The 71511-nt window shown below is 47.7% G+C and overlaps 1 protein-coding gene across 5 annotated transcripts; it reads left to right on the forward strand.

The window, feature by feature from the left end:
* The first annotated feature begins 7492 nt into the window (after positions 1–7492).
* On the forward strand, positions 7493–43801 carry senp7b (SUMO specific peptidase 7b). Of its 5 annotated transcripts, none has more exons than XM_072379231.1 (22): positions 7493–7773; positions 8396–8510; positions 8645–8727; positions 8807–8962; positions 18209–18297; positions 18398–18522; positions 18899–19190; positions 19260–19465; positions 19911–20006; positions 26809–26842; positions 27305–27505; positions 31268–31512; positions 32582–32643; positions 32782–32898; positions 33279–33401; positions 33485–33577; positions 34666–34742; positions 35046–35089; positions 35292–35335; positions 35762–35830; positions 35910–36060; positions 43605–43801. In XM_072379231.1, the coding sequence occupies exons 2-22, from the start codon at positions 8397–8399 to the stop codon at positions 43752–43754; spliced, it is 2571 nt and encodes an 856-aa protein (XP_072235332.1). In that variant the 5' UTR covers positions 7493–7773; position 8396; the 3' UTR covers positions 43755–43801. The 5 variants fall into 5 exon arrangements, with proteins under 5 accessions (XP_072235332.1, XP_072235335.1, XP_072235337.1 ...); XM_072379234.1 differs by having other exon boundaries at positions 18401–18522; XM_072379236.1 differs by having other exon boundaries at positions 8864–8962.
* The last annotated feature ends 27710 nt before the right edge of the window (positions 43802–71511 follow it).

Below are 71511 nucleotides of genomic sequence, written 5' to 3' on the forward strand. Positions count from 1 at the left end.
CGTTCTTTTCTGCTTCTTGAACAGTTTCTTTTCTTTTCTTCTTGAACAGTTTCTTTTCTTTTCTTCTTGTCCCAGAGTGGGGAAATTTCTAATTTTATTACCTTTTACACCTGCTTCTGTTCACCAGTCAATCGAGACAAAACCGGTGAAATGATATGTGAAGCTGACCTCTGCCTCAGACTCCTGCCGCAGGTCTGCTGGTGAACAGGTTTCACTTCCACCCTAACTTGGTACTTTGTGGTTTGTTATCAGTCGTTCCGCTCGGCTTCATCAGCCTGTGAAACAGGAAGTAAAGATCACTTTCTGGACGGCCTCTCATCAGAGCTGAGCTGGCTGCAGACGACTGCTTTAGTGTTTGATGCAGATCATGGATCTGCTGTGGATGCTGCTGCTGCTGGTTCTGGTCTGTTCAGAGGCCCAGAAGGTGACCGAGGTCAGAGGAGAACTGGGTCAGGATGTCACTTTAACCTGCTCCATCAGGAAAGAAAATGACATCTTCTGGTTCATGCAGATCCACAGTCAGTTCAGAGCGGGTATCGGACGCACCTTTTCCTCTGATGCTTCCTACTTCTCTCCTGATTTTCAAACCAAATATTTGATCCTGGAGAACAGACTCGTGGTTAAAACCATCTCAGCAGAGGACTGCAGGCTGTACTTCTGTGCTGAGAAGATAAACGGGACATTTGTATTTGTGGACACTTTTGGCCTCACCGCAGGTAAGATGCTCGGCTTCTTACTTTGGAACCAACAGGATGAACTAAACCTACTGAGTAAAACTGAGCTCACAGCTGAACTCTCTGCAGACAGATGTTTAACAGATGTGTTTCAGTTCTGAACTGTTCTTGGTGAAGTTTTGGCCTGTTCAGGTTTCCGTAGGTTAAAAGCTTAAAATACACTCGACACATTCTTAAACTGTGTGGTGATCAGCGTTAGAAATACCAGCATCGAGGTTCAGAAATGATGAGTTTTAAGGACTGTAAACGTGTGAGAGTTCATGATGAAGGGTGGAGGCCTCAGGAAACACAGCATGGTGTTATTTTGGACCCTCTTACAGGAAACTACAGCTCATCCAGACCTGTTTAACAGTAAAAGTGTGAGTATCTGCCATCAGTACTTGGCACTGCTTTTGTTTCCATGTTCAATGTGTGTTAAAAAGGAAATTTAACCTCAAAGTGAGGACAGCAGAAATCCTCCTGTTTCCAACATCCAACTGTCTCAACCCCACCTAAACGTGCACATAAAGGCCTCAGTGACGTGCACATAAAGGCCTCAGTGACGTGCACGAGTGTATTTCGTCCCATCTAACAGAAGGGAAGGGAAGTGTTTGCAACAGTTTCTGTTCTTTTCTTCTTGAACAGTGTCTCTTTTTTTCTTCTTCTTGAACAGTTTCTGTTCTTTTCTTCTTCTTGAACAGTTTTTGGTCTTTTCTTCATGAACAGTTTCTGTTCTTTTCTTCTTAAACAGATTCTGTTATTTTCTTCTTCTTGAACAGTTTCCGTTCTTTTCTTCTTCTTGAACAGTTTCCGTTCTTTTCTTCTTCTTCAACAGTTTTTGGTCTTTTCTTCTTGAACAGTTTCTGTTCTTTTCTTCTTGAACAGTTTCTGTTCTTTTCTTCTTGAACAGGTTCTGTTCTTTTCTTCTTGAACAGTTTCCATTCTTTTCTTCTTGAACAGTTTCTGTTCTTTTCTTCTTGAACAGTGTCTCTTTTTTTCTTCTTCTTGAACAGTTTCTGTTCTTTTCTTCTTCTTGAACAGTTTTTGGTCTTTTCTTCATGAACAGTTTCTGTTCTTTTCTTCTTAAACAGATTCTGTTATTTTCTTCTTCTTGAACAGTTTCCGTTCTTTTCTTCTTCTTGAACAGTTTCCGTTCTTTTCTTCTTCTTCAACAGTTTTTGGTCTTTTCTTCTTGAACAGTTTCTGTTCTTTTCTTCTTGAACAGGTTCTGTTCTTTTCTTCTTGAACAGTTTCCGTTCTTTTCTTCTTCTTGAACAGTTTCCGTTCTTTTCTTCTTCTTCAACAGTTTTTGGTCTTTTCTTCTTGAACAGTTTCTGTTCTTTTCTTCTTGAACAGGTTCTGTTCTTTTCTTCTTGAACAGTTTCCATTCTTTTCTTCTTGAACAGTTTCTGTTCTTTTCTTCTTGAACAGTTTCTGTTCTTTTCTTCTTGAACAGGTTCTTTTCTTTTCTTCTTGAACAGTTTCTGTTCTTTTTTGCTTCTTGAACAGTTTTTGGTCTTTTCTTCATGAACAGTTTCTGTTCTTTTCTTCTTAAACAGATTCTGTTATTTTCTTCTTCTTGAACAGTTTCCGTTCTTTTCTTCTTCTTGAACAGTTTCCGTTCTTTTCTTCTTCTTGAACAGTTTTTGGTCTTTTCTTGTTGAACAGTTTCTGTTCTTTTCTTCTTGAACAGGTTCTGTTCTTTTCTTCTTGAACAGTTTCTGTTCTTTTCTTCTTGAACAGGTTCTTTTCTTTTCTTCTTGAACAGTTTCTGTTCTTTTTTTCTTGAACAGGTTATTTTCTTTTCTTCTTGAACAGTTTCTGTTCTTTTTTGCTTCTTGAACAGTTTCCGTTCTTTTCTGCTTCTTGAACAGTTTCCGTTCTTTTCTTCTTGAACAGTTTTTGGTCTTTTCTTCTTGAACAGTTTCCGTTCTTTTCTTCTTGAATAGTTTCCGTTCTTTTCTTCTTGAACAGTTTCTGTTCTTTTCTTCTTGAACAGTTTCTGTTCTTTTCTTCTTGAACAGGTTATTTTCTTTTCTTCTTGAACAGTTTCCGTTCTTTTCTTCTTGAACAGTTTCTGTTCTTTTCTGCTTCTTGAACAGTTTCCGTTCTTTTCTGCTTCTTGAACAGTTTCTTTTCTTTTCTTCTTGAACAGTTTCTTTTCTTTTCTTCTTGTCCCAGAGTGGGGAAATTTCTAATTTTATTACCTTTTACACCTGCTTCTGTTCACCAGTCAATCGAGACAAAACCGGTGAAATGATGTGTGAAGCTGACCTCTGCCTCAGACTCCTGCCGCAGGTCTGCTGGTGAACAGGTTTCACTTCCACCCTAACTTGGTACTTTGTGGTTTGTTATCAGTCGTTCCGCTCGGCTTCATCAGCCTGTGAAACAGGAAGTAAAGATCACTTTCTGGACGGCCTCTCATCAGAGCTGAGCTGGCTGCAGACGACTGCTTTAGTGTTTGATGCTGATCATGGATCTGCTGTGGATGCTGCTGCTGCTGGTTCTGGTCTGTTCAGAGGCCCAGAAGGTGACCGAGGTCAGAGGAGAACTGGGTCAGGATGTCACTTTAACCTGCTCCATCAGGAAAGAAAATGACATCTTCTGGTTCGTGCAGATCCACAGTCAGTTCAGAGCGAGTATCGGACGCACCTTTTCTTCTCTCCCTGAATACTTTTCTCCCGATTTTCAAACCAAATATTTGATCCTGGAGAACAGACTCGTGGTTAAAACCATCTCAGCAGAGGACTACAGGCTGTACTTCTGTGCTGAGAAGAAAAAAGGGACATCTGTATTTGTGGACACTTTTGGCCTCACCGCAGGTAAGATGCTCGGCTTCCTTACTTTGATGCTGCTTAAGTGTAGATGTGTGATTAGAACAATGTGATGCTGGTAAAGTGGCAAACAGTGACAGCAGGGAAGGGAAGTGTCTGCAACAGTTTCTGTTCTTTTCTTGTTGTTGAACAGTTTCCGTTCTTTTCTCCTTGAACAGTTTCTGTTCTTTTCTTCTTCTTGAACAGTTTCTGTTCTTTTCTCCTTCTTGAACACATCTAAAGACTTCTTCAGTCTGTAAAAAGCTACTCGATCACACCCAGTGGCTGCTGTCAGAACCTCCTCATGGCACTAATACAGAGCTTTAAAGCTACAGCATTTGGACCTGTTAGGTTCCGTAGAACAGAACCTTCATCCTGATCCTACAGCTTCCTGAACGGTTCCTGCAGAAGTTTCAGTCACTTTCTGAAAGAACACAACATCTGTCCCACTTTTCTGGACCATGGGGCCTCAAAACTACATTTTTAGGATTGTTTTTACACACAGAGGCAGAAAGACTGACGTCACAAACATAAAGCTGATCATCTGTGAGGACCTCAGACATGTTGAAATCAAACTCATTCGTTTTCTCTGTGGATCTTTGTCACTTCTCTTCATCCAGATGTTCCTGTTACTCCGTCCAGTGACTCGAACCACCAGAATCCGTCCTGCAGCCCATCTCAGAGCGAACATGTCGTGTTGAGCTCATTCATTCTGAAAGCCGTCCTGTTTTCGGTCTTTTCAGGTAAGCGTGCAGCTTGCTCTGAAGCTCTGCAGCCTCTGTGGTCAGCAGCCTTAGAAACACCAGCAGCTGCTGCACCGTGACTTCCGCTCAGACGCAGGTGTTAGACCTGAACAGGCAGAAACCGCACATCAGCCCTCCTGCTCATTAACTCTGGTTTTATTGTCTGTTTGGATGTAGAAAAAGATCTTCAAGCTTTTAGGTGATGAAAAACTGGTCTTGTGTCAGATCTTTGATTGATATTAATGAGGTAGTCGGTGCGCTCTCTCCACCTTATCAATAGGAATATAGTCTCCATCACGCAGTGCAGAGATCAGACTGAAAAACAACTCATAAATGTCAAATATCAGCAGTTTTTAGACCAAAGGGACACAATATTTCTCCAGTTAAGCCCTTAAACAGGTGAGTTTAGGCTTTACAGGGAAGTTTGTCAGCTGACTGAAAAAGGATTAAAACCGCTTCAGCGCCTGTCCTTAAAGCTAAAAAAGGATGTGCACATCTGGAATCATCACATGGGGAAGCAGGTCCAGAGTCCAGCTCAGAGCAGAAGTTACAGACCTGATCTGACCTGTTCAGTGTGTTTGTGACTCACCTGATGATCTGCCGACAGGTTTGATGTGTTCCTATCTAATGAGGAGGAGAGGCAGCAGCAGGGGGAACCAGCCTCCAGGCTTCACCTGTGAGGACCCAGAGATGATGGACAGTCCACAGGTCCACAGCAGCTGCTCCTGCCGCCATGTTACCGACACTGAAAGCAGTGAAACCACCCAGAGGGTCCCCAGCTGAGCCAGCAGCTGATGAAGTGGACGGCTGGAGACATGAGAAGTTACCTTCTCCTTTCCCATCCCAGGATTCAAACCCAGATCCAACTGATGGAAGGTCTGTGAAAACGTAGAGTTTAATGAATCTTCTGTGAGATTTAGCTCAGTAAGTTAGAATCTTTCCTCTGAGGAAGTGAACCTGCTGGACTCTGAGCTGTTTGGGGTCTGCTGTGATTGGATCACCTTTAATTGATGAAAGTTTGACTTGTCCTAGTTTTTCTCCTCCTGTTTACAACATATCAGCTGTTACTGTTTGTTTCCTGTTCACCTGTAATCCAACACACGTCTAGGACTTAAAAACTGATGTTAACATGATTCAGCATAAATATGAGTTGGAAATGTCTACAGAATAAACTAAAAAAGTGAATGAATTAAACTAAATAAAACTTTTAGAAAGACCAAACAGAATATGAGCATATTTCCTTTGAACATCATCCTTTCCTGCGATGGACTGGCGACCTGCAGGATGTGACCTCTGACCCCTGGGAGAGGCTCCAGGCAGGTAAATATGATGTTCAGTTCGATTAAGCTGGGCTCCATTTTGGTTTGACTGCGTTACATTCCTGACTCCTTTGTTGAGTCCTGCACAGTTGTTTATTATTATTTCCTTACTTTTAGACTTTTCTTCATGCTGAGGTTCTAAATCTGTTCAATTTTCAATAAAGTAAACTAAAAAAAAGTCTCTGATGTTGGAGGAACGGGGAGAAGAGAAGTTTCAAGATTCAAGTTTTCAGTGGAGAAAAGTAAAGTTCTTCTCAAAGAAGAAAATGAGTGAAAATAAAACGTTAAACTTGAATGGAAAGAACTTAGAGAGTAAACAGCTTTCGATTCTTAGGAATGATTTTGGATTCTAGATTAACATGTGAAGGGAAAAGTGGAGAAAAGTAAGAGAGTATTTAATATTATGAGGTGTTTGGCCGGGTTAGAGTGCTGATTTTACAGCATTAAAATATATACACATAGCTTTAATAAGGTCTAGAATAGATTACGGTTGTGTGGGATATGGATCAGCAGCAAAATCAGTCCCCCTCACAATTAGATAAAATCCAAGCCAGAGCAGTAAGAACTTGTCTCGGAGCAATAAAAACAGCACCAATATGTTCACTACAGGTTGAAGCAGGAGAAATGCCATTAGGGCTCAGAAGAAAACAGCTCATAGCCAACTACTGGATAAATTTAAAAGGACACAAAGAAGAACATCCAGCAAAGAGACTTCTGGAGATGTGCTGGGAAAAGGGGAAGGAGGAAAAAACGAGTTTTGGGTGGGTCAGTTTAGCAGAACAACTAAAAATACAACATGTGGAATTCAGCCCAACAGTTCTGTGGACAGTAATACCAAAATGGATGCTACAAGAAACAAATGTAGACTTAAACATGTGGAACATCAAGGAAAGAAATAAAACAGCAGATCTAGTGCAGGAATTTTATAACTATGTGGAGGAAAAATATAGAGAATATGTGTATATATATACAGATGGGTCCAAAGAGCAGGCAACAGGAGTAACAGCAGCAGCAATGGTGGTTCCCATTTATAATAAGACAATTTCAAAAAGAACATCAGATCATTTAAGTATATATGCAGTAGAATTATGTGCAATATTACATGCAATAGAATGGATGGAGGGGGTGAGGGATAGGAGGATAGTTATATGTAGCGATTCATTTTCATCACTCTTAAGTATTAAAAGCGGAACAGCAAAAACACATCAGGAAATTTTATATGAAATAGAGTTAAAAACATCCAGGTTAATGCAACAGGGGAGGGAAATAGTGTTCATGTGGGTACCAGCGCATGTAGGAATAAAAGGAAATGAAAACGCAGACAAAGCTGCTAAGGATGCAGTAAAGAAAGAGGTGGAAATGAAAGTAAAATTATCAAAAACAGAAGGGAAAAGTTTAGTATGGAAAGAAATAAACAATCAGTGGAATCAATATGGGAAGAATCAGGAAAAAGGAAGACATTTATATAAATTACAGAGTGTAGTAGGCGAGGCAGGGTGTTATGGACAGAACAGAACAAGTCATTATTAGCAGGATAAGAAGAGGACATTGGCAGGCATCCAACTGGGCAGTGTAGCTGCGGGGAGACAGTGGAACATGTGATGAAAGCATGTCCCAGATATGGAAGGGAGAGGGAAATAATGAAGATAGGGCTGCAGAAGGCAGGAATAAGATAATATAATCTGAAAAAGATAGTAGAATCTGGTCAATCTAAAGATAATTGTAGGATTCCTGTAGAAGAATATAGAAAAGAAGAACTAGAAAGAAGTTTAGTCCAGTAGATGGCGGCATATGCAAGATCAAGGATGCCAGCTGCCATTAAAAATCAAAGAAGAAGAAGGAGGAGAAGAAGAAGAAGAAGAAGAAGAAGAAGAAGAAGAAGAAGTGTATGACGTCACCACGCACAGTGACGTCGGTTACGTTTCTGTTGTCAGTTTGTTGTTGAACTCGACCCGATGGTCCAAACTGCTGGAATTTTAAAGGGTTTTATCTTTTATCCGAACCGCGTTACGGTGCTCCTGCAGCACATGGACCGACCAGAGAGGTTTCACCAGAACCAGTCCGCCGGCAGATAGCCGAGTTCGCTGGCTAGCAGGCTAGTTAGCCGCGTAGCTGGCTTCAGCGGCTTACCGAAGTTGGTCACCTCACTAAATTACAACTGCTTACAATTTAAACAAACTAAACGGTAAAGAATGACCGTAGACTTGGAATGAAGCAGGAACATTTTCTAGAAAATTCGGCATTAAAATGATTCACCTTCAACAACGTACGCTGTAGAAATAAGGTATTTTATTAATGCTTCGTAGTTCAATTTAGCGCCCTTATCTATACTTCTGTGGGTGAAATGAGGAGGAAAAAACGTAAATGTTGGTAATATTTAAATTAACAAACACTTGGTGCTTTTATTTTTTATCGTATTTCAGTACAAAACTTTAAAAATATAAATTCTGTTTACTTCAGAAGTCGCAGAGTCAGCAGTTATGACCATATGATGATTGTTTTTGTTGTCATACGGATTTATGTCTGTTTATCTGCTTTTAGAGTAGTTTTCAAGCTAATTAATTTTTCTGACATGCCGAACATTTACGCGAGGCTGATACTTTAAGTTAGAACCGGATTAAACCGGCTGTTCTTTAATTAAAACACGTTTCCGGGCCACCAGTGAAAAACCTTGTGTTTTTCAGGGAAGTTTGGTGTGGCGTTCTCGCGCTACTGTGTGCGATGCAGACAGCGGTCGGATGGGACCGCTGCAGTAATATTAAGCGTTTTTTGACTGGAGTCTGGTGCGACTGTTTGTGCCGTTTCAGGATGGCGCTTCCCTTTAAAATCCCGAAGAAGAAAAATTCAGCTCGTTGTGACTCCGCCCACTCACACCAGCTGTCACCGCTGTCCCGCCTCCAGAGCTCCGCCCCTCAGGTTAAGGTGGTATTACTGCTTTGTATGCCTCTCACTGTCGGCTATTCTGTACTTTAAGGTGGAATTAATAGTTTTCCAGCCTTTGTTTGTGCAGTTATTTTGTGTAGGCTGTAGTTTTGAGTGCACTCTGGTCTGAACAGGGTTACGGGGCTCCATCGGGCAGAGGCGGCGCCAGCAGGATGCATGCTGGGAACGCTGTGGGCTCATCCTCAGACAGACTCAGGTGGGTGAGGTGCCCTCTTCAGGACGTTCTGCTCTCTGCAGCACTGACGCAGAGTAAGATGGTGTTGGATGTGTTTCAGGGCGCCCTGCAGGCCGCTGTTCAGAAACGTGGTCAAAACTCTGCATGTACTTAACAGCCCCGATAGAGGCGGAGCGTCAGCGGCCAATCACAAGTCACCAGGAAGCTGGAGCTGCCAATCACAGCCAGGACGGCGAGCAGAGACGTCAACAAACGGGTGAGAAGACTCCTCAGGGTTACTGTTGGGTCTGATAAACGCCGCCCTGACCCGGTCTGTGGTGGACGACCCTCTGGGGGCAGGGTTTGGATGGTGGATTTAACGGTTCTGACCCGGTCTGAGGTGGACGGCCCTCTGGGGGCAGGGTTTGGATGATGGATTTAACGGTTCTGACCCGGTCTGTGGTGGACGACCCTCTGGGGGCAGGGTTTGGATGATAGATTTAACGGTTCTGACCCGGTCTGTGGTGGACGACCCTCTGGGGGCAGGGTTTGGATGATGGATTTAACGGTTCTGACCCGGTCTGTGGTGGACGACCCTCTGGGGGCAGGGTTTGGATGATGGATTTAACGGTTCTGACCCGGTCTGAGGTGGACGGCCCTCTGGGGGCAGGGTTTGGATGATGGATTTAACGGTTCTGACCCGGTCTGAGGTGGACGGCCCTCTGGGGGCAGGGTTTGGATGGTGGATTTAACGGTTCTGACCCGGTCTGTGGTGGACGGCCCTCTGGGGGCAGGGTTTGGATGATACATTTAACGGTTCTGACCCGGTCTGTGGTGGACGACCCTCTGGGGGCAGGGTTTGGATGATGGATTTAACGGTTCTGACCCGGTCTGAGGTGGACGACCCTCTGGGGGCAGGGTTTGGATGGTGGATTTAACGGTTCTGACCCGGTCTGTGGTGGACGGCCCTCTGGGGGCAGGGTTTGGATGGTGGATTTAACGGTTCTGACCCGGTCTGAGGTGGACGGCCCTCTGGGGGCAGGGTTTGGATGATGGATTTAACGGTTCTGACCCGGTCTGAGGTGGACGGCCCTCTGGGGGCAGGGTTTGGATGATGGATTTAACGGTTCTGACCCGGTCTGTGGTGGACGACCCTCTGGGGGCAGGGTTTGGATGATGGATTTAACGGTTCTGACCCGGTCTGAGGTGGACGACCCTCTGGGGGCAGGGTTTGGATGATGGATTTAACGGTTCTGACCCGGTCTGTGGTGGACGGCCCTCTGGGGGCAGGGTTTGGATGATGGATTTAACGGTTCTGACCCGGTCTGTGGTGGACGACCCTCTGGGGGCAGGGTTTGGATGATGGATTTAACGGTTCTGACCCGGTCTGTAGTGGACGGCCCTCTGGGGGCAGGGTTTGGATGATGGATTTAACGGTTCTGACCCGGTCTGTGGTGGACGACCCTCTGGGGGCAGGGTTTGGATGGTGGATTTAACGGTTCTGACCCGGTCTGAGGTGGACGGCCCTCTGGGGGCAGGGTTTGGATGATGGATTTAACGGTTCTGACCCGGTCTGAGGTGGACGACCCTCTGGGGGCAGGGTTTGGATGATGGATGTAACGGTTCTGACCCGGTCTGTGGTGGACGACCCTCTGGGGGCAGGGTTTGGATGATGGATGTAACGGTTCTGACCCGGTCTGAGGTGGACGACCCTCTGGGGGCAGGGTTTGGATGATGGATTTAACGGTTCTGACCCGGTCTGTGGTGGACGACCCTCTGGGGGCAGGGTTTGGATGATGGATGTAACGGTTCTGACCCGGTCTGTGGTGGACGACCCTCTGGGGGCAGGGTTTGGATGATGGATGTAACGGTTCTGACCCGGTCTGAGGTGGACGACCCTCTGGGGGCAGGGTTTGGATGATGGATTTAACGGTTCTGACCCGGTCTGTGGTGGACGACCCTCTGGGGGCAGGGTTTGGATGATGGATGTAACGGTTCTGACCCGGTCTGAGGTGGACGACCCTCTGGGGGCAGGGTTTGGATGGTGGATTTAACGGTTCTGACCCGGTCTGTGGTGGACGGCCCTCTGGGGGCAGGGTTTGGATGATGGATTTAACGGTTCTTACCCGGTCTGAGGTGGACGACCCTCTGGGGGCAGGGTTTGGATGGTGGATTTAACGGTTCTGACCCGGTCTGAGGTGGACGGCCCTCTGGGGGCAGGGTTTGGATGGTGGATTTAACTGTTCTGACCCGGTCTGAGGTGGACGACCCTCTGGGGGCAGGGTTTGGATGATGGATTTAACGGTTCTGACCCGGTCTGAGGTGGACGACCCTCTGGGGGCAGGGTTTGGATGATGGATTTAACTGTTCTGACCCGGTCTGAGGTGGACGACCCTCTGGGGGCAGGGTTTGGATGATGGATTTAACGGTTCTGACCCGGTCTGAGGTGGACGACCCTCTGGGGGCAGGGTTTGGATGATGGATGTAACGGTTCTGACCCGGTCTGTGGTGGACGACCCTCTGGGGGCAGGGTTTGGATGATGGATGTAACGGTTCTGACCCGGTCTGAGGTGGACGACCCTCTGGGGGCAGGGTTTGGATGGTGGATTTAACGGTTCTGACCCGGTCTGAGGTGGACGACCCTCTGGGGGCAGGGTTTGGATGATGGATTTAACGGTTCTGACCCGGTCTGTAGTGGACGGCCCTCTGGGGGCAGGGTTTGGATGGTGGATTTAACGGTTCTGACCCGGTCTGAGGTGGACGACCCTCTGGGGGCAGGGTTTGGATGATGGATTTAACGGTTCTGACCCGGTCTGTAGTGGACGGCCCTCTGGGGGCAGGGTTTGGATGGTGGATTTAACGGTTCTGACCCGGTCTGAGGTGGACGGCCCTCTGGGGGCAGGGTTTGGATGATGGATTTAACGGTTCTGACCCGGTCTGAGGTGGACGGCCCTCTGGGGGCAGGGTTTGGATGATGGATTTAACGGTTCTGACCCGGTCTGTGGTGGACGACCCTCTGGGGGCAGGGTTTGGATGATAGATTTAACGGTTCTGACCCGGTCTGTGGTGGACGACCCTCTGGGGGCAGGGTTTGGATGATGGATTTAACGGTTCTGACCCGGTCTGTGGTGGACGGCCCTCTGGGGGCAGGGTTTGGATGGTGGATTTAACGGTTCTGACCCGGTCTGAGGTGGACGGCCCTCTGGGGGCAGGGTTTGGATGATGGATTTAACGGTTCTGACCCGGTCTGTGGTGGACGACCCTCTGGGGGCAGGGTTTGGATGATAGATTTAACGGTTCTGACCCGGTCTGTGGTGGACGACCCTCTGGGGGCAGGGTTTGGATGATGGATTTAACGGTTCTGACCCGGTCTGTGGTGGACGACCCTCTGGGGGCAGGGTTTGGATGATGGATTTAACGGTTCTGACCCGGTCTGAGGTGGACGGCCCTCTGGGGGCTGGTTTGGATGATGGATTTAACGGTTCTGACCCGGTCTGAGGTGGACGGCCCTCTGGGGGCAGGGTTTGGATGGTGGATTTAACGGTTCTGACCCGGTCTGTGGTGGACGGCCCTCTGGGGGCAGGGTTTGGATGATAGATTTAACGGTTCTGACCCGGTCTGTGGTGGACGACCCTCTGGGGGCAGGGTTTGGATGATGGATTTAACGGTTCTGACCCGGTCTGAGGTGGACGACCCTCTGGGGGCAGGGTTTGGATGGTGGATTTAACGGTTCTGACCCGGTCTGTGGTGGACGGCCCTCTGGGGGCAGGGTTTGGATGGTGGATTTAACGGTTCTGACCCGGTCTGAGGTGGACGGCCCTCTGGGGGCAGGGTTTGGATGATGGATTTAACGGTTCTGACCCGGTCTGAGGTGGACGGCCCTCTGGGGGCAGGGTTTGGATGATGGATTTAACAGTTCTGACACGGTCTGTGGTGGACGACCCTCTGGGGGCAGGGTTTGGATGATGGATTTAACGGTTCTGACCCGGTCTGAGGTGGACGACCCTCTGGGGGCAGGGTTTGGATGATGGATTTAACGGTTCTGACCCGGTCTGTGGTGGACGGCCCTCTGGGGGCAGGGTTTGGATGATGGATTTAACGGTTCTGACCCGGTCTGTGGTGGACGACCCTCTGGGGGCAGGGTTTGGATGATGGATTTAACGGTTCTGACCCGGTCTGTAGTGGACGGCCCTCTGGGGGCAGGGTTTGGATGATGGATTTAACGGTTCTGACCCGGTCTGTGGTGGACGACCCTCTGGGGGCAGGGTTTGGATGGTGGATTTAACGGTTCTGACCCGGTCTGAGGTGGACGGCCCTCTGGGGGCAGGGTTTGGATGATGGATTTAACTGTTCTGACCCGGTCTGAGGTGGACGACCCTCTGGGGGCAGGGTTTGGATGATGGATGTAACGGTTCTGACCCGGTCTGTGGTGGACGACCCTCTGGGGGCAGGGTTTGGATGATGGATGTAACGGTTCTGACCCGGTCTGAGTTGGACGACCCTCTGGGGGCAGGGTTTGGATGATGGATTTAACGGTTCTGACCCGGTCTGTGGTGGACGACCCTCTGGGGGCAGGGTTTGGATGATGGATGTAACGGTTCTGACCCGGTCTGTGGTGGACGACCCTCTGGGGGCAGGGTTTGGATGATGGATGTAACGGTTCTGACCCGGTCTGAGGTGGACGACCCTCTGGGGGCAGGGTTTGGATGGTGGATTTAACGGTTCTGACCCGGTCTGTGGTGGACGGCCCTCTGGGGGCAGGGTTTGGATGATGGATTTAACGGTTCTTACCCGGTCTGAGGTGGACGACCCTCTGGGGGCAGGGTTTGGATGGTGGATTTAACGGTTCTGACCCGGTCTGAGGTGGACGGCCCTCTGGGGGCAGGGTTTGGATGATGGATTTAACGGTTCTGACCCGGTCTGTGGTGGACGACCCTCTGGGGGCAGGGTTTGGATGATGGATTTAACGGTTCTGACCCGGTCTGAGGTGGACGACCCTCTGGGGGCAGGGTTTGGATGATGGATTTAACGGTTCTGACCCGGTCTGTGGTGGACGGCCCTCTGGGGGCAGGGTTTGGATGGTGGATTTAACGGTTCTGACCCGGTCTGTGGTGGACGACCCTCTGGGGGCAGGGTTTGGATGATGGATTTAACGGTTCTGACCCGGTCTGTGGTGGACGACCCTCTGGGGGCAGGGTTTGGATGATGGATTTAACGGTTCTGACCCGGTCTGTGGTGGACGACCCTCTGGGGGCAGGGTTTGGATGATGGATTTAACGGTTCTGACCCGGTCTGTGGTGGACGACCCTCTGGGGGCAGGGTTTGGATGATGGATTTAACGGTTCTGACCCGGTCTGTGGTGGACGGCCCTCTGGGGGCAGGGTTTGGATGATGGATTTAACGGTTCTGACCCGGTCTGTAGTGGACGGCCCTCTGGGGGCAGGGTTTGGATGATGGATTTAACGGTTCTGACCCGGTCTGTGGTGGACGACCCTCTGGGGGCAGGGTTTGGATGGTGGATTTAACGGTTCTGACCCGGTCTGAGGTGGACGGCCCTCTGGGGGCAGGGTTTGGATGGTGGATTTAACTGTTCTGACCCGGTCTGAGGTGGACGACCCTCTGGGGGCAGGGTTTGGATGATGGATTTAACGGTTCTGACCCGGTCTGAGGTGGACGACCCTCTGGGGGCAGGGTTTGGATGATGGATTTAACTGTTCTGACCCGGTCTGAGGTGGACGACCCTCTGGGGGCAGGGTTTGGATGATGGATTTAACGGTTCTGACCCGGTCTGAGGTGGACGACCCTCTGGGGGCAGGGTTTGGATGATGGATGTAACGGTTCTGACCCGGTCTGTGGTGGACGACCCTCTGGGGGCAGGGTTTGGATGATGGATGTAACGGTTCTGACCCGGTCTGAGGTGGACGACCCTCTGGGGGCAGGGTTTGGATGGTGGATTTAACGGTTCTGACCCGGTCTGAGGTGGACGACCCTCTGGGGGCAGGGTTTGGATGATGGATTTAACGGTTCTGACCCGGTCTGTAGTGGACGGCCCTCTGGGGGCAGGGTTTGGATGGTGGATTTAACGGTTCTGACCCGGTCTGAGGTGGACGACCCTCTGGGGGCAGGGTTTGGATGATGGATTTAACGGTTCTGACCCGGTCTGTAGTGGACGGCCCTCTGGGGGCAGGGTTTGGATGGTGGATTTAACGGTTCTGACCCGGTCTGAGGTGGACGGCCCTCTGGGGGCAGGGTTTGGATGATGGATTTAACGGTTCTGACCCGGTCTGAGGTGGACGACCCTCTGGGGGCAGGGTTTGGATGATGGATTTAACGGTTCTGACCCGGTCTGAGGTGGACGGCCCTCTGGGGGCAGGGTTTGGATGGTGGATTTAACGGTTCTGACCCGGTCTGTAGTGGACGGCCCTCTGGGGCCAGGGTTTGGATGATGGATTTAACGGTTCTGACCCGGTCTGAGGTGGACGGCCCTCTGGGGGCAGGGTTTGGATGATGGATTTAACGGTTCTGACCCGGTCTGAGGTGGACGACCCTCTGGGGGCAGGGTTTGGATGATGGATTTAACGGTTCTGACCCGGTCTGAGGTGGACGGCCCTCTGGGGGCAGGGTTTGGATGGTGGATTTAACGGTTCTGACCCGGTCTGAGGTGGACGGCCCTCTGGGGGCAGGGTTTGGATGATGGATTTAACGGTTCTGACCCGGTCTGAGGTGGACGGCCCTCTGGGGGCAGGGTTTGGATGATGGATTTAACGGTTCTGACCCGGTCTGTGGTGGACGACCCTCTGGGGGCAGGGTTTGGATGATGGATTTAACGGTTCTGACCCGGTCTGTGGTGGACGACCCTCTGGGGGCAGGGTTTGGATGATGGATTTAACGGTTCTGACCCGGTCTGTGGTGGACGACCCTCTGGGGGCAGGGTTTGGATGATGGATTTAACGGTTCTGACCCGGTCTGAGGTGGACGACCCTCTGGGGGCAGGGTTTGGATGATGGATTTAACGGTTCTGACCCGGTCTGTGGTGGACGGCCCTCTGGGGGCAGGGTTTGGATGGTGGATTTAACGGTTCTGACCCGGTCTGTGGTGGACGACCCTCTGGGGGCAGGGTTTGGATGATGGATTTAACGGTTCTGACCCGGTCTGTGGTGGACGACCCTCTGGGGGCAGGGTTTGGATGATGGATTTAACGGTTCTGACCCGGTCTGTGGTGGACGACCCTCTGGGGGCAGGGTTTGGATGATGGATTTAACGGTTCTGACCCGGTCTGTGGTGGACGACCCTCTGGGGGCAGGGTTTGGATGATGGATTTAACGGTTCTGACCCGGTCTGTGGTGGACGGCCCTCTGGGGGCAGGGTTTGGATGATGGATTTAACGGTTCTGACCCGGTCTGTAGTGGACGGCCCTCTGGGGGCAGGGTTTGGATGATGGATTTAACGGTTCTGACCCGGTCTGTGGTGGACGACCCTCTGGGGGCAGGGTTTGGATGGTGGATTTAACGGTTCTGACCCGGTCTGAGGTGGACGGCCCTCTGGGGGCAGGGTTTGGATGGTGGATTTAACTGTTCTGACCCGGTCTGAGGTGGACGACCCTCTGGGGGCAGGGTTTGGATGATGGATTTAACGGTTCTGACCCGGTCTGAGGTGGACGACCCTCTGGGGGCAGGGTTTGGATGATGGATTTAACTGTTCTGACCCGGTCTGAGGTGGACGATGACCCGGTCTGAACGGTCTGACCGACTGAGACGGCCCTCTGGGGGCAGGGTTTGGATGATGGATTTAACGGTTCTGACCCGGTCTGAGGTGACGACCCAACCCCCCCCCCCCTCCCCCCCCCCCCCTCTGGGGGCAGGGTTTGGATGATGGATTTAACGGGTTCTGACCGGTCTGAGGTGGACCGACCTCTGGGGGCAGGGTTTGGATGGTGGATTTAACGGTTCTGACCCGGTCTGAGGTGGACGACCCTCTGGGGGCAGGGTTTGGATGATGGATTTAACGGTTCTGACCCGGTCTGTAGTGGACGGCCCTCTGGGGGCAGGGTTTGGATGGTGGATTTAACGGTTCTGACCCGGTCTGAGGTGGACGACCCTCTGGGGGCAGGGTTTGGATGATGGATTTAACGGTTCTGACCCGGTCTGTAGTGGACGGCCCTCTGGGGGCAGGGTTTGGATGGTGGATTTAACGGTTCTGACCCGGTCTGAGGTGGACGGCCCTCTGGGGGCAGGGTTTGGATGATGGATTTAACGGTTCTGACCCGGTCTGAGGTGGACGACCCTCTGGGGGCAGGGTTTGGATGATGGATTTAACGGTTCTGACCCGGTCTGAGGTGGACGGCCCTCTGGGGGCAGGGTTTGGATGGTGGATTTAACGGTTCTGACCCGGTCTGTAGTGGACGGCCCTCTGGGGCCAGGGTTTGGATGATGGATTTAACGGTTCTGACCCGGTCTGAGGTGGACGGCCCTCTGGGGGCAGGGTTTGGATGATGGATTTAACGGTTCTGACCCGGTCTGAGGTGGACGACCCTCTGGGGGCAGGGTTTGGATGATGGATTTAACGGTTCTGACCCGGTCTGAGGTGGACGGCCCTCTGGGGGCAGGGTTTGGATGGTGGATTTAACGGTTCTGACCCGGTCTGAGGTGGACGGCCCTCTGGGGGCAGGGTTTGGATGATGGATTTAACGGTTCTGACCCGGTCTGAGGTGGACGGCCCTCTGGGGGCAGGGTTTGGATGATGGATTTAACGGTTCTGACCCGGTCTGTGGTGGACGACCCTCTGGGGGCAGGGTTTGGATGATGGATTTAACGGTTCTGACCCGGTCTGTGGTGGACGACCCTCTGGGGGCAGGGTTTGGATGATGGATTTAACGGTTCTGACCCGGTCTGAGGTGGACGGCCCTCTGGGGGCAGGGTTTGGATGATGGATTTAACGGTTCTGACCCGGTCTGAGGTGGACGGCCCTCTGGGGGCAGGGTTTGGATGATGGATTTAACGGTTCTGACCCGGTCTGAGGTGGACGGCCCTCTGGGGGCAGGGTTTGGATGATGGATTTAACGGTTCTGACCCGGTCTGAGGTGGACGGCCCTCTGGGGGCAGGGTTTGGATGATGGATTTAACGGTTCTGACCCGGTCTGAGGTGGACGGCCCTCTGGGGGCAGGGTTTGGATGATGGATTTAACGGTTCTGACCCGGTCTGAGGTGGACGGCCCTCTGGGGGCAGGGTTTGGATGATTCTTTGTCCCTGACCTCTTTGGAAGCTCCTTGGTCTTCATGTTGCCTCTAAATCAGGAACATTTCAGATTCTGTCGCCTGTCAGAACAGAGCAGTGTACGTCCTGAGGTCATGTGACCCCTGAACTCCTGCACTGAACTGGGAGCAGTAGATATTATTTAAAAAGCTGCTTATTTTAAAGAATTTTTAGAAGATTTGATCACATTTTATATATATTTCTACATTTTAGTGAAGCTTTTTACAGACTCTGATCTGAGCAGGCTGCTGTTCCCCGTTTCATCCACCAGGTGGCGCCCGAAGAGAGCCTCAGACCGGCTGCTGCAGCCCGAGGAGCGTCTCTGTCCACCACAGAAGGAGCAGAGCGCTGCGTCTTCAGGTGAGGAACTGCAGCGTTCGGTGTTCTTTCTGTGAGGAAGTAACAGAAACTCCTGCCGAGTCTCATCTGAATCTCTTCTGATCGCTGTTATTGATCCCAGCAGCGCCGTCGTCCTGGACGAACAGCATCTCTGTGCAGGCGGTGGACTCTCTGGCAGAGCTGCGAGCACAGGAGCATGCTGGGAGTTTGAGTTCTTCGGCGTCTTTCAGGAGAACAGAGGAGAAGGTAAAAACCCTCAAAGTTAAACATTATTTATTTATTTAACAACAAACTTCATCAATTATGGAAGGCCTCGAGGGTCATAATTCATCTACTTTAGGTGTGAAGTAATCTTTAAAAAAGAAAAATATGAAAAGCTGTCAGAATGAAAGTCAAACTATTCCCCATAAATTGCAGGATTTCTTTGAAAGGGTCTTTGGGTTAAAGCAGTTTGAAATGTCCAGGTGACCTTGGCTTTGGTCTCATAATGGCTGCACTTTAAAGCCTTGGCTGAGTCACCATGAAAGTCTGACCTGTTTCCACGCCCCGGCGGGGGAATTCAAGCCATGATGACCCGCTTTGGAGGCGATTTCCTCCAGTTTGAGCGACTTGTTTGTTTCAGAGCGACGCAGGAAAACACCAGAAGAAGAAGTCCTCCGGCTCGGGACCAGATGACACGTCAGAGGTGGACTTTGTCTCCCCGTCCAGGACCAGAACGGGACCGGCTGCTCCCCCCCACTCCGTTTCCCAGGTGAAGGCGCTCTGCTCGCCGACTCTCGACAGGAGGCGGAGCCTGAAGGAGGACGCCATGGAGACGCAGAGAGACAGATGGAGGCGGTTCAGGGAGGAGAAGAACCGATCTGCCGTCCTGCATCCGAGACCAAAGAAACCCAAACAGACTCCGAGCGAGCCGAGTGAGTTCTGCTCGTTTAATGTGTCTGAAAAGAACCGAGCAACCTGAACTCAGAGCATCTCCCCCTCAGTTGTGCTGTCGAGTGACGAGGAGGACGGCGAGCGGCCCGAGGACGGCGGGCGGCCCGAGGACGGCGGGCGGCCCGAGGACGGCGGGCGGCCCGAGGACGGCGGGCGGCCCGAGGACGGCGGGCGGCCCGAGGACGGCGGGCGGCCCGAGGACGAAGCTCAGAGCGACGGGAAGGCGGCCGACAGACGGGACTCAAAGGAGTTAAAGGTGGGTGTGAGAAACTAAGTGAACCCAGATCTCTTAAGGTCCACAGCGTTTCAGTCGGTCGGGGAAAGTAAATGAAGGAATAACTGTCCTGCATTTGGACCCGGCCGGTCCCGGCAGACGGTTTCAGAGCCCGCAGAGTTCTGTAGAAGCTGAACGTCGTTAGCTGATGTGAAGCAGATGATTGGCCGTAAACATGAAGACAGAACCGGGCTGCGTCTGACCCAGTTTCAGGCTGAAGTGGGTCAGACCGGGCCTGTTTATGACCCTGGACCCGGCCGGTTTATGACCCAGCTGAACACGCCGGTCTGCTGGAGGAAACAGCCGAACGTGACCCACATCTGTCAGAACATCTGGTGGTTTTATTGCTGTTAATTAGAGGATTGTTTCAGAACACAGATGTGATGCTCTCTCTGGGTTCACTGTGTCCCTGGTTGGTTTCTGACAGGTCTCCAAGCAGCTGGCGCCGCCCTCCTTCCTGCAGCTGGAGTTCGTCTCGCTTCACGCTGGCCTCATCAGCGCCGACGCCAACGGGCCGATGACGGTGAGATGAAGAGGTTCTCGTTTAAAACTCAAAGATCCGACTCTTTAAAGCGTTTCCGTCGTAATGTTGAAGAATTATGGACCCAATATTAGTCCGTAAAAGTTCATGAATTGGGATTTAAATGGAAAGGATCTTTCAACACGTTTATTATCGTTTCACTGAGTTTTAAAGAGGTGCAGGTGATCCCTGAAAAGCACTAAACTGTACTTTACTCACCGGATTCTTTATGAAAAATAAGATTTAACATGAAGAAGGTACAAAGTTGATGACATATTGTTCAGTTTGGTGAATATTTAACTGAAATAAGTCATTTTTTGTGTAGTAAAGATGAATATATTTTGAAACGGTGGTATTTGTTAGGCGCTGTTTTAGTACCTTCTTCTCAAAGTTGTTATATTCTGCTTTTCATGCCCCTTTTCAACCCTATTATGTCCTTTTTCAACCCTATTATGTCCTTTTTCAACCCTATTAAGTCATTTTCAACCCTATTATGTCCTTTTCAACCCTTTTATGCCCTTTTCAACCCTTTTATGCCCTTTTTCAACCCTATTATGCCCTTTTCAACCCTTTTATGCCCTTTTTCAACCCTATTATGTCCTTTTCAACCCTATTATGTCCTTTTCAACCCTATTATGTCCTTTTCAACCCTTTTATGCCCTTTTTCAACCCTATTATGTCCTTTTTCAACCCTATTATGTCCTTTTTCAACCCTATTAAGTCATTTTCAACCCTATTATGTCCTTTTCAACCCTTTTATGCCCTTTTCAACCCTTTTATGCCCTTTTTCAACCCTATTAAGTCATTTTCAACCCTTTTATGCCCTTTTCAACCCTTTTATGTCCTTTTTCAACCCTATTAAGTCATTTTCAACCCTATTATGTCCTTTTCAACCCTTTTATGCCCTTTTCAACCCTTTTATGCCCTTTTTCAACCCTATTAAGTCATTTTCAACCCTTTTATGCCCTTTTCAACCCTTTTATGCCCTTTTTCAACCCTATTATGCCCTTTTCAACCCTTTTATGCCCTTTTTCAACCCTATTATGTCCTTTTTCAACCCTATTATGCCCTTTTTCAACCCTATTATGCCCTTTTCAACCCTTTTATGCCCTTTTTCAACCCTATTATGTCCTTTTTCAACCCTATTATGCCCTTTTCAACCCTTTTATGCCCTTTTTCAACCCTATTATGTCCTTTTTCAACCCTATTATGCCCTTTTCAACCCTTTTATGCCCTTTTTCAACCCTATTATGCCCTTTTCAACCCTTTTATGCCCCTTTTCAACCCTATTATGTCCTTTTTCAACCCTATTATGCCCTTTTTCAACCCTATTATGCCCTTTTCAACCCTTTTATGCCCTTTTTCAACCCTTTTATGCCCTTTTTCAACCCTATTATGCCCTTTTCAACCCTTTTATGCCCCTTTTCAACCCTATTATGTCCTTTTTCAACCCTATTATGTCCCTTTTCAACCCTATTAAGTCATTTTCAACCCTATTATGTCCTTTTCAACCCTTTTATGCCCTTTTCAACCCTTTTATGCCCTTTTTCAACCCTATTAAGTCATTTTCAACCCTTTTATGCCCTTTTCAACCCTTTTATGCCCTTTTCAACCCTATTATGTCCTTTTTCAACCCTATTAAGTCATTTTCAACCCTATTAAGTCATTTTCAACCCTTTTATGCCCTTTTCAACCCTTTTATGCCCTTTTTCAACCCTATTATGTCCTTTTTCAACCCTATTAAGTCATTTTCAACCCTTCTATGCCCCTTTCAACCCTTTTATGCCCTTTTTCAACCCTATTATGTCCTTTTCAACCCTATTATGTCCTTTTCAACCCTATTATGTCCTTTTCAACCCTATTATGTCCTTTTCAACCCTTTTATGCCCTTTTTCAACCCTATTATGTCCTTTTTCAACCCTATTAAGTCATTTTCAACCCTTTTATGCCCTTTTCAACCCTTTTATGCCCCTTTTCAACCCTATTATGTCCTTTTTCAACCCTATTAAGTCATTTTCAACCCTTTTATGCCCTTTTCAACCCTTTTATGCCCTTTTTCAACCCTATTATGTCCTTTTCAACCCTATTATGTCCTTTTCAACCCTATTATGTCCTTTTCAACCCTATTATGCCCTTTTCAACCCTTTTATGCCCCTTTTCAACCCTATTATGTCCTTTTTCAACCCTATTAAGTCATTTTCAACCCTTTTATGCCCTTTTCAACCCTTTATGCCCTTTTTCAACCCTATTATGTCCTTTTCAACCCTATTATGTCCTTTTCAACCCTATTATGTCCTTTTCAACCCCCCTTTATGCCCTTTTCAACCCTATTATGCCCCTTTTCAACCCGTTTATGCCCTTTTCAACCCTATTGTCCTTTTTCAACCCTTTTATGCCCCTTTTCAACCCTATTATGTCCTTTTTCAACCCTATTAAGTCATTTTCAACCCTTTTATGCCCTTTTCAACCCTATTATGCCCTTTTCAACCCTTTTATGCCCTTTTTCAACCCTATTATGCCCTTTTTCAACCCTATTATGCCCTTTTTCAACCCTATTATGCCCTTTTTCAACCCTATTATGCCCTTTTCAACCCTTCTATGCCCTTTTTCAACCCTATTATGCCCTTTTCAACCCTTTTATGCCCTATTTCAACCCTATTATGCCCTATTTCAACCCTATTATGTCATTTTCAACCCTATTATGTCCTTTTCAACCCTATTATGTCCTTTTCAACCCTATTATATCCTTTTCAACCCTATTATGTCCTTTTCAACCCTATTATGTCCTTTTCAACCCTATTATGTCCATTTCAACCCTATTATGTCCTTTTCAACCCTATTATGTCCTTTTCAACCCTATTATGTCATTTTCAACCCTTTTATGCCCTTTTTCAACCCTTTTCTGCCCTTTTTCAACACCGTTATGCCCCTTTTAACCCTTTTATGCCCTTTTTAAACCCTATTGTCCTTTTTCAACCCTTTTATGCCCCTTTACAACCCTATTATGTCCTTTTCAAGCCTTTTATGCCCCATTTCAAGCCTTTTATGTACCTTTTTAACCCTTTTATGCACTTTTTCAACCCTATTATGTCCTTTTTCAACCCTATTATGTCCTTTTCAAGCCCTTTTTTTCAACCCTATTATGTCATTTTCAACCCTTTTATGTCCTTTTCAACCCTATTATGTCCTTTTCAACCCTATTATGCCCCTTTTCAGCCCTATTGTCCTTTATCAACCCTTTTATGCCCTTTTTAACCCTATTATGTCCTTTTCAACCCTTTTATGCCATTTTTCAACCCTTTTATGCCATTTTTCAACCCTTTTATGCCATTTTTCAACCCTTTTATGCCCTTTTTCAACCCTTTTATGCCCTTTTTCAACCCTTTTATGCCATTTTTCAACCCTTTTATGCCCTTTTTCAACCCTTATATGCCCCTTTTAAACCATTTATGCCCTTTTTCAACCCTTTTATGCCCTTTCCATCCCTATTATGCCTTTTTCAACCCTATTATGTCATTTTCAACCCTATTATGTCATTTTCAACCCTATTATGTCATTTTCAACCCTTTTATGCCCTTTTTCAACCCTATTATGTCATTTTCAACCCTATTATGTCCTTTTCAACCCTTTTATGCCCTATTTCAACCCTATTATGTCATTTTCAACCCTTTATGCCCTTTTTAACCCTATTATGTCCTTTTCAACCCTATTATATCCTTTTCAACCCTATTATATCCTTTTCAACCCTATTATGTCCTTTTCAACCCTATTATGTCCATTTCAACCCTATTATGTCCATTTCAACCCTATTATGTCCTTTTCAACCCTATTATGTCCTTTTCAACCCTATTATGTCCTTTTCAACCCTATTATGTCATTTTCAACCCTTTTATGCCCTTTTTCAACCCTTTTCTGCCCTTTTTCAACACCGTTATGCCCCTTTTAACCCTTTTATGCCCTTTTTAAACCCTATTGTCCTTTTTCAACCCTTTTATGCCCCTTTTCAACCCTATTATGTCCTTTTCAAGCCTTTTATGCCCCATTTCAAGCCTTTTATGTACCTTTTCAACCCTTTTATGCACTTTTTCAACCCTATTGTGTCCTTTTTCAACCCTATTATGTCCTTTTCAAGCCCTTTTTTTCAACCCTATTATGTCATTTTCAACCCTTTTATGTCCTTTTCAACCCTATTATGTCCTTTTCAACCCTTTTATGCCCCTTTTCAACCCTATTATGTCCCTTTTCAACCCTATTATGTCCCTTTTCAACCCTTTTATAACCTTTTTCAACCCTTTTACAACCTTTTTCAACCCTTTTATAACCTTTTTCAACCCTTTTATAACCTTTTTCAACCCTATTATGTCATTTTCAACCCTATTGTGTCATTTTCAACCCTATTATGTCATTTTCAACCCTATTATGTCATTTTCAACCCTTTTATGCCCTTTTTCAACCCTATTTTGTCATTTTCAATTCTATTATGTCATTTTCAACCCTATTATGCCCCCTTTCAACCCTATTATGTCCTTTTCCACCCTATTATGCCCCTTTTCAACCCTATTATGTCCCTTTTCAACCCTATTATGTCATTTTCAAGCCTTTCATGTCCTTTTCAAGCCTTTTATGTCCTTTTTCAAACCTATTATATCCCTTTTCAATCCTATTATGTCATTTTCAAGCGTTTCATGTCCTTTTCAACCCTTTTGTCCTTTTTCAACTCTATTATGTACTTTTCAAGCCTTTCATGTCCCTTTCAACCCTTTTATGTCCTTTTCAACCCTATTATGTCCTTTTCAACCCTATTATTCCCCGTTTCAACACTTTTACTTTATTTTCTGAGGTCTTATGTCTATTGAGATCAGAATACCTGCTGGTTTAAGCACAGGGGCTCTCTGTCTCATCCTGTTCTGACACCTCTTAGTTAACTGCTAACTTACAGCTAACTGCTAGCTTACAGCTAACTGCTAACTCACAGCTAACTGCTAGCTTACAGCTAACTGCTAACTTACAGCTAACTGCTAACTTACAGCTACCTGCTATCTCACAGCTACCTGCTAACTTACAGCTAACTGCTAACTCACAGCTAACTGCTAACTTACAGCTAACTGCTAGCTTACAGCTAACTGGTAACTCACAGCTAACTGCTAACTTACAGCTACCTGCTAACTTACAGCTACCTGCTAGCTTACAGCTAACTGCTAACTTACAGCTAACTGCTAACTTACAGCTACCTGCTATCTCACAGCTACCTGCTAACTTACAGCTAACTGCTAACTCACAGCTAACTGCTAACTTACAGCTAACTGCTAGCTTACAGCTAACTGGTAACTCACAGCTAACTGCTAACTTACAGCTACCTGCTAACTTACAGCTACCTGCTAGCTTACAGCTAACTGCTAGCTTACAGCTAACTGCTAACTCACAGCTAACTGCTAACTTACAGCTACCTGCTAGCTTACAGCTAACTGCTAGCTTACAGCTAACTGCTAACTCACAGCTAACTGCTAACTTACAGCTACCTGCTAACTTACAGCTACCTGCTAGCTTACAGCTAACTGCTAGCTTACAGCTAACTGCTAACTCACAGCTAACTGCTAACTTACAGCTACCTGCTAACTTACAGCTAACTGCTAACTTACAGCTACCTGCTAGCTTACAGCTAACTGCTAGCTTACAGCTAACTGCTAACTCACAGCTACCTGCTAACTTACAGCTACCTGCTAACTTACAGCTAACTGCTAGCTTACAGCTACCTGCTAGCTTACAGCTAACTTCTAGCTTACAGCTAACTGCTAACTCACAGCTAACCTGCTAACTTACAGCTAACTGCTAACTTACAGCTACCTGCTATCTCACAGCTACCTGCTAACTTACAGCTACCTGCTAACTTACAGCTAACTGCTAACTTACAGCTACCTGCTAACTTACAGCTACCTGCTAACTTACAGCTAACTGCTAACTTACAGCTAACTGCTAGCTTACAGCTACCTGCTAACTTACAGCTAACTTCTAGCTTACAGCTAACTTCTAGCTTACAGCTAACTTCTAGCTTACAGCTACCTGCTAACTTACAGCTACCTGCTAACTTACAGCTACCTGCTATCTCACAGCTACCTGCTAACTTACAGCTACCTGCTAGCTTACAGCTACCTGCTAGCTTACAGCTAACTGCTAGCTTACAGCTAACTGCTAACTCACAGCTAACTGCTAACTTACAGCTACCTGCTAACTTACAGCTAACTGCTAGCTTACAGCTACCTGCTAGCTTACAGCTAACTTCTAGCTTACAGCTAACTTACAGCTTACAGCTACCTGCTAGCTTACAGCTAACTGCTAGCTTACAGCTAACTGCTAACTCACAGCTAACTGCTAACTTACAGCTACCTGCTAACTTACAGCTAACTGCTATCTCACAGCTACCTGCTAACTTACAGCTAACTGCTAACCTGTTTCCCTCTGGGATCCATACAGTAACTATCTGTATCTCTATAGAGCTCGAGTGTTTCTGACTGGAGGAACAGCTTCATTATGTCTGTGTTTCTGCATTAAATCACACATAAACGCACCGTAACTCTCTGCAACAGCTTTTTGATGTTAAGCTGTTTCAACCTGAGCTGAATGTGAAGTGTTTAGATGTAAATCCTAACTTTGGGGCCCCTCCGAGCACCAGGTTTTCTTCCTTTGGTTTGTTTTGTGTGAGAAAGTCGAACCGAGCCGCATCCTCCGGACGGGTCAGACTGAGTCTAAATATGGCAGAAACGGCTGAGTTTTTCCTGTTTTTAACCCTTCTCTTGTCTCTGTGCAGATCACTGCAAACTGCATCACTCTTCCTGTCAAAGGTAACTGAATTAAACACCTTCTGCTTGTGTTGGAGTGAATGATGCAGCATTCATCCTTTGGCTCGTTTCTGTGTTTTATTCGCCGGTTTGAAACAATGTTCTCAGTATTTGAGGGCTTCTTCTTTGAGTTTTTAGTTTCTGACCTGGGTTTTCTCTGCCGTTACCCGTTTTCCGCCTCCATTCCTCCTCCTTTGACAGTTTGTTGTTGAAATCTCTGAACATCAGAAGCAGCTGAAGTCCCACAGATCCTCTCAGGGTTGGGTTCAGGGTGCTGAGGCCCCATAAGAGGTGGTCAGCTGACCTCATCACGCACCTCGGAGTTAAATCCGGGACTTAGACTCGTGGTCATGAGGTCTTTACAGACTCCTCCTCCATCTTAGCTTGACTGGGTGACGGTGAACCGCAGGCTTTACATTGTTTCTTTGTAGTTTGGTCTTTGTCAAAGCTTCTGGCTTCTTTCAGGTGGCGAGGAGGGCGAGGTGTCCGTGGTGGCGTCTCAGCTCCGGGGTTACGGCATTTGGGATGGAGGCGTGGCTCAAGGCGGGACTCTGCTGGCCGGCTGGGAAGGCCCCGCCCCCTCGCTGCTCTTCCTGTGGGTGTCGGACGCTCAGGCCAGCCTGCTGCAGAGGGAGCTGTCGGCCGTCCAGACCTCGGCCTCCATAGGTAACCTGAAGATGCCCCACTCTGTTACCCCCCCCAGAGTGAAGATGCCCCACTCTGTTACCCCCCCCAGAGTGAAGATGCCCCACTCTGTTACCCCCCACAGAGTGAAGATGCCCCACTCTGTTACCCCCCAGTTAGTGAAGATGCCCCACTCTGTTACCCCCAGTTAGTGAAGATGCCCCACTCTGTTACCCCCCCCAGAGTGAAGATGCCCCACTCTGTTACCCCCCACAGTGAAGATGCCCCACTCTGTTACCCCCAGTTAGTGAAGATGCCCCACTCTGTTACCCCCCACAGTTAGTGAAGATGCCCCACTCTGTTACCCCCCCCAGAGTGAAGATGCCCCACTCTGTTACCCCTCACAGAGTGAAGATGCCCCACTCTGTTACCCCCCAGTTAGTGAAGATGCCCCACTCTGTTACCCCCAGTTAGTGAAGATGCCCCACTCTGTTACCCCCCCCAGAGTGAAGATGCCCCACTCTGTTACCCCCCCAGAGTGAAGATGCCCCACTCTGTTACCCCCCCCCAGAGTGAAGCTGCCCCACTCTGTTACCCCCCAGAGTGAAGATGCCCCACTCTGTTACCCCCCCCAGAGTGAAGATGCCCCACTCTGTTACCCCCCAGTTAGTGAAGATGCCCCACTCTGTTACCCCCCCCCAGAGTGAAGATGCCCCACTCTGTTACCCCCCCAGTTAGTGAAGATGCCCCACTCTGTTACCCCCCCAGTTAGTGAAGATGCCCCACTCTGTTACCCCCCCAGTTAGTGAAGATGCCCCACTCTGTTACCCCCCAGTTAGTGAAGATGCCCCACTCTGTTACCCCCCAGTTACTGAAGATGCCCCACTCTGTTACCCCCCCCCAGATTGAAGATGCCCCACTCTGTTACCCCCCAGTTAGTGAAGATGCCCCACTCTGTTACCCCCCCCAGAGTGAAGATGCCCCACTCTGTTACCCCCCACAGAGTGAAGATGCCCCACTCTGTTACCCCCCCCAGTTAGTGAAGATGCCCCACTCTGTTACCCCCCAGTTACTGAAGATGCCCCACTCTGTTACCCCCCCCCAGAGTGAAGATGCCCCACTCTGTTACCCCCCCAGTTAGTGAAGATGCCCCACTCTGTTACCCCCCAGTTAGTGAAGATGCCCCACTCTGTTACCCCCCCACAGAGTGAAGATGCCCCACTCTGTTACCCCCCCACAGAGTGAAGATGCCCCACTCTGTTACCCCCCAGTTAGTGAAGATGCCCCACTCTGTTACCCCCCCAGAGTGAAGATAACCCACTCTGTTACCCCCCACAGAGTGAAGATGCCCCACTCTGTTACCCCCCCCAGTTACTGAAGATGCCCCACTCTGTTACCCCCCCCAGAGTGAAGATGCCCCACTCTGTTACCCCCCACAGAGTGAAGATGCCCCACTCTGTTACCCCCCCCAGAGTGAAGATGCCCCACTCTGTTACCCCCCCAGTTACTGAAGATGCCCCACTCTGTTACCCCCCCCAGAGTGAAGATGCCCCACTCTGTTACCCCCCACAGAGTGAAGATGCCCCACTCTGTTACCCCCCCCAGAGTGAAGATGCCCCACTCTGTTACCCCCCAGTTACTGAAGATGCCCCACTCTGTTACCCCCCAGTTACTGAAGATGCCCCACTCTGTTACCCCCCCCCAGAGTGAAGATGCCCCACTCTGTTACCCCCCAGTTAGTGAAGATGCCCCACTCTGTTACCCCCCCCCAGAGTGAAGATGCCCCACTCTGTTACCCCCCCAGTTAGTGAAGATGCCCCACTCTGTTACCCCCCAGTTAGTGAAGATGCCCCACTCTGTTACCCCCCAGTTAGTGAAGATGCCCCACTCTGTTACCCCCCCCCAGAGTGAAGATGCCCCACTCTGTTACCCCCCCAGTTAGTGAAGATGCCCCACTCTGTTACCCCCCCCAGAGTGAAGATGCCCCACTCTGTTACCCCCCAGTTAGTGAAGATGCCCCACTCTGTTACCCCCCCCCAGAGTGAAGATGCCCCACTCTGTTACCCCCCAGTTAGTGAAGATGCCCCACTCTGTTACCCCCCCCCAGAGTGAAGATGCCCCACTCTGTTACCCCCCCAGTTAGTGAAGATGCCCCACTCTGTTACCCCCCAGTTAGTGAAGATGCCCCACTCTGTTACCCCCCAGTTAGTGAAGATGCCCCACTCTGTTACCCCCCCCAGAGTGAAGATGCCCCACTCTGTTACCCCCCCAGTTAGTGAAGATGCCCCACTCTGTTACCCCCCCAGTTAGTGAAGATGCCCCACTCTGTTACCCCCCCCAGAGTGAAGATGCCCCACTCTGTTACCCCCCAGTTAGTGAAGATGCCCCACTCTGTTACCCCCCAGTTAGTGAAGATGCCCCACTCTGTTACCCCCCCACAGAGTGAAGATGCCCCACTCTGTTACCCCCCCCAGAGTGAAGATGCCCCACTCTGTTACCCCCCCACAGAGTGAAGATGCCCCACTCTGTTACCCCCCCCAGTTACTGAAGATGCCCCACTCTGTTACCCCCCCCCAGTTAGTGAAGATGCCCCACTCTGTTACCCCACAGAGTGAAGATGCCCCACTCTGTTACCCCCCCACAGAGTGAAGATGCCCCACTCTGTTACCCCCCCCAGTTAGTGAAGATGCCCCACTCTGTTACCCCCCCAGAGTGAAGATGCCCCACTCTGTTACCCCCCCCAGTTAGTGAAGATGCCCCACTCTGTTACCCCCCAGTTAGTGAAGATGCCCCACTCTGTTACCCCCCAGTTAGTGAAGATGCCCCACTCTGTTACCCCCCAGTTAGTGAAGATGCCCCACTCTGTTACCCCCCAGTTAGTGAAGATGCCCCACTCTGTTACCCCCCACAGAGTGAAGATGCCCCACTCTGTTACCCCCCAGTTAGTGAAGATGCCCCACTCTGTTACCCCCCCCCCAGAGTGAAGATGCCCCACTCTGTTACCCCCCAGTTAGTGAAGATGCCCCATTCTGTTACCCCCCAGTTAGTGAAGATGCCCCACTCTGTTACCCCCACAGAGTGAAGATGCCCCACTCTGTTACCCCCCAGTTAGTGAAGATGCCCCATTCTGTTACCCCCCAGTTAGTGAAGATGCCCCACTCTGTTACCCCCACAGAGTGAAGATGCCCCACTCTGTTACCCCCACAGAGTGAAGATGCCCCACTCTGTTACCCCCCAGTTAGTGAAGATGCCCCACTCTGTTACCCCCCAGTTAGTGAAGATGCCCCACTCTGTTACCCCCCAGTTAGTGAAGATGCCCCACTCTGTTACCCCCCACAGAGTGAAGATGCCCCACTCTGTTACCCCCCAGTTAGTGAAGATGCCCCACTCTGTTACCCCCCAGTTAGTGAAGATGCCCCACTCTGTTACCCCCCCCAGAGTGAAGATGCCCCACTCTGTTACCCCCCACAGAGTGAAGATGCCCCACTCTGTTACCCCCCAGTTAGTGAAGATGCCCCACTCTGATCAGTTTCTGTCATCACAGCTTGTTTAGGGGGAAGAGCGCTCACTCTGCTCCAGAAAACGATGTTCACGTCAGTCTGTAAACTGACCCTGACCCTGACCCTCTTACAGGGACGGATCGGTGACAGTTTTTCATCCTGTAGTCACTCATCTCCTCTGCAGAGGATCTGTGCACCAACGGCCCAGAAACCAGGGTTTTAGTGTCCAGTTCCTCTGGAAACTATTTTACTGTTGAAGGTTTCTCGTGTTCAGGAAGTGAGCCTCCTCTGCTGGTCTGTGCAGGTCCTCTCTGCTCCTTCCTCCTGCTGGTTCTGACGGAGCAGCTGCAGGAGATCCGGGCCGCCCTGGTGGCCTCCATCCTGGACATGAAGGAATACCAGCAGGGCCGCAGCTCCTGCTCAGCCTCAGGGGGGCCCACCTCCCCCGTGGAGTGGGCTGACGGGCTGCTGCTGGTGCACAGCTGTCTCCCACCTGTGGACCAGCACCTCCTGCGTCTGCTGGGACACTCTGCGGTCAGAAGCTCTGAGGTCTGAACTGTAGATGAATCTGTTGATTAAAGAGTTCTTTCAGGTTTCTGGTGAAAATCAAACCAAGTTCTCTGAGTCATCATGACATATGAAGTCCTGGAGCCTAAAAGAGGTGTGGAGGAATGAATCATCTCTTCAACATTATCATAAAAAGATAAGAATTTAGATCATTTCAGTAAAGCCACATAAAAGAAATGCTTTCAGAAGTTCTCACTTTAATCTGATAATTGTTATATTCTAGATTAATAAATTCGTTTGGTGACTTTTTGTTGGTTGTTTCAACGTTTTGAGTTTTTAGTTTAACTACAAAACCCATAATTAGTGCAAAAAGTAAATAAATGATAAATAATAAAATTATCAAACAAAAGTCAAATATTTTTACATAATTTCATGATCAACTTTTTTTTTAAACTCAGAAAATTTAGTTTTTTTTTTTACAAAAACAAACATGTTTTTTGTTTGCCTGCATTTTAAAAAGTCAAAATAATGAAATAAACATTAATTATAATGTTTTAAAATGTTATTTATTGGTTAAAATGGTTTAATATTTTTATCTTTATTATAAGTGTGTGAGTTAAAGATCAGTCATGTGGCACAACCAGGCTTCCATACTCTTTCTGAGCCTGTTGCCGGCGGTTCTGGGTGGATGTTCTGCCTGGTGCGGTTCTGGGTGGATGTTCTGCCTGGTGCGGTTCTGGGTGGATGTTCTGCCTGGTGCGGTTCTGGGTGGATGTTCTGCCTGGTGCGGTTCTGGGTGGATGTTCTGCCTGGTGCGGTTCTGGGTGGATGTTCTGCCTGGTGCGGTTCTGGGTGGATGTTCTGCCTGGTGCGGTTCTGGGTGGATGTTCTGCCTGGTGCGGTTCTGGGTGGATGTTCTGCCTGGTGCGGCTCTGGGTGGATGTTCTGCCTGGTGCGGTTCTGGGTGGATGTTCTGCCTGGTGCGGTTCTGGGTGGATGTTCTGCCTGGTGCGGTTCTGGGTGGATGTTCTGCCCTGGTGCGGTTCTGGGTGGATGTTCTGCCTGGTGCGGTTCTGCCCAGATTCTGACCTGTTGGTGTGTTTCCCGACAGACGTCCTGTCAGCTGAGCAGCGGGCCGAGGAAGACGTGTGGTCCGCAGCAGCTGCCCAGCAGGTAAAACCAGAACCACCAGCAGAACCCGGTCCGGTTCCTCTGGCCGACCCGCAGAACCTGGTCCGGTTCCTCTGGCCGACCCGCAGAGCCCGGTCCGGTTCCTCTGGCCGACCCGCTAACCCTGTCTTTGGTCTGCAGGCTGCTCCGGTATCCCCTGGCGCCGTGTAAAGGCCGGATCACGGTGACGGAGGAGGACTTGGCCTGTCTCAACGCCGGCGAGTTCCTGAACGACGTCATCATCGACTTCTACCTCAAGTTTGTTTTTCTCTTTTTGTTTGTTTCCTCTGGTTGTTTATATTTGTTTATCTCTGTTTGTTTATCTGTTTACTTTCCTCTCCGTTTGCTCTTTTTGTTTGTGGTGGTTTTTCTGTTTGTTTGTTGTTTTTCTATTTTTTGTTTGTGTCTCTGTTTATTTGTTTGTTTATCTGTTTGTTTTCTGTTTACTTGTTTGTTTTTATCTGTTTGTTTATTTGTTTTCTCTGTTTGTTTATTTGTTTCTGTGTGTTTGTTTGTTTTCTGTTTATTTGTTTGTTTTCTCTGTTTGTTTGTTTGTTTCTGTGTGTTGGGGGGGAATGATGGGAGGGGCTCTGTTGCAGTGCAGCTGCTCACCAGCAGATGTCTCCCTCCTCCTGCAGGTATCTCCTCCTGGAGGGCGGCGGCGGCGGCGTGGCTCAGAGGAGTCACGTCTTCAGCAGCTTCTTCTACAAACAGCTGAGCAGGCGGCAGGCGGCCGGAGAGGACGGCGCCCCATCTGTCCCGTAAGGACGCCGGCTCGGAAGGCGCCACAGATCGCGAGTCATGACCCCGGACATTTAAAGCGATTCTGCTCTTCTTCTTCCAGAGACCGCCAAGCCAGGCATCAGAGGGTGAAGACGTGGACCCGCCACGAGGACATTTTCACCAAAGACTTCTTGTTTGTGCCTGTCAATCAAGAGTAAGACGATGTCTTAGCGTCATGTCTGTGTCACGGTGAAGCTGCCGGGGAGTCTGCCTCCTGATTTATACTTTTAAATATCACATTATCGTCATTTTCCAGCCTTTAATTCCCATTAATCAGAGCTGTCAAAGTTACTAACTTCATGTCGCGGACACTGAGGGAGGAGCATATTCTGGCCTTCAGTCTGTTGGCCAATGACACTTTGTTGTGTAGAATTTGGGGATCGAACCCGTGAACGACCTCCTGACCCACCTCTCACTTTAAAGGTGACACATGATGGAAAAACCTTTTTAGTCCCCTTTCTGTGAAAGTTCCTCATTTAACGAGCCGTTCTGATTTTCACTTCTAAAGTACCTCCCTCCTTAAGTTGGCTCCGCCTCCTCTGCTAAGCCCCGCCCACTCACATCCACCCTGCTGGACGGATGAAGCCAGCTTCAGGTGAAGACATCAAGAAAAGAAATGTTTTCAACCTCCTCCTCCTTATCGCCATTTCCTTCCTGCTCTGCATCCAAGACGTCTCCTCTTTTTATTCCAGGCATCACTTTTTAAAGCTCAGTTCGCTGCTCCAGCAGCTTAACAACTTTCCTGTTGCCATGGTTTCCAATCATAACAGGTAGCCTTCCAGCAGCACAGCATCCAATCATTCAGTCCATCCAGATTGGAAGTGTGAGTCTCTGATTGGCCCAGAAGTCGTCAGTGAGTCTCTGATTGGCTGACAAGTCGTCAGTGAGTCTCTGATTGGCCCAGAAGTCGTTAGTGAGTCTCTGATTGGCTGACAAGTCGTCAGTGAGTCTCTGATTGGCTGACAAGTCGTCAGTGAGTCTCTGATTGGCTGACAGACTGAACGGAGCTCAGCTGCCTCAGAAACATTCATTTGGATAATTTAGGAAAGGTCTGAACCCATTAAATCCAGTCGGTGTTCACGCTGTTCGTTATTATCCCTGTTTTATTTGTGTGTCTTTGACGCCTCTTTCTTTCTTTGTTTTTAGAAAGTTTTCCTCCTTTTTGTCCCTTTTCTGGATGTCGTCTCTTGTCATAATGTGTGAAAGCGGCCGTTTGACCTGAGTCTCCTCTGGTCTCCGCAGAGCTCACTGGTTCCTGGTGGTGGTCTGTTTCCCGGGTCTGGACGGGGTTCGGCACCAGGACTTCCAGAGCCCAGCAGGTGAGCGGCTGCTGCTCTGATTTGCCTCAGTGGAGTGAATGAAGCAGTGTAAAATGGTCTCTAATGGGCGCCAGATGTCCCTGAGGGACACGCCGTCCATCCAGCTGTGATTAAACGTCCCGAATGTTCCCACATAAATACGTTCTCTTCTTCCAGCTCTGAGCGCCGGGGTTTGTTCTGCGTGTCACTTTTTATGCTCGTGTCTGTATTTGGGCGGCAGTAAACTGGACAGGATCATCTGTCTTTGAGGAACGGGATGTGATGTGGTGCTCGTTAAAGAACAGATGTGCGTTGTTTACGCAGGTGGATCAGAACCGAGCATCGGCCTGAGACCGCAGCAGCCACCTGTGAGTATCCACAGCTTCACCCAGGGCTGTGTTTGGTCTCTGAGGACAGATATAAGCTATGAACTGCTAACCCACCTTCCTGTCAGCGCTAAGGTTGAACGTACAGGTTAAAAGAATAAAGACTGAAACCTTCCTAACACTTAGTTTCTCAGCTTCTGTGGCGTGGATAATGATGCGGTGTGATTTGTGCTGTTTAAAACAGGAGTGCAGTCAGCAGGGCTGCCAGAGGAGCAGAGTCATGAAGAGGTGAGTTTTAATGCTGTCTTTGTCATCCCTTTGTTTCAGGCTTCCATGCAGTTCTGTCCTTCCTCGATATTTCTGTGTTTTGTAGCTTTTTTTAAAGTATGCTCACTTTTATCTTATTCGATGTTGCTGTATTTTATTACTTTTACTGAATTGTTTGTACTTATTCTTTTCTTTATTTATTATCTGCTGTAATGGTTCACTGAAATGGATTGTTGTAAAGGGCTGTATAAATAAAGTACATTTACACTTTTATTCAATTATTGTAAAATTTTCATGCCAATTTTACTTGTTCTTTTGCATGATTTGGTTTTATCGGCCTTTTTCAGCTCATTTTGACCTTTTTTCACCTTAAACAATTCAAATCTGTCAGGATATTTACCCAGAGTGGTATTTGTGTTGAGGTGGTGGTTTGCTGGCTGTTTTCAGGCCCTGCATCCTGGTCATGGACTCGCTGAAGCTGTCGTACCACGAGAATGTCTGCAGACTCCTCAGAGAGTGAGTTTCAGCTGCTCTGCAGCTCCAGGCTGAATGTCGGCGGCTGTTTTCTCACGTTAAGGCTAAAAACTGTCTCCAGCTACCTGCAGGTGGAGTGGGAGGTGCGGAGGAAGACGCCTCGTCTCTTCACCTCGGACACCATGAGGAGCTCCTGCTGCAGGGTTCCTCAGCAGGACAACAGCAGCGACTGTGGACTCTACCTGCTGCAGTACGTGGAGAGCTTCCTGCAGGTGACCATTTACCTCATTTTACCTCAAATAGTTGGTCAGCGTTTACCTGAATCGAGCTACGACAAACCTGTGAAAAGTTCGAGAAACTGCCAAGTGAAAAATGAGGCGAGTGTCGGCGGTGATGCTCAACGCAGTCAGTAGAACCGTCAGTAGAACCGTCAGTAGAACCGTCAGTAGAACCGTCAGGAGAGCCGTCAGTAGAGCCGTGAGTAGAACCGTCAGTAAAACCGTCAGTAGAACCGTCAGTAGAACCGTCAGTAGAACCGTCAGTAAAACCGTCAGTAGAACCGTCAGGAGAGCCGTCAGTAGAACCGTCAGGAGAGCCGTCAGTAGAACCGTCAGTAGAACAGTCAGTAGAACCGTCAGTAGAACAGTCAGTAGAACCGTCAGTAGAACAGTCAGTAGAACCGTCAGTAGAGCCGTCAGTAGAACCGTCAGAACAGTCAGTAGAACCGTCAGTAGAACCGTCAGTAGAACCGTCAGTAGAACCGTCAGTAGAACCGTCAGTAGAGCCGTCAGTAGAACCGTCAGTAGAGCCGTCAGTAGAGCCGTCAGGAGAACCGTCAGTAGAACAGTCAGTAGAACCGTCAGAACAGTCAGTAGAACCGTCAGTAGAACCGTCAGTAGAACCGTCAGTAGAACCGTCAGTAGAGCCGTCAGGAGAACCGTCAGTAGAGCCGTCAGTAGAACCGTCAGTAGAACCGTCAGTAGAACCGTCAGGAGAACCGTCAGTAGAGCCGTCAGTAGAACCGTCAGTAGAGCCGTCAGTAGAACCGTCAGTAGAACCGTCAGTAGAGCCGTCAGTAGAGCCGTCAGTAGAGCCGTCAGTAGAACAGTCAGTAGAGCCGTCAGTAGAACCGTCAGTAGAGCTGTCAGTAGAACCGTCAGTAGAGCCGTCAGTAGAACCGTCAGTAGAGCCGTCAGTAGAGCCGTCAGTAGAACCGTCAGTAGAGCCGTCAGTAGAACCGTCAGTAGAACCGTCAGTAGAGCCGTCAGTAGAGCCGTCAGTAGAGCCGTCAGTAGAACCGTCAGGAGAACCGTCAGTAGAACCGTCAGGAGAACCGTCAGTAGAGCCGTCAGTAGAACCGCCAGGAGAGCCGTCAGTAGAACAGTCAGGAGATCCGTCAGGAGAACCGTCAGTAGAGCCGTCAGTAGAACCGTCAGTAGAACAGTCAGTGGAACCGTCAGGAGAGCCGTCAGGAGAAAGAGCCGTCAGTAGAACTGTCAGTAGAGCCGCCAGTAGAACCGTCAGTAGAACAGTCAGTGGAACCGTCAGGAGAGCCGTCAGGAGAACCGTCAGTAGAACAGTCAGTAGAACCGTCAGTAGAGCCGTCAGTAGAGCCGTCAGTAGAACCGTCAGGAGAACCGTCAGTAGAGCCGTCAGTAGAGCCGTCAGGAGAGCCGTCAGGAGAGCCGTCAGTAGAACAGTCAGTAGAACCGTCAGTAGAACCAGCAGTAGATCCGTCAGGAGAACCGTCAGGAGAACTGTCAGTAGAACAGTCAGTAGAACAGTCAGTAGAACCGTCAGTAGAGCCGTCAGTAGAGCCGTCAGTAGAACCGTCAGTAGAACAGTCAGTGGAACCGTCAGGAGAGCCGTCAGGAGAAAGAGCCGCCAGTAGAACTGTCAGTAGAGCCGCCAGTAGAACCGTCAGTAGAACAGTCAGTGGAACCGTCAGGAGAGCCGTCAGGAGAACCGTCAGTAGAACAGTCAGTAGAGCCGTCAGTAGAACCGTCAGTAGAGCCGTCAGTAGAACCGTCAGTAGAGCCGTCAGTAGAACCGTCAGTAGAGCCGTCAGTAGAACCGTCAGTAGAACCGTCAGGAGAACCGTCAGTAGAACCGTCAGTAGAGCCGTCAGTAGAACAGTCAGGAGAACCGTCAGTAGAACCGTCAGTAGAACAGTCAGTGGAACCGTCAGGAGAGCCGTCAGGAGAACCGTCAGTAGAGCCGTCAGGAGAACCGTCAGTAGAGCCGTCAGTAGAGCCGTCAGGAGAAAGAACCGTCAGTAGAACCGTCAGGAGAACCGTCAGGAGAACCGTCAGGAGAACTGCCAGTAGAACAGTCAGTAGAACCGTCAGTAGAACTGCCAGTAGAACCGTCAGGAGAAAGAACCGCCAGTAGAACAGTCAGTAGAACCGTCAGGAGAACATCCAGTAGAACCGTCAGGAGAGCCGTCAGGAGAACCGTCAGGAGATCCGTCAGTAGAACCGTCAGGAGAGCCGTCAGTAGAACCGTCAGGAGAGCCGTCAGGAGATCTGCCAGTAGAACAGTCAGTAGATCCGTCAGTAGAACTGCCAGTAGAACCGTCAGGAGAAAGAACCGCCAGTAGAACAGTCAGTAGATCCGTCAGTAGAACCGTCAGGAGATCTGTCAGGAGAACTGCCAGTAGAACAGTCAGTAGATCCGTCAGGAGAACATCCAGTAGAACCGTCAGGAGAGCCGTCAGTAGAACCGTCAGGAGAGCCGTCAGTAGAACCGTCAGGAGAGCCGTCAGTAGAACCGTCAGGAGATCCGTCAGGAGAACAGTCATTAGAACAGTCAGTAGATCCGTCAGGAGAACATCCAGTAGAACCGTCAGGAGAACCGTCAGGAGAACAGTCAGGAGAACAGTCAGGATAACCGTCAGTAGAACCGTCAGTAGAACCGTCAGGAGATCCGTCAGTAGAAGCGTCAGTAGAACCGTCAGTAGAACCGTCAGTAGAAACGTCAGGAGATCCGTCAGTAGAACCGTCAGTAGAACCGTCAGTAGAACCGTCAGGAGATCCGTCAGGAGAACATCCAGGAGAACCGTCAGGAGAACAGTCAGTAGAACCGTCAGGAGATCCGTCAGTAGAACCGTCAGGAGATCCGTCAGTAGAACCGTCAGTAGAACCGTCAGGAGATCCGTCAGTAGAACCGTCAGTAGAACCGTCAGTAGAACCGTCAGGAGATCCGTCAGTAGAACCGACAGGAGATCCGTCAGTAGAACCGTCAGGAGAACAGTCAGGAGAACAGTCAGGAGAACCGTCAGGATAACCGTCAGTAGAACCGTCAGGAGATCCGTCAGTAGAACCGTCAGGAGATCCGTCAGTAGAACCGTCAGGAGATCCGTCAGTAGAACCGTCAGTAGAACCGTCAGGAGATCCGTCAGTAGAACCGTCAGGAGATCCGTCAGTAGAACCGTCAGTAGAACCGTCAGGAGAACAGTCAGGAGAACAGTCAGGAGAACCGTCAGGATAACCGTCAGTAGAACCGTCAGGAGATCCGTCAGTAGAACCGTCAGGAGATCCGTCAGTAGAACCGTCAGTAGAACCGTCAGGAGATCCGTCAGTAGAACCGTCAGTAGAACCGTCAGTAGAACCGTCAGGAGAGCCGTCAGTAGAACCGTCAGGAGAACCGTCAGGAGATCCGTCAGTAGAACCGTCAGTAGAACCGTCAGGAGAACCGTCAGGAGATCCGTCAGGAGATCCGTCAGTAGAACCGTCAGTAGAACCGTCAGTAGAACCGTCAGTAGAACCGTCAGGAGAGCCGTCAGTAGAACCTTCAGGAGAACCGTCAGTAGAACAGTCAGGAGATCCGTCAGGAGATCCGTCAGTAGAACCGTCAGGAGATCCGTCAGTAGAACCGTCAGGAGAAAGAACCGTCAGTAGAACCGTCAGTAGAACCGTCAGTAGAACCGTCAGGAGATCCGTCAGTAGAACCGTCAGGAGATCCGTCAGTAGAACCGTCAGGAGAAAGAACCGTCAGTAGAACCGTCAGTAGAACCGTCAGGAGAACCGTCAGGAGAACTGCCAGTAGAACAGTCAGTAGAACCGTCAGTAGAACTGCCAGTAGAACCGCCAGGAGAAAGAACCGCCAGTAGAACAGTCAGTAGAACCGTCAGGAGATCCGTCAGTAGAACCGTCAGTAGAACCGTCAGGAGATCCGTCAGTAGAACCGTCAGTAGAACCGTCAGTAGAACCGTCAGGAGAGCCGTCAGTAGAACCGTCAGGAGATCCGTCAGTAGAACCGTCAGGAGATCCGTCAGTAGAACCGTCAGTAGAACCGTCAGGAGATCCGTCAGTAGAACCGTCAGGAGATCCGTCAGTAGAACCGTCAGTAGAACCGTCAGGAGAACAGTCAGGAGAACAGTCAGGAGAACCGTCAGGATAACCGTCAGTAGAACCGTCAGGAGATCCGTCAGTAGAACCGTCAGGAGATCCGTCAGTAGAACCGTCAGTAGAACCGTCAGGAGATCCGTCAGTAGAACCGTCAGTAGAACCGTCAGTAGAACCGTCAGGAGAGCCGTCAGTAGAACCGTCAGGAGAACCGTCAGGAGATCCGTCAGTAGAACCGTCAGTAGAACCGTCAGGAGAACCGTCAGGAGATCCGTCAGGAGATCCGTCAGTAGAACCGTCAGTAGAACCGTCAGTAGAACCGTCAGGAGAGCCGTCAGTAGAACCTTCAGGAGAACCGTCAGTAGAACAGTCAGGAGATCCGTCAGGAGATCCGTCAGTAGAACCGTCAGGAGATCCGTCAGTAGAACCGTCAGGAGAAAGAACCGTCAGTAGAACCGTCAGGAGAACCGTCAGTAGAACCGTCAGTAGAACCGTCAGTAGAACCGTCAGGAGATCCGTCAGGAGAACCGTCAGTAGAACCGTCAGTAGAACCGTCAGTAGAACCGTCAGGAGATCCGTCAGTAGAACCGTCAGGAGATCCGTCAGTAGAACCGTCAGGAGAAAGAACCGTCAGTAGAACCGTCAGTAGAACCGTCAGGAGAACCGTCAGGAGAACCGTCAGGAGAACTGCCAGTAGAACAGTCAGTAGAACCGTCAGTAGAACTGCCAGTAGAACCGCCAGGAGAAAGAACCGCCAGTAGAACAGTCAGTAGAACCGTCAGGAGATCCGTCAGTAGAACCGTCAGTAGAACCGTCAGGAGATCCGTCAGTAGAACCGACAGGAGATCCATCAGTAGAACCGTCAGGAGAACAGTCAGGAGAACAGTCAGGAGAACCGTCAGGATAACCGTCAGTAGAACCGTCAGGAGATCCGTCAGTAGAACCGTCAGGAGATCCGTCAGTAGAACCGTCAGGAGATCCGTCAGTAGAACCGTCAGTAGAACCGTCAGGAGATCCGTCAGTAGAACCGTCAGTAGAACCGTCAGGAGAACCGTCAGGAGAACAGTCAGGAGAACCGTCAGGAGAACCGTCAGGATAACCGTCAGGAGATCCGTCAGTAGAACCGTCAGGAGATCCGTCAGTAGAACCGTCAGTAGAACCGTCAGGAGATCCGTCAGTAGAACCGTCAGTAGAACCGTCAGTAGAACCGTCAGGAGAGCCGTCAGTAGAACCGTCAGGAGAACCGTCAGGAGATCCGTCAGTAGAACCGTCAGTAGAACCGTCAGGAGAACCGTCAGGAGATCCGTCAGTAGAACCGTCAGTAGAACCGTCAGTAGAACCGTCAGGAGAGCCGTCAGTAGAACCTTCAGGAGAACCGTCAGTAGAACAGTCAGGAGATCCGTCAGGAGATCCGTCAGTAGAACCGTCAGGAGAAAGAACCGTCAGTAGAACCGTCAGGAGAACCGTCAGTAGAACCGTCAGTAGAACCGTCAGGAGATCCGTCAGTAGAACCGTCAGGAGATCCGTCAGTAGAACCGTCAGGAGAAAGAACCGTCAGGAGAACCGTCAGGAGAACCGTCAGGAGAACCGCCAGTAGAACAGTCTGTAGAACCGTCAGTAGAACTGCCAGTAGAACCGCCAGGAGAAAGAACCGCCAGTAGAACAGTCAGTAGAACCGTCAGGAGAACATCCAGTAGAACCGTCAGTAGAACCGTCAGGAGAACTGTCAGGAGAGCCGTCAGTAGAACCGTCAGGAGATCCGTCAGTAGAACCGTCAGTAGAACCGTCAGGAGAGCCGTCAGTAGAACCGTCAGTAGAACCGTCAGGAGAGCCGTCAGTAGAACCGTCAGTAGAACCGTCAGTAGAACCGTCAGGAGAACCGTCAGTAGAACCGTCAGGAGATCCGTCAGTAGAACCGTCAGTAGAACCGTCAGGAGAACCGTCAGTAGAACCTTCAGGAGAACCGTCAGTAGAACAGTCAGTAGAACCTTCAGGAGAACCGTCAGTAGAACAGTCAGTAGAACAGTCAGTAGAACCGTCAGGAGATCCGTCAGTAGAACCGTCAGTAGAACCGTCAGTAGAACCGTCAGGAGAACCGTCAGTAGAACCTTCAGGAGAACCGTCAGTAGAACAGTCAGTAGAACCTTCAGGAGAACCGTCAGTAGAACAGTCAGTAGAACAGTCAGTAGAACCGTCAGGAGAACCGTCAGTAGAACCGTCAGGAGATCCGTCAGTAGAACCGTCAGTAGAACCGTCAGGAGATCCGTCAGTAGAACCGTCAGTAGAACCGTCAGTAGAACCGTCAGGAGAACTGTCAGGAGAGCCGTCAGTAGAACCGTCAGGAGATCCGTCAGTAGAACCGTCAGTAGAACCGTCAGGAGAGCCGTCAGTAGAACCGTCAGTAGAACCGTCAGGAGAGCCGTCAGTAGAACCGTCAGTAGAACCGTCAGTAGAACCGTCAGGAGAACCGTCAGTAGAACCGTCAGGAGATCCGTCAGTAGAACCGTCAGTAGAACCGTCAGTAGAACCGTCAGGAGAACCGTCAGTAGAACCTTCAGGAGAACCGTCAGTAGAACAGTCAGTAGAACCTTCAGGAGAACCGTCAGTAGAACAGTCAGTAGAACAGTCAGTAGAACCGTCAGGAGATCCGTCAGTAGAACCGTCAGTAGAACCGTCAGGAGATCCGTCAGTAGAACCGTCAGTAGAACCGTCAGTAGAACAGTCAGTAGAAGCGACAGTAGAGCCGTCAGTAGAACCGTCAGTAGAACCGTCAGGAGAACCGTCAGCAGAACGTATAACTGTGTATACGGACGGTTTGAAACCACAGGACGACACAGCAGCTGTTTTATAATATATAATATACGTATAATATCTGGTCCAGGTTTTGCTGAGTTGTGCTCAGTGACGAGTTCTTCTTCTTCTTCTGATGTCGACCACATTTAACACAAAGTTAAACTCTCTGAAGTATCTGTTCAAAGCTTTTAAAAATGTACATAAATGTTTATAAAATGCAGTTAAAATTCCAAGAATAGTTGTAAAGTTCTTTAAATATGATTAGATTAGAAAACTGCATGAAATTTCTGGAAGAATAATTAAATTTCTTTTTTAAGATTAATTTAGAAGTTTGAATAATTGTTATTATTAGAAATAAATGTTCAATAAAATTAATATTAAAATATTCACCTAAAATGATAAAATGTACAAGATTATCAAAAGAATGAAGCATTGAGTTAAAAATTTATATATTTAATCAAAATTCCAAGACAAAAACATCTAAAAAATTTTTATTATTATAAAAATTATTATTTCGTGTCAGAGAAAATCTTAAAATTTTATTTTTACGTGTTTTTTTAGGTAAATTTTCTTAATTCTGAGCAGTTTTTAACAGAATTAAAAAGCAAATTTCATTGAAGACAGAATCTGAACGGGCGCCTGTTGGTCTAAACCGAGCTCTCTGATTGGATCCTCAGAACCCCGCGGTGCACTTCGACCTCCCGTTGCGCCTGGAGAACTGGTTTCCCCGGCAGCGAGCGCGGCAGAAGCGTGAGGAGATCCGGCGTCTGATCATGACGCTGCGGCAGCGGCAGCTGACGGCGGCTGAAGAGGCGCCGCGGCGATGAGCGACTTCCTGTCCACGTGTGAATGTACTGAACGACTTCCTGTTCCACAGAATAAACCTATTTATGTAACAAAGAGTCGGGCTGTTTGTACCAGGTCAGAGGTCACCGCACACATCATTTGATCTTCTTCTGACTGCTGGTTGTGCACGTGCACGTGCACGTGCGTTCATGTGTCTGTGGACCCCCGGCTGAGGACCAATCAGCTTACAGATCATTAAGTGGATCAGACGGGGGTCCGGGCTGAAGGAGGGTTTAAACGTCTGAGGACAGAAAAACAACAACATGACAGCGCCGCTTCATCTCTGCAGAACAGCAGCTCTGCTCTGGTTCTGGACCCAGTTTGACCCACTTCTGCTCCTGCTCTGGTCCTGGTCCAGTCTTTCTAAGTCCTGGTCTCATTTTTGGCACCGGTTGTGTTCAGGTCCAGTGTTTTAACTCATATCTTTTTCTTATCTAGCCCTGGTTCTGTCCCTGGTTCAGGCTCGGTTCTGTCCCTGGTTCAGGCTCGGTTCTGTCCCTGGTTCAGGCTCAGTTCTGGCCCTGGTTCTGGCTCAGTCCTGGGTCGGTTCTGGCCCAGGTTGGACCCATTTTAGAGGTTAGGATGAGACAGATTTGGGGTCTCCATCCAGCTTCTAAAGATAATCCTGAGAACAGAAAACTGATCCCGACCGACCCAGTGGACCAAAGCCTTATCTGTCTGAGATCAAGTTTGGGCTTGAACAGAACCTCCAGCAGAACCGTTACCGGAGCCCTCAGCAGAGGTTCTGAGCCGTAAAAGCCTCCTTTGTGTTGTGGTTTTCCCTCGTCTCCTCATCTCCTCTCCGCCCCGTTAATCCCATTATCCAATAAAAGACGTCTGCCCGGGTTGACTCCAGCTCAGGGGGGGTCCGTCTGGACGGGTCCGGCTGCAGAACACTGATCAGTTTGGATTGTATTGATCAGTCTGCTGAGGGAAACTTTATCCCCATGGAGTGCAAAGGAGCTGGTGTTTGCCCACAGAGAATATGACCCACAGGGATCATTATCTTCATTTAAAGCAGTTTCAGGCACTTTATAAAACTCTTTAAATGTGGAAGATCCAGAACATCGTTTTTAAATGGCAGCTCAAAGCTAGCCCCCCCGGATCCATACAGGGTCAGATGTTCTGAGCCGGTTTACAGTTTCCTGCTGGTATTCTGGAGCGTTCTGGGGCTGATTTTTGGATTTATTTGGTGTGCTGTGTTTCAGGGACCGAGGGGTTTCGGGCTGAAATGTTCAGAATTTTCCGGCCCGTTTCTGACCTTCGGACCCGTCCATCATGAGCGCGCCTCGGTTATTTGCAGCTGATCCGGAGCTGCTCAGAGCCCGTTTGACTCTGCTGCACCGCCTCTGACACTCATCCACTCCAGCAGCTTAACAAATAGGATTAGAGCGAAGAGAAGAAAAATCTCCTGCAGCAGCAGCAAAGTCCCATCTGCTCACCTGAGAGGAGGAAGCAGCCGCCGGCGCCACATCAGGAGGTCCACCGCACTCTGCCCGTCTTCTTTTGGTCCCGCCGTGGTGGAGGGAGGAGCAGCGAGCCGCTGATGAGCTGAACAGATCCAGTCCCGGTGGAGCTGTGCTCGAATCTTTAAGAGATGTCCGGGAAGCGGAGGCTGGCGCTGTGGCCGCTCGTGGCCGTGCTGCTGTACCTGTGCATGGAAACAGGTGCGTAGGAAGCTTTCTGACCAAAGCGGCTCCACTCTGTGGGCTCTGAGCTATCTGCCATGTTCTCTTTAGTCCCAGACGGGTGTCCAGGCTGCTCACATGGATCTGAGCAAGGAAGGGCTGAGATTTAAAGGTCGAGTCAGATTTATTTATTCTAAAATAAAAGCGTTGCAGCGGGGAGCGGAAAAAGCATTAAAATACCTAAAATAATATAAAAAGAAAGAAATAAAATAATTAAAATGAAATTAAAACTATTAAACAGTCTGGATAAGTTAAAATATATCGTGCACATGAGGAAAGAAATGTTTTTAACCTGGATTTAAAAACATTTGGTGACAGTTTAATCTCCTCTGGCAGTTTGTTCCACTTGTTTGCAGCATAGCAGCTAAATGCTGCTTCTCCAGGTTTAGTCTGGACTCTGGACTGGACCAGCTGACCCGAGTCCTTGGATCTAAGAGCTCTGCTGGGTTTATATTCTCTGAACATATCACAGATTCTGGGATTTAATTAAAATCTATTCTGTGACTGACTGGAAGCCAGAGTAAAGACTTTAAAGCTGCTGTGATGTGTTCAGATCTCTGAGTCCTGGTTAAAACTCCAGCAGCAGCGTGAAGGTGAAGCTAATGAATCTATCTGTCATTTTCAGCAGTAAAAGAACAGAAAGGTTCTTTATCAGGAACATAAAGACACAGGTAAAATAGAAAGAAAGGGACTATTGAGTCCAGGAAAGTTTGATTTAAAAGAAGAAGAGTTGACTCCGACCTGCAGTCATCTGAGTTTGTTCCTCATATCTGATCCAAGAAAAGTGAAAGCAGCTTCTCCAGGTTTGGTTCTAACTGAGGACAGAAAGCAAAGCTGTTCCTGAAGGTTCAGAGCAGAAGATCTGAGATAAAAGCGTCTAAAGCTTTAAAAACTGTATCCAGGTCCTTTAATCCTGGAAACATTCTCCAGGTGACGGTCGGCTGACTTCATAACTCACTGAAGTTCAGCTCTGAGACATAATAACAGATTTCTGCCTGGTTTGTGGTTTTTAGCATCACAGAATGAAGCTGAGCTCAGATTTTCAACATCTACAATGATCACTATTTTATCTTGGCTGAAGGAAACTCTGGATCATCCAGCTGGTTATTTGGTTATTTGGTTATTTGTTTCTTAATGAGTGTTTGTGAGGGATTATAATCCCCAGGTGATGTGCTGATGTAGATCCATGGAAACACGTTGTGTTGCAGTGCATAATCTGAGCCAGTGGGAACATGGGGAATATAGGAGGCCCCAGAGTCGAACCCTGAGGAACTCCACGTGCCATTCTGGGTACTTGTTGTGAAGTAGAAGTTTGAGCTCACGTACGATGTTAGAAACTTTCTGGTTCCTGCTCAGACTTTAGGAACCAAACATGACCCACGCAACACTTCTTTATCTGATTATTATTGTTTTAATGATATAAAATGAATCCGTACGATAGATGTAACGCAGTAAAAAGCTACATTTGCCTCTCAGATAAGATGAAAAGAGGCATTAGCCAGCAGAACCTTGTCTTCTCCTCTGTTTTGATGAGATAAGGCACCTTTTACTACTTACCACCTCTCCTTGATCCTAAAAACCAAAGAGGCACCTTCCCTGTCAGAATGAAACACGGGGAGGAGTTAAGATTTAAGATTATAAAGATGTCGTTTTCCCTGGATTCTGCTACAGATACCACTACAGACTGGACGGTGGGCTTGGAGGAGAACGGTGGCGCTTTGAAAGCTGAACTGAATCAGCTTTCATTCAGGCAACACTCTGTTCTGACTCGTAGAAAAAGGAATATCTTGTTTCCCAGCGGGGTGAAGCTCTGCTCCCAGGAGACATTCGACCAGGCCGTCAGCAACCACCTCAACTACTTTCACCTCAGAGGTAAGTCTGTGGGCTTTACTGCTCGCTGCTTCTTCCAAGAAGTTTCCTTCTGTGGTGTCTTTCCTCATCAGCACCGGAGGAGTTTCACTTACGCTCTAATCCCAGCGGGCTTACAAGCTTAAACAACAGGTCTGCCAGCGTTTAAGGCCACAAATGCCAAAGACTTTCCTGATCGTCTTTGTTGTGTAATGTGTCAGACTGTTCGGTCCGGGAGCTCAGTCCAGGAAAAACCATTCATCTCCTGCCAAATCAGTTTAATTTAAGAACCAAGTTTAGTCTTTAGATTGATGGATGGAAGGAAAACTTTAGAGATGGATGAATGGATGATGATAGATATATGTCCATATGGATGGATGGAGGCTTTGGTGATGGTTGGTGATATTAAGGGAGGGAATTGGGTAAATATAGAGATAGATAAATGGCTGATGGTGGACATGTATGGATAGAAGAGGGCTGGATAGATGTTTGAAAGATGGATGGATGGTTTACAGGTAAAAGGTATGATGGATGATGGATGGATGAGATGAAAGGTTGGATAAAGGATGGAGGAGTCAACAGATGTTTGATGGACAGAAGGATCATTTAGGGATGGGCAGTGGGTGAGAAATGGATGGATGGATGGAGGTTTGGATGGATGGATGGATGATGGATGGATGGATGGATGGATGGATGATGGATGGATGGAGGTTTGGATGGATGGATGGATGGATGATGGATGGATGGAGGTTTGGATGGATGGATGGGCAGGTATCTGAGTGATAAAAAGAGGGATGGAGGGAAGACGGCATGGATGGATGGTAAAGGGTTAGATGGAGGGTTGGATGAATGGTTTGGTGTTGGATGGATGGACAGATAAATGTAGAGATGGAGGAAACTAATGGTTGAATTGATGGGAATGGGTGAAGGATGGATGGACCTTCCTGGACCAGCACCTGGACGCCAACCTTTGACCTCCTGCTGGTGGAGAGCTCATCTGAACGGGAACAACAACAAACCACAGGCTTGTGTCGGTCTGTTGGAGTCATGTCTGATTTCACTGCATTTCAACCAGGAACTTAATAAAGATCCAGCTTCCCTGTTTATGTTCTCCTCAAATGTCCCAGAAAACTTGGCTGAACAAAGTATTTCATCACAGTCATTCGACCAGTTGGTGTTTTCCAATGAGAAATATACTTAAAGTCACTTAAAACTATCAAAAAATCAGCAGAAATGTAATGTTTTCCTCTAGATTTAGGGAATTATTAAGTGGAGCCATTAATCATCTCCACTGACACAAGTTTATTTCTTCATTAAAGCTGTGCTGTGGTTGAAATTTCACGTCATAGATCATCCGTCGGTTTCTTTTCCAGCAGCACATTTAAGGCTGTTTCCGTGTCGCCATTTTTCTTCTGATTCATGGACTCTCACCAAAGCTTTTTATGTTCTCTTAAATAATGTAAGCTCAAATGAGGCATAACTCAAGGTCTTGTTGCAAGCTATTTCTGAGCTTTCACCACATTGTTTTCCTGAACTATCCTGCCTGTAGAGCTGAAAATCTGTCCTAAATGTGCTGAAACTGCAGTTTTATTCATCATCTGAATAAAGAAGGCTGAACACAAGATGTGTCAGATAAAAAAATTCTCACAAAAGACGTGCTTTTAAGATCCTGATTGGGATAAATCTGGTTTAAATGGTAAAATCAGAGGTTAACGGGGACTGAACTGTTTCCTTTCAGGGCTCGGACTCCAGTTTCTGCCTCTCTTTAGTTTCAGGTTGTTAACACGTCTGTATGTGCTTCAGTGTGTCAGGAGACAGTCTGGGAGGCCTTCAAGGTGTTTTGGGAACGGCCGCCGGACCGGAACATGTACCAGGACTGGGTGAACCGCTGCATGGACGGCTCCGTCAGTTTCGCCGACATCGGCAGCTTCTTCAGCCAATCGGAGGAGCACCGAACCCTCATCAGGAGTGTAAGCTCCGCCCCTTTGTGTTTGATTTCATCAGAACTTAATATAAACAGAGACGACAGTCGGAATGAATCGAGGAGAAAGATTATTTCACATGATTACACGTGATGAACTGTATATTCTCTGATATATAGTGTAGAATTATCAATAAATACAATTTAAAGAATATTCAGATAAAGTTGAGCTGTAACAAACTGAGCAGAACGGGGAGGTTTACAGGAGCTGATATGTTACATAGAGGAAGATAAATCGGTAGCTTTGTCCGCGCTGGATCCAAGTGACTGACGTGGAACAAACTCGTGCCTTTCTTTGTTGTAAAACTCGTGTTCTGTGCTGACGATGTGTTTCTTTATTTCAGAGAGTCGCTCAGACTGCTGCAATGAACAGGTCTGCTTCACACTTACATGTTACAGAGTTTTTCATGTTGAGATCATCGGTTAAACAACCATCTGGACAAGTGTTGCCTCTCAGAATGTGTTTTAAATGAGTTTAAATGCATTAGAATACATGATTTATGTTAAAAATGTGGCTTTGTTCTTGTGCTTTTAAAACTAAATCAAATAATCTGAAGATGAGACGCTGAGTAAATGCACTTTATTGGCCGTGTTGCCCCAGCATTGATTTGTTGAGCTCTGTGCTGTGTTTGTGTATTGACACCTGTGCTGTGTTTCGTCACCTGCTGCAGTGTGCCCATCTCCTCAGGCTCTCCTCCATGCAGGTAGGCCTGCAAACATTGAAGCACCACCTACAGAAGTGGGCTGGAGTCACTTACTGTCAACAGAAACCAAAGCAGTGTCTGAAGGGACCTCATTTACTCATTTCCAGCTTGATATTTTATTCCAGGACTGGCTAAAGTAGCTAAAGGCCCCTTTAAGGCCCCCCTCCCTATGCCCACAGCCCGTCTCTGATTGGCCGACTTCCTGCAGCCTGTAAAGGCTCAGCAGCCAGTGGCTGTGCACTTTTCTGCTTGCATTTTGGAAACAAACTCCAGTTGAACAAAGAAACTGGTGACGAGCTTCTGTCAAATCACTGCAAGAGCAGAAAAGTGCCGTCAGACATTTCAGGAATCAGTTTTACAAACATTTACTTCACCTGAAACGTTTTGCTTTTCATTAAGAAAAACGTGCTAAAATGCTAAGAGATTTGGTTAAAGTTTTAATGGTTAATTAACCATTTGAAATGCTACATGCTAGCATGCTAACATGCTGAAAATCACGACATTAATTAACTAGAAACTGCTAAATTTCACATGGCAGAGTTACTTAATCCTGACCTGCATCAGAATACTTTCACAAAAGGAGAGAAGCTAGTTTTGTTAGCACTGAATTGGACGTAAAGCAACCCATAACTGACAGAAACGCAGTGAAATAAAGGTGTAAAACTGACAGTGACTCCAGCCCTGAAAGACAAACTGAGCTGTGCTGCTTTCTGCTGATGAGCCAAACATCGTCTGTTTGGAGGAGAGAAACTGGAGTGTCTGTTCGTGAGATGCTTGTAGCTCTTGGTTGTTTTATGATATTGTTGTTGCTCATAAAAAGTGCCTTGGCTCAGCTGTGTGAGGCTGGCTCCACTTTCATGAACTCAGGGGGAATTTCAGCTATTTTAATGACCCACATATGCATTGACAGTTTGTGTTTATTCTTCCATATTGGGCATAAATAGCAGAATTTAAACTTATTTTCTTTAAGAACATCTTATAAAAGGTGAACTTCCTCTTTAAAGTCATGATGGATTCTGTTACAAACTGGTTTTACATTTCATAACTTTAAAATCTGCTTTCAGATCAGAGGAAGTTTCATAGTTTTATCTGCAGATGAAAGCTGTATTTCCGACTCTTAACTCCTCTGTCTGTTGCTGTTTGTTCCCCAGCTCTGAAACAGCGACCGGAGACTCTGAGACGGAGGCTCTGCCAGGTAGGAGCTCACCTGAAGCCTTTCTTTGGAGAGTTTAAACCAGCGAGGAGAACATTTAAAGGCCTGTGCAGCGTAGACTTGGTGTCAGGAAGGAAATACTGAAGCAATGGGAACTGGAGTTAGGGTTAGAAGTTGAGTTTAAAGGGAAAGAAAGCAGCTGTGGAGGCAAACTTAAACCTTAAACCTGCATCTTGAGCCATGGCTGTTCTCCATGGTTCAGATGGTTTTGGTGTTTAAGCTCTGCCTCCTCGTACAGGAGAACTTCTTTTTAACCCTCTGAGCTGTGTCGTGACGCAGAGCACACAAAGAAAACCTGTTTACGTCTGGTTGTTGGTCAGATATAGAGTCTCTTTGGTCTGAAACTGCAGCTTTGGCTTCTATTTTTAAGAAGAGGAAGGGATTAAAATCTTCAGTCGGGAAACCGGTGAAGTAAACACCTTTTGGACCAGCCTCTCACTCCTTTGTGTTATCTTTCTGAAAGCCACCGACCCAAAGTGTGCTGACCTGGCAGATTTATCGTCTCTGTACAGTCAGCAGACTGAGAGGCTGAGTGTCGATTCCTGTTTGGACTTCAGATAGAAATACTTCCTTCAAATGTTACATTCGGGCAGCTTCTGCACATTTTTAAACCTCAGCGAATAAGCTGGACGTTCATAGAGATTAGTGTTCTGTTGGTGACCCCTTCATGACCCCCTGTAAGTCTTCCTGGCCCCTGACGGGTGGATCCAGGCTGGGTTCAGGTGTGTTTTACCATCAGCCCCTTCAGTCCCTGCTCACCTTACACCCCGATCTGTCTTATGTGAGGGGGATCGGGTGCAGGAGGCTGATTCCCAGCTCTCAGAATAGATCTGTAAGCCTATTTACGGGCAGCAGTCTGGACAATGGAGAGACGCGGAGATAAAGATGTGACTGAGTTACTGCAGGTAACGATCAGGGTTAGTGAGATCATAGCGTGTGAGGCTCCGCCCACCCTAAACCCAGAAGACACCTCAGCTCAGGCAAAGCACCAAAAGCAAAGTCTTTTACGTCTTTGGAGTCGAGATTTAACATCAAGACCCCTGAAAAGGGTTCCTGAATCACGCCGAAGTCCCCTAATCCCCCTCTTCATGTAACATTTTCACCATGCCTTTCTTTCATGAGCTCAGAAGCTTCTGTGCCAACATGGCAGACGTCCAGTGGGGTTTAAGCCAGCAGGAGGTCCAGTTAGCTAACACCAAATAACTGCACAGTACAAGTTACGCAACAGAACAAAAGGTGAGCCTCACCTCTCGTAAACGAAATAAACTCGTTAGGGACTGAACCCTGAAGCCAAAGCTTGATGTGTCTGGGTCTGTTAGGGTTTGGAACATCTGAAGAAGCAGTAGCCTGAACAGTAGCCTTTGCTCATGATGTAAATGTATCTTTGAATATTTCACGCTTGTGCCATTCTGCAGTGGAGGACGCCATCATCATCGGATCTGAAACTATCACAGTCGGATCTGAAACTATCACAGTCCATCACAACCAGCTTCCTCCAGGATTTGAAGCCACATCTTGGACGCCGACGCTCTCCGTGACTGAAGGTTGGCTTGGAGAGGCAGCTCTAACATCTCTAATTGGGATTCCTGTGGATTTAACCTCTGACTCCACTGCTGACGCCATGCCAGAAGACTCTAATGATGTTCAGGATGTTACTTCACAAAGGCCAGCCGGGGTCATCATTAACTCAGACACTGTTAATGTTGGAGTCATTCCTGAGGATACTCCAGAGGTTACACACAAGCCCTTTATTGAGGTGGATCAGGAAGTTGGTGGAGGTGAAAACGAGGTTTTAATAGAAAGTGACAAGATCCTCGAGATCAGCCCGGAGGATTCAGAGGAGATTCAGATGGCAAAGCCAGATGGTGCAGATAAGGAAGTACCGACAGAGGCTGACGAGGTGGTTCTTATAAAGCCCACCATAACATCTCCTACAGAAACTGTCACTGGGGTGGAATCAGGGCACGAGGTACTTCCAAATGCTCTCCAAGAAGTTCTGATGGAACATGTCCCTGAAAAAACTGCCAAAGACTCTGCAGTCCCAAAAGATCAGGAACAAGAGGAACCACAAACTTCACAGGAAAAGGAACCTGTAGAAGAAGCAACAGCAACAACAGAACCAATGATTGAAGAGTCCAAACACAAAGTGGAACCCGAAAGAGAAGCTACAGGACAAACCAAACCTGCAGAAGAACCAGTAACAGAGTCCGAACCCATGAAAGAAAAGACAGAAGAGCCAAGAGAGACTATGGAAGAACCAACAGAAGAAGCTCAAGTTGTAGAAGAACAACCAGAACCCACCAGAAAGACCACAGGACTACTTCAACCTGAAGAAGAACCAGAACCCACCATAGAAACTATAGGACTACTTCAACCTGAAGAAGAACCAGAACCCACCAGAGAAACTATGGGACTACTTCAACCTGGAGAAGAAACAGAACCCACCAGAGAAACTATGGGACTACTTCAACCTGAAGAAGAACCAGAACCCACCATAGAAACCGCAGAACTACTTCAACCTGAAGAACAACCAGAACCCACCATAGAGACTGCAGGACTACTTCAACCTGAAGAAGAACCAGAACCCACCAGAAAGACCGCAGGACTACTTCAACCTGAAGAAGAACCAGAACCCACCATAGAAACTATAGGACTACTTCAACCTGAAGAAGAACCAGAACCCACCAAAGAAACCGCAGGACTACTTCAACCTGAAGAAAAACCAGAACCCACCATAGAAACCACAGGACTACTGAAACCTGAAGAAGAACCAGAACCCACCATAGAAACCGCAGGACTACTTCAACCTGAAGAAGAACCAGAACCCACCAGAGAAACCGCAGGACTACTTCAACCTGTAGAAGAACCAGAACCCACCATAGAAACTATAGGACTACTTCAACCTGAAGAAGAACCAGAACCCACCAGAGAAACCGCAGAACTACTTCAACCTGAAGAAGAACCAGAACCCACCATAGAAACCATAGGACTACTTCAACCTGTAGAAGAACCAGAACCCACCATAGAAACCGCAGAACTACTTCAACCTGGAGAAGAACTAGAACCCACCATAGAAACTACAGGACTACTTCAACCTGAAGAAGAACCAGAACCCACCAGAGAAACCGCAGAACTACTTCAACCTGAAGAAGAACTAGAACCCACCATAGAAACCATAGGAGTACTTCAACCTGGAGAAGAACCAGAACCCACCAGAGAAACCACAGGACTACTTCAACCTGAAGAAGAACCAGAACCCACCAGAGAAACCGCAGGACTACTGAAACCTGAAGAAGAACCAGAACCCACCAGAGAAACCGCAGAACTACTTCAACCTGTAGAAGAACCAGAACCCACCATAGAAACCATAGGACTACTTCAACCTGAAGAAGAACCAGAACCCACCATAGAAACCACAGGACTACTTCAACCTGAAGAAGAATCAGAACCCACCATAGAAACCGCAGAACTACTTCAACCTGAAGAAGAACCAGAACCCACCAGAGAAACTGCAGAACTACTTCAACCTGTAGAAGAACCAGAACCCACCATAGAAACCGCAGAACTACTTCAACCTGTAGAAGAACCAGAACCCACCAGAGAAACCGCAGAACTACTTCAACCTGTAGAAGAACCAGAACCCACCATAGAAACCATAGGACTACTTCAACCTGAAGAAGAACCAGAACCCACCATAGAAACCACAGGACTACTTCAACCTGAAGAAGAACCAGAACCCACCAGAGAAACCGCAGAACTACTTCAACCTGTAGAAGAACCAGAACCCACCATAGAAACCATAGGACTACTTCAACCTGAAGAAGAACCAGAACCCACCATAGAAACTATAGGACTACTTCAACCTGAAGAAGAACCAGAACCCACCATAGAAACCACAGGACTACTTCAACCTGAAGAAGAATCAGAACCCACCATAGAAACCGCAGAACTACTTCAACCTGAAGAAGAACCAGAACCCACCAGAGAAACTGCAGGACAACTTCAACCTGAAGAAGAACCAGAACCCACCATAGAAACCATAGGACTACTTCAACCTGAAGAAGAACCAGAACCCACCATAGAAACTATAGGACTACTTCAACCTGAAGAAGAACCAGAACCCACCATAGAAACCGCAGAACTACTTCAACCTGAAGAAGAACCAGAACCCACCAGAGAAACTGCAGGACAACTTCAACCTGAAGAAGAACCAGAACCCACCATAGAAACCGCAGAACTACTTCAACCTGAAGAACAACCAGAACCCACCAGAAAAACCACAGGACTACTTCAACCTGAAGAAGAACCAGAACCCACCATAGAAACCACAGGACTACTTCAACCTGAAGAAGAACCAGAACCCACCATAGAAACCATAGGACTACTTCAACCTGGAGAAGAACCAGAACCCACCATAGAAACCATAGGACTACTTCAACCTGGAGAAGAACCAGAACCCACCATAGAAGCCGAAGGACTACTTCAACCAGAAGAAGAACCAGAACCCACCAGAGAAACCGCAGGACTACTTCAACCTGAAGAAGAACCAGAACTAGGAGGAGATTTTTTACAAGAAGATAAAACTCCCACTAAAGAACCAGCACAAGAAACAGAACCTACCAGAGAACCACAGGGAGAACCAGAACACACAAGAAAACCGGCAGAGGAAAGAGAACCATCCCAAAAACCAAGTAAGGATCTCGAACTCCCCACAGAACCAGCAAAGGAACCAGATTCCAGAGAAGATTTGAAAACACCAGCAGAACCAACAAAAGAAGCAGAAATTCTGGAGGAGACTGTGAAAAAACTAGAACCCACATCTGTAGAAGAACTTGAAGGTAAAAAGGAACCCACCAGAGGATCTACACGCCCCATTGTTCCAGAAGACATGGAAGCATTAACGCCGGACTCTGGACCAGAGGGAGCACCTGAGAGAGAGCTGGAAGTTGCTGCAGAAACCACCACAGACATCACTGCCCATGTGGCTCAGCCTGAAAGCAAAGACTCAGAATATGATCCTGCAGCTGAGGTAGTCTCAGAAGGTCCCAATGAAACATCTCCAGAAACTGGGACTGAAGCCCTTCCTGGGCCGAGTTTAGAGGTAGAAACCCCCAAGGAAGTCCCCCCTGAGCCTCCTGTGGAGCTTCCCACAGAGGAAGAGGTCACTCAGCCAGTCTTAGGTCCTGAGGCTCCGGTAGAGGTCTCGCCCCATGAGATCCCCTCAGAAACAGGTGTGGAAGACACAGCAGCAGGTTCTGCTGGAGACGCCACCACCAAACATATCGTGGAAACCAACAATGGCAACTTCCCAGAGCTGGTGGAGCGGCCGCATGAGGTGGAAGACGACCTGCTTGGGAACAACGGCTTCTTCTTTGAGGACGAGCAGGAAAACTCTGTAAGCAGACATCGATGAGTGCCGATAAGATTCCCCACTGTCCTCCCCAAACCCAAACCCATGTCTGTGTCTCTTCACCCTCAGATCGGTAACGAGGTGGACGAGGCGCTGCTGCGACCCCCGCAGCCCCTGAAGGACCAGGTGGTGGAGCTGAGGATCAAGCTGAAAGGGGAAACCTACAACGATGCCCTGAGAGACCCGAGCAGCTTCGAGTACCAGCAGCTGGCCCGACTCTTCAAACGAAGGGTGAGGATGGTCCGCTATACGGTTCGTTGTGTTGGTCAGGAGGTAAACTTATTCCCGGAGTCTTGACCCGGAGTCCCGACCTGGAGTCTTGACCCGGAGTCTTGACCCATAGTCCCGACCCAGAGTCTTGACCCATAGTCCCGACCTGGAGTCCCGACCCGGAGTCCCGACCCAGAGTCTTGACCCATAGTCCCGACCTGGAGTCCCGACCCGGAGTCCCGACCCAGAGTCTTGACCCATAGTCCCGACCCGGAGTCTTGACCCGGAGTCTTGACCCGGAGTCTTGACCCATAGTCCCGACCCATAGTCTTGACCCGGAGTCTTGACCCGGAGTCCCGACCAGGAGTCCCGACCCGGAGTCTTGACCCGGAGTCCCGACCCGGAGTCTTGACCCGGAGTCCCGACCCATAGTCCCGACCCATAGTCCCGACCCATAGTCTTGACCCGGAGTCTTGACCCATAGTCCCGACCCGGAGTCTTGACCCGGAGTCCCGACCCGGAGTCCCGACCCATAGTCCCGACCCGGAGTCCCGACCCGGAGTCCCGACCCGGAGTCTTGACCCGGAGTCCCGACCCATAGTCCCGACCCATAGTCCCGACCCATAGTCTTGACCCGGAGTCTTGACCCGGAGTCCCGACCCGGAGTCTTGACCCAGAGTCCCGACCCGGAGTCTTGACCCGGAGTCCCGACCCGGAGTCCCGACCCATAGTCCCGACCCGGAGTCCCGACCCGGAGTCCCGACCCGGAGTCTTGACCCGGAGTCTTGACCCGGAGTCTTGACCCGGAGTCCCGACCCGGAGTCTTGACCCGGTGTCCCGACCCGGAGTCCCGACCCGGTGTCTTGACCCGGAGTCTTGACCCGGAGTCCCGACCCGGAGTCCCGACCCGGAGTCCCGACCCATAGTCCCGACCCATAGACCCGACCCGGAGTCCCGACCCATAGTCCCGACCCGGAGTCCCGACCCATAGTCCCGACCCGGAGTCCCGACCCGGAGTCTTGACCCGGTGTCCCGACCCGGAGTCCCGACCCGGAGTCCCGACCCGGAGTCCCGACCCATAGTCCCGACCCATAGACCCGACCCATAGACCCGACCCGGAGTCCCGACCCATAGTCCCGACCCGGAGTCCCGACCCATAGTCCCGACCCGGAGTCCCGACCTGGAGTCTTGACCCGGAGTCCCGACCCATAGTCCCGACCCGGAGTCCCGACCCGGAGTCCCGACCCATAGTCCCGACCCGGAGTCTTGACCCGGAGTCTTGACCCGGAATCTTGACCCGGAGTCTTGACCCGGAATCTTGACCCGGAGTCTTGACCCATAGTCCCGACCCGGAATCTTGACCCGGAGTCTTGACCCATAGTCCCGACCCGGAGTCTTGACCCGGAGTCCCGACCCGGAGTCCCGACCCGGAGTCCCGACCCATAGTCCCGACCCATAGACCCGACCCGGAGTCCCGACCCATAGTCCCGACCCGGAGTCCCGACCCATAGTCCCGACCCGGAGTCCCGACCCGGAGTCTTGACCCGGTGTCCCGACCCGGAGTCCCGACCCGGAGTCCCGACCCGGAGTCCCGACCCATAGTCCCGACCCATAGACCCGACCCATAGACCCGACCCGGAGTCCCGACCCATAGTCCCGACCCGGAGTCCCGACCCATAGTCCCGACCCGGAGTCCCGACCTGGAGTCTTGACCCGGAGTCCCGACCCATAGTCCCGACCCGGAGTCCCGACCCGGAGTCCCGACCCATAGTCCCGACCCGGAGTCTTGACCCGGAGTCTTGACCCGGAATCTTGACCCGGAGTCTTGACCCATAGTCCCGACCCGGAATCTTGACCCGGAGTCTTGACCCATAGTCCCGACCCGGAGTCTTGACCCGGAGTCTTGACCCATAGTCCTGTCCCGGGGTCCCGACCCGGTGTCCCGACCCGGAGTCCCGACCCGGAGTCCCGACCCATAGTCCCGACCCATAGACCCGACCCGGAGTCCCGACCCATAGTCCCGACCCGGAGTCCCGACCCGGAGTCTTGACCCGGTGTCCCGACCCGGAGTCCCGACCCGGAGTCCCGACCCGGAGTCCCGACCCATAGTCCCGACCCATAGACCCGACCCGGAGTCCCGACCCATAATCCCGACCCATAGTCCCGACCCGGAGTCCCGACCCATAGTCCCGACCCGGAGTCCCGACCCATAGTCCCGACCCGGAGTCCCGACCCGGAGTCCCGACCCATAGTCCCGACCCGGAGTCTTGACCCGGAGTCTTGACCCGGAATCTTGACCCGGAGTCTTGACCCATAGTCCCGACCCGGAGTCCCGACCCGGAGTCTTGACCCGGTGTCCCGACCCGGAGTCCCGACCCGGAGTCCCGACCCGGAGTCCCGACCCATAGTCCCGACCCATAGACCCGACCCGGAGTCCCGACCCATAGTCCCGACCCATAGTCCCGACCCGGAGTCCCGACCCATAGTCCCGACCCGGAGTCCCGACCCATAGTCCCGACCCGGAGTCCCGACCCGGAGTCCCGACCCATAGTCCCGACCCGGAGTCTTGACCCGGAGTCTTGACCCGGAATCTTGACCCGGAGTCTTGACCCGGAATCTTGACCCGGAGTCTTGACCCATAGTCCCGACCCGGAGTCCCGACCCGGAGTCTTGACCCGGTGTCCCGACCCGGAGTCCCGACCCGGAGTCCCGACCCGGAGTCCCGACCCATAGTCCCGACCCATAGACCCGACCCGGAGTCCCGACCCATAGTCCCGACCCATAGTCCCGACCCGGAGTCCCGACCCATAGTCCCGACCCGGAGTCCCGACCCATAGTCCCGACCCGGAGTCCCGACCCGGAGTCTTGACCCGGAGTCTTGACCCATAGTCCTGTCCCGGGGTCCCGACCCGGAGTCTTGACCCGCAATCTTGACCCGGAGTCCCGACCCGGAGTCTTGACCCGGAGTCCCGACATCCAAAGAAGAGCTTTGGGATGTCCTTCAAGAAGCCTGGAGAACTATTCCTGAAGACTCCTTAAAGAAATGACAGAAAGCTGGTCTCAGAGGGTTCAGGCTCCTGGAGGCAGGGACCTGCTGGTTGTTAAATGTAAGTCAAATAAGCATAAAGTTGTTGAGATTTACTTCAGAATTAGCAGAGAAAGTAAGTTGGTGGCTGCCCAGAGATCCTGCTCCTCTGTGGGAGGTCGCTGATTCTGACGGGCCTTTTCCCTCCAGATCTGTGTGTTTTATGCTTTAATCAGCAGAACCTTTAGGGAGTAATTCTTCCAGTGTGGCTGATGTTTTTGTCATCTTCTTGTTTTCGTGTCCTCCTCCTCTCTGCCGTGCACAGCGCCTTCATTACCAAACTTAGCTGCTGGTGGTTTCCCACAAACTGCAGACTCAGGGGTTTGGCTCCACTTTAAAGGCTTCGCCGGTTATTCGCGCATTAGGGATCTTCACGCTGCAGAGCGCAGTGTGCCGGCGCTGCCAGCGAGCAGCTATACGAGCCTCAGAGATGCAGCAGTATACGAGCGGTGACTCACCTCGAGCCGGTGGAAAATCAGCCTGCCAGGAAAGCCGGTGTGTTCCCGCACCGCCGGGAGGCTTTCAGGCTGCGCTCCATGTCAGTGACGCGGGAAGCCGGTTTATGGTCTGAGAGTCGGGGTCAGGGTCTTTAATGAGGGAACATGAAGTGGATTACTGCACTAATAGAAACAGCAGGGGAAGAAGAAGAGTGCAGCCACAGGCCACCGAGCCCCCACAAACGCTGCTTTTTATTCCACATATTTCAGCAGCACATGTCACCAAGTCCAACAGCTGGAGCTGCAGCGTCCTGACCTCTGATCGTGTGACAGCTTCCAGCCTCAGTCAAATACTTTCACTGATGAGCTGAGTTTCCTTCGCATTTTCAGTCCAGCTGCCTGAAGAAGGTGAAAAAATGGAGGCAAGTTGCTCCAGCTCTGAAAGAAAGAACCTGGTGTTCATATGTGAGCCAGCATTGCACCGATGGTGTAACACCTCAGAGATCAGGGCACCATGATGAACCGCCTGCTCCTTAAAGCTCCGTCAATCCACATATCACACTGGGTCATTATTAACGGGACAAAACCCAACTAAGTGAACCCTCACTGCTTCCACAGGAAGCCAGGAGCTGCTGATCAATGCTCCGATTAACTGATCAATGCTCTGATTAACTGATCAATGCTCTGATTAACTGACCAATGCTCTGATTCACTGATCAATGCTCTGATTAACTGATCAATGCTCTGATTCACTGATCAATGCTCTGATTCACTGATCAATGCTCTGATTCACTGATCAATGCTCTGATTCACTGATCAATGCTCTGATTAACTGATCAATGCTCTGATTCACTGATCAATGCTCTGATTAACTGATCAATGCTCTGATTCACTGATCAATGCTCTGATTAACTGATCAATGCTCTGATTCACTGATCAATGCTCTGATTAACTGATCAATGCTCTGATTCACTGATCAATGCTCTGATTAACTGATCAATGCTCTGATTAACTGATCAATGCTCTGATTAACTGATCAATGCTCTGATTAACTGATCAATGCTCTGATTCACTGATCAATGCTCTGATTAACTGATCAATGCTCTGATTCACTGATCAATGCTCTGATTCACTGATCAATGCTCTGATTAACTGATCAATGCTCTGATTCACTGATCAATGCTCTGATTAACTGATCAATGCTCTGATTCACTGATCAATGCTCTGATTAACTGATCAATGCTCTGATTAACTGATCAATGCTCTGATTCACTGATCAATGCTCTGATTAACTGATCAATGCTCTGATTCACTGATCAATGCTCTGATTAACTGATCAATGCTCTGATTAACTGATCAATGCTCTGATTAACTGATCAATGCTCTGATTAACTGATCAATGCTCTGATTCACTGATCAATGCTCTGATTAACTGATCAATGCTCTGATTCACTGATCAATGCTCTGATTAACTGATCAATGCTCTGATTAACTGATCAATGCTCTGATTAACTGATCGATGCTCTGGTTCACTGATCGATGCTCTGATTAACTGATCAATGCTCTGATTCACTGATCAATGCTCTGATTAACTGATCGATGCTCTGATTAACTGATCGATGCTCTGATTAACTGATCAATGCTCTGATTCACTGATCAATGCTCTGATTCACTGATCAATGCTCTGATTAACTGATCAATGCTCTGATTAACTGATCAATGCTCTGATTCACTGATCAATGCTCTGATTCACTGATCAATGCTCTGATTAACTGATCAATGCTCTGATTAACCGATCAATGCTCTGATTAACTGATCAATGCTCTGATTCACTGATCAATGCTCTGATTCACTGATCAATGCTCTGATTAACTGATCAATGCTCTGATTAACTGATCAATGCTCTGATTCACTGATCAATGCTCTGATTAACTGATCAATGCTCTGATTCACTGATCAATGCTCTGATTAACTGATCAATGCTCTGATTAACTGATCAATGCTCTGATTAACTGATCAATGCTCTGATGAACTGATCAATGCTCTGATTCACTGATCAATGCTCTGATTAACTGATCAATGCTCTGATTAACTGATCAATGCTCTGATTCACTGATCAATGCTCTGATTAACTGATCAATGCTCTGATTAACTGATCAATGCTCTGATTAACTGATCAATGCTCTGATTAACTGATCAATGCTCTGATTAACTGATCAATGCTCTGATGAACTGATCAATGCTCTGATTCACTGATCAATGCTCTGATTAACTGATCAATGCTCTGATTAACTGATCAATGCTCTGATTCACTGATCAATGCTCTGATTAACTGATCAATGCTCTGATTCACTGATCAATGCTCTGATTCACTGATCAATGCTCTGATTCACTGATCAATGCTCTGATTAACTGATCAATGCTCTGATTAACTGATCAATGCTCTGATTCACTGATCAATGCTCTGATTAACTGATCAATGCTCTGATTCACTGATCAATGCTCTGATTAACTGATCAATGCTCTGATTAACTGATCAATGCTCTGATTAACTGATCAATGCTCTGATGAACTGATCAATGCTCTGATTCACTGATCAATGCTCTGATTAACTGATCAATGCTCTGATTAACTGATCAATGCTCTGATTCACTGATCAATGCTCTGATTAACTGATCAATGCTCTGATTAACTGATCAATGCTCTGATTAACTGATCAATGCTCTGATTAACTGATCAATGCTCTGATTAACTGATCAATGCTCTGATGAACTGATCAATGCTCTGATTCACTGATCAATGCTCTGATTAACTGATCAATGCTCTGATTAACTGATCAATGCTCTGATTAACTGATCGATGCTCTGGTTCACTGATCAATGCTCTGATTAACTGATCAATGCTCTGATTCACTGATCAATGCTCTGATTCACTGATCAATGCTCTGATTCACTGATCAATGCTCTGATTAACTGATCAATGCTCTGATTAACTGATCAATGCTCTGATTCACTGATCAATGCTCTGATTAACTGATCAATGCTCTGATTAACTGATCAATGCTCTGATTAACTGATCAATGCTCTGATGAACTGATCAATGCTCTGATTCACTGATCAATGCTCTGATTCACTGATCAATGCTCTGATTCACTGATCAATGCTCTGATTAACTGATCAATGCTCTGATTAACTGATCAATGCTCTGATTCACTGATCAATGCTCTGATTAACTGATCAATGCTCTGATTAACTGATCAATGCTCTGATTAACTGATCAATGCTCTGATTAACTGATCAATGCTCTGATTAACTGATCAATGCTCTGATGAACTGATCAATGCTCTGATTCACTGATCAATGCTCTGATTAACTGATCAATGCTCTGATTAACTGATCAATGCTCTGATTAACTGATCGATGCTCTGGTTCACTGATCAATGCTCTGATTAACTGATCAATGCTCTGATTCACTGATCAATGCTCTGATTAACTGATCAATGCTCTGATTCACTGATCAATGCTCTGATTAACTGATCAATGCTCTGATTCACTGATCAATGCTCTGATTAACTGATCAATGCTCTGATTCACTGATCAATGCTCTGATTAACTGATCAATGCTCTGATTAACTGATCAATGCTCTGATTAACTGATCGATGCTCTGATTAACTGATCAATGCTCTGATTAACTGATCGATGCTCTGATTCACTGATCAATGCTCTGATTAACTGATCAATGCTCTGATTCACTGATCAATGCTCTGATTAACTGATCAATGCTCTGATTCACTGATCAATGCTCTGATTAACTGATCAATGCTCTGATTAACTGATCAATGCTCTGATTCACTGATCAATGCTCTGATTAACTGATCAATGCTCTGATTCACTGATCAATGCTCTGATTCACTGATCAATGCTCTGATTCACTGATCAATGCTCTGATTAACTGATCAATGCTCTGATTAACTGATCAATGCTCTGATTAACTGATCAATGCTCCGATGAACTGATCAATGCTCTGATTAACTGATCAATGCTCTAATTAACTGATCAATGCTCTAATTAACTGATCAATGCTCTGATTAACTGATCATGGTTATAAGGCCATTTCCAGACTATCTGGAGCTTCTACAAGCTGTTGAATCAGGGGGTTCACTTAGTTTCTCACAGACTGCTTCTGTGTTTGGGCTCAGTTTATGTTCCATAAGTAATGAAACAGAGTAATATGTGCTGTATTCACTGAGTTTTAACACCTGCTGAGGAGCAGAGGATGTTTATTATGAGCTGATTTTAAGATATAATTGTTTGTCTGATTGATAAACAAAACTTCTCTGACTCTGAACCTTCACGACTCCAGCTAACAGAGCTGTGACAGAAGCCTTAAAAGAAGCCAGAGCGGCAGCTAAGTCCTCGGTTCTTATCCTGCTCGACTTATCGGCTGCATTTGACAACCACAGCATCCTTTTGTCCATACTCTCCAGCATCACAGGGAGAGCACACTCCTGGTTTGAATCATACCTCACTGGTCGGTCCTTCAAAGTATCCTGGCTTGGTCACTTCTGCAGCGCACCCCCTCGCCACAGGGGTCCCCCAAGGCTCAGTACTGGGACCTCTTCTCTTTGCCATATACACCAGCTCACTGGGACAGATCATCCGATCACATGGCTTCTCACACCAATGTTATGCTGATGATACCCAGCTCTATCTGTCATTCCCACCTGACGACCACACGGTCTCAGCATGAATCTCAGACTGTCTCTCTGACACATCAACATGGATGAAAGCCCAAAACCTCCAACTTAACCTCTAAAAGGTTATCAAAGGTTGCTAGAAACTTGGGTGTCATGATTGATGACCAACTAACCTCCAAAGATCACGTTACCTCGGTTGCTCGTTCTTTGCATTACTAAACATAAGAAAGATCAGACCATACCTAACCCAACATGCCCCCCAGCTCCTGCTGCAGGCCATGGTCATCTCCCACCTGGACTCCTGCAACGCTCTCCTAACTGGTTTCCTAACTGGTTTCCTAACTGGTTTCCTAACTGGTCTCCTAACTGGTCTCCTAACTGGTCTCCTAACTGGTTTCCTAACTGGTCTCCTAACTGCTCTCCTAACTGGTCTCCTAACTGGTTTCCTAACTGGTTTCCTAACTGCTCTCCTAACTGCTCTCCTAACTGGTCTCCTAACTGGTCTCCTAACTGCTCTCCTAACTGGTTTCCTAACTGGTTTCCTAACTGGTCTCCACCCTGTGAAACCTCTGCAGATGGTCCAGAACGCGGCGGTGCGTCTGGTCTTGGATCAGCCTAAAAGAACACGCCCCCCCTCTGTTCATTGAGCTCCTCTGGCTGCCCTTAGCATCAGATCCAAGTCCCTGATGTTAGCTACAAAGAGCTTAATGGAACGGCTCCATCTACTTGAATGCTCTTGCAAAGGCTTCTGTCCCAACTGGGTCCCACCGTAGGTCCCAGGATTGTCGTCTAGCAGCTCCTACACCACGCCTAAGACAATCCAAACTCTGTTCATGTGTCGTCCCACGATGGTGGAATGACCTACCGAGCGCTACCAGAACAGGGGCGTCCCTGTCTATCTTCAAGAAGCTCCTGAAAACCCAGCTCTTCAGAGAGCATCTCCTATCCCAGCACTTACCTTGTACTTCCCTCCCCCCTCTATCTCTGACCTTTATCTTTCTGCACTTCCTTCTATGCCTGCACCCTATCTCTACTCTGTCCCCTCTGACAGAGTCGGACTCCTGGGTTCCTTCTATGTAGCTTATTGTTAGCTTTTTATAAAGCTGTTATATCTTCATTTGTAAGTCGCTTTGGATAAAAGAGTCTGATAAATACAGAAACATAAAACTTCTCTGACTCCGAACCTTCCCGACTCCTAAACTAAATAAAACTCTGACTCTGAACCTTCCCGACTCCTAAACTAAACTAAATAAAACTCTGACTCTGAACCTTCCCGACTCCTAAACTAAACTAAATAAAACTCTGACTCTGAACCTTCCCGACTCCTAAACTAAACTAAATAAAACTTCTTTGACTCTGAACCTTCCCGACTCCTAAACTAAATAAAACTCTGACTCTGAACCTTCCCGACTCCTAAACTAAACTAAATAAAACTCTGACTCTGAACCTTCCCGACTCCTAAACTAAACTAAATAAAACTCTGACTCTGAACCTTCCCGACTCCTAAACTAAACTAAATAAAACTTCTCTGACTCTGAACCTTCCCGACTCCTAAACTAAACTAAATAAAACTCTGACTCTGAACCTTCCCGACTCCTAAACTAAACTAAACAAAACTTATTTGACTCTGAACCTTCCCGACTCCTAAACTAAACTAAACTAAACAAAACTTCTTTGACTCCGAACCTTCACGACTCCTAAACTAAACAAAACTTCTCCTAAACTAAACAAAACTTATCTGACTCTGAACCTTCCCAACTCCTAAACTAAACTAAATAAAACTTCTTTGACTCTGAACCTTCCCGACTCCTAAACTAAACTAAATAAAACTTCTCTGACTCTGAACCTTCCCGACTCCTAAACTAAACAAAACTTCTTTGACTCTGAACCTTCCCGACTCCTAAACTAAACTAAATAAAACTTCTCTGACTCTGAACCTTCCCGACTCCTAAACTAAATAAAACTTCTCTGACTCTGAACCTTCCCGACTCCTAAACTAAATAAAACTTCTTTGACTCTGAACCTTCCCGACTCCTAAACTAAATAAAACTTCTCTGACTCTGAACCTTCCCGACTCCTAAACTAAACTAAATAAAACTTCTTTGACTCTGAACCTTCCCGACTCCTAAACTAAATAAAACTCTGACTCTGAACCTTCCCGACTCCTAAACTAAACTAAACAAAACTTCTCTGACTCTGAACCTTCACGACTCCTAAACTAAACTAAATAAAACTCTGACTCTGAACCTTCCCGACTCCTAAACTAAATAAAACTTCTCTGACTCTGAACCTTCCCGACTCCTAAACTAAACAAAACTTCTCCTAAACTAAACAAAACTTCTTTGACTCTCAACCTTCACGACTCCTAAACTAAACAAAACTTCTTTGACTCTGAACCTTCCCGACTCCTAAACTAAACAAAACTTCTTTGACTCTGAACCTTCCCGACTCCTAAACTAAATAAAACTTCTGACTCCGAACCTTCACGACTCCTAAACTAAACTAAATAAAACTCTGACTCCGAACCTTCCCGACTCCTAAACTAAATAAAACTTCTTTGACTCTGAACCTTCCCAACTCCTAAACTAAACTAAATAAAACTCTGACTCTGAACCTTCCCGACTCCTAAACTAAACTAAATAAAACTCTGACTCTGAACCTTCCCGACTCCTAAACTAAATAAAACTTCTCTGACTCTGAACCTTCCCGACTCCTAAACTAAACTAAATAAAACTTCTCTGCCTCTGAACCTTCCCGACTCCTAAACTAAACTAAACAAAACTTCTTTGACTCTGAGCCTTCCCGACTCCTAAACTAAATAAAACTTCTTTGACTCTGAACCTTCACGACTCCTAAACTAAATAAAACTTCTCTGACTCCGAACCTTCCCGACTCCTAAACTAAATAAAACTTCTCTGACTCCGAACCTTCCCGACTCCTAAACTAAATAAAACTTCTTTGACTCTGAACCTTCACGACTCCTAAACTAAACTAAATAAAACTTCTCTGCCTCTGAACCTTCCCGACTCCTAAACTAAACTAAACAAAACTTCTTTGACTCTGAGCCTTCCCGACTCCTAAACTAAACTAAATAAAACTTCTCTGACTCTGAACCTTCCCGACTCCTAAACTAAATAAAACTTCTCTGACTCTGAACCTTCCCGACTCCTAAACTAAATAAAACTTCTCTGACTCTGAACCTTCCCGACTCCTAAACTAAACTAAATAAAACTTCTTTGACTCTGAACCTTCCCGACTCCTAAACTAAATAAAACTCTGACTCTGAACCTTCCCGACTCCTAAACTAAACTAAACAAAACTTCTCTGACTCTGAACCTTCACGACTCCTAAACTAAATAAAACTCTGACTCTGAACCTTCCCGACTCCTAAACTAAATAAAACTCTGACTCTGAACCTTCCCGACTCCTAAACTAAACAAAACTTCTCCTAAACTAAACAAAACTTCTTTGACTCTCAACCTTCACGACTCCTAAACTAAACAAAACTTCTTTGACTCTGAACCTTCCCGACTCCTAAACTAAACAAAACTTCTTTGACTCTGAACCTTCCCGACTCCTAAACTAAATAAAACTCTGACTCTGAACCTTCCCGACTCCTAAACTAAACTAAACAAAACTTCTCTGACTCTGAACCTTCACGACTCCTAAACTAAATAAAACTCTGACTCTGAACCTTCCCGACTCCTAAACTAAACAAAACTTCTCCTAAACTAAACAAAACTTCTTTGACTCTCAACCTTCACGACTCCTAAACTAAACAAAACTTCTTTGACTCTGAACCTTCCCGACTCCTAAACTAAACAAAACTTCTTTGACTCTGAACCTTCCCGACTCCTAAACTAAATAAAACTTCTGACTCTGAACCTTCACGACTCCTAAACTAAACTAAATAAAACTCTGACTCCGAACCTTCCCGACTCCTAAACTAAACAAAACTTCTTTGACTCTGAACCTTCCCGACTCCTAAACTAAATAAAACTTCTGACTCTGAACCTTCACGACTCCTAAACTAAACTAAATAAAACTCTGACTCCGAACCTTCCCGACTCCTAAACTAAATAAAACTTCTTTGACTCTGAACCTTCCCAACTCCTAAACTAAACTAAATAAAACTCTGACTCTGAACCTTCCCGACTCCTAAACTAAACTAAATAAAACTCTGACTCTGAACCTTCCCGACTCCTAAACTAAATAAAACTTCTCTGACTCTGAACCTTCCCGACTCCTAAACTAAATAAAACTTCTTTGACTCTGAACCTTCACGACTCCTAAACTAAACTAAATAAAACTTCTCTGCCTCTGAACCTTCCCGACTCCTAAACTAAACTAAACAAAACTTCTTTGACTCTGAACCTTCCCGACTCCTAAACTAAACTAAATAAAACTTCTCTGACTCTGAACCTTCCCGACTCCTAAACTAAATAAAACTTCTTTGACTCTGAACCTTCCCGACTCCTAAACTAAATAAAACTTCTCTGACTCTGAACCTTCCCGACTCCTAAACTAAACTAAATAAAACTTCTTTGACTCTGAACCTTCCCGACTCCTAAACGAAATAAAACGTCTTTGACTCTGAACCTTCCCGACTCCTAAACTAAACTAAATAAAACTCTGACTCTGAACCTTCCCGACTCCTAAACTAAACTAAATAAAACTCTGACTCTGAACCTTCCCGACTCCTAAACTAAATAAAACTTCTCTGACTCTGAACCTTCCCGACTCCTAAACTAAATAAAACTTCTCTGACTCTGAACCTTCCCGACTCCTAAACTAAACTAAATAAAACTTCTTTGACTCTGAACCTTCACGACTCCTAAACTAAACTAAATAAAACTCTGACTCTGAACCTTCCCGACTCCTAAACTAAATAAAACTTCTGACTCCGAACCTTCACGACTCCTAAACTAAACTAAATAAAACTCTGACTCTGAACCTTTCCGACTCCTAAACTAAACAAAACTTCTTTGACTCTGAACCTTCCCGACTCCTAAACTAAATAAAACTTCTTTGACTCTGAACCTTCACGACTCCTAAACTAAACTAAACAAAACTTCTTTGACTCTGAACCTTCCCGACTCCTAAACTAAACTAAATAAAACTTCTTTGACTCTGAACCTTCCCGACTCCTAAACTAAACTAAATAAAACTTCTCTGACTCTGAACCTTCCCGACTCCTAAACTAAACTAAATAAAACTTCTTTGACTCCGAACCTTCACGACTCCTAAACGAAATAAAACGTCTTTGACTCTGAACCTTCACGACTCCTAAACTAAACAAAACTTCTTTGACTCTGAACCTTCCCGACTCCTAAACTAAACTAAATAAAACTTCTTTGACTCTGAACCTTCCCGACTCCTAAACTAAACTAAATAAAACTCTGACTCTGAACCTTCCCGACTCCTAAACTAAATAAAACTTCTGACTCTGAACCTTCCCGACTCCTAAACTAAATAAAACTTCTGACTCCGAACCTTCCCGACTCCTAAACTAAACTAAATAAAACTCTGACTCTGAACCTTCCCGACTCCTAAACTAAATAAAACTTCTCTGACTCTGAACCTTCCCGACTCCTAAACTAAACAAAACTTCTGACTCCGAACCTTCCCGACTCCTAAACTAAACTAAATAAAACTCTGACTCTGAACCTTCCCGACTCCTAAACTAAACTAAATAAAACTTCTCTGACTCTGAACCTTCCCGACTCCTAAACTAAACTAAATAAAACTTCTCTGACTCTGAACCTTCCCGACTCCTAAACGAAATAAAACTTCTCTGACTCTGAACCTTCCCGACTCCTAAACTAAATAAAACTTCTCTGACTCTGAACCTTCCCGACTCCTAAACTAAATAAAACTCTGACTCTGAACCTTCCCGACTCCTAAACTAAACTAAATAAAACTCTGACTCTGAACCTTCCCGACTCCTAAACTAAACTAAACAAAACTTCTTTGACTCTGAACCTTCACGACTCCTAAACTAAACAAAACTTCTTTGACTCTGAACCTTCCCGACTCCTAAACTAAACTAAATAAAACTTCTCTGACTCTGAACCTTCCCGACTCCTAAACTAAATAAAACTTCTCTGACTCTGAACCTTCCCGACTCCTAAACTAAACTAAATAAAACTTCTCTGACTCTGAACCTTCCCGACTCCTAAACTAAATAAAACTTCTCTGACTCTGAACCTTCCCGACTCCTAAACTAAACTAAATAAAACTCTGACTCTGAACCTTCCCGACTCCTAAACTAAATAAAACTTCTGACTCTGAACCTTCCCGACTCCTAAACTAAACTAAATAAAACTTCTCTGACTCTGAACCTTCCCGACTCCTAAACTAAATAAAACTTCTCTGACTCTGAACCTTCACGACTCCTAAACTAAACTAAATAAAACTCTGACTCTGAACCTTCCCGACTCCTAAACTAAATAAAACTTCTCTGAC

The sequence above is a fragment of the Leuresthes tenuis genome, unplaced genomic scaffold (assembly GCF_036924035.1).
Source record: "Leuresthes tenuis unplaced genomic scaffold, fLeuTen1.0.hap1 SCAF_1, whole genome shotgun sequence".
Taxonomy (NCBI): Eukaryota; Metazoa; Chordata; class Actinopteri; order Atheriniformes; family Atherinopsidae; genus Leuresthes; species Leuresthes tenuis.

Excerpts from the sequence above, each read along its gene's own strand:
- senp7b (XM_072379231.1), top strand. The coding sequence starts at position 8,397 with ATGGCGCTTCCCTTTAAAATCCCGAAGAAGAAAAATTCAGCTCGTTGT. Across the intron at positions 8,963-18,208 it reads GCAGAGACGTCAACAAACGG|GTGGCGCCCGAAGAGAGCCT; the intron begins GTGAGAAGACTC and ends TTCATCCACCAG. Across the intron at positions 35,090-35,291 it reads TGAGACCGCAGCAGCCACCT|GAGTGCAGTCAGCAGGGCTG; the intron begins GTGAGTATCCAC and ends TGTTTAAAACAG.